We start from the raw sequence: 72,089 nt of genomic DNA on the forward strand, positions 1-72,089 counted from the left end.
TTACACCACTGACCGCATGTGGTGCGGTAGTAGAGAGAACCGTCTGACCATTTTTAGGTCCATCGTCTGACACCATGTGGAATAGTGGTCCTGGATGGCAGGGAGCTCGCCCCAGTGATATACTGGGCCGTCTGCAGTACCCTCTCTAGCGCCTTGCGGTCAGATGACCAGGTGTTGCCATACCAAGCGGTGATGCAGCCATTCAAGATGCTCTCAATGGTGCAGCTGTGTAACTTTTTGAGACTCTGAGGGCCCATGCCATATCTTTTCAGCCTCCAGAGGGGGAAGCGCTGTTGTTTTGCCCTCTTCACGACTGTGTTCGTGTGTTTGGACCATGATAGATCCTTAGCGATTTGGACACCGAGGAACTTGAAGCTCTTGACCCGCTCCACTACAGCCCTGATCCCCTCCATTTCCTGTAGTCCACGATCAGCTCCTTTGTCTTGCTGACGTTGAGGGAGAGGGTTGTTGCCCTGTCCTGGCACCACACTGCCAGGTCTCTGACCTTCTCCCTATGGTCTGTCTCATCACCGTTGTGTCGTCAGCAAACTGCATTATGGTATTGGAGTTATGAGTGAACACGCAGTCATGGGTGAACAGGGGGGAGGACTAAACACTCACCCCTGAGGGGCCCCCGTGTTGAGGGTCAGCGTGGCGGATGTGTTGTTGCGTAACTTAGTGAGGAGCTTTGTGGGCCCCATTGTGTTGAACTCTGAGCAGTAGTCAATGAACAGCATTCTCACGTAGGTGTTTTTTTTATCCAAGTGGGAAAGGGCAGTGTCATCTGTTGGGAAGGTATGAAAATTGTAGTGGGTCCAGGGTATCTGGGATGATGGTGTTGATGTGAGCCATGACCAGCCTTTCAAAGAATTGAATGGCTACAGATTTGAGTGATACAGGGCAATAGTCATTCAAACAGATTACCTTGGTGTTCTTGGGCACAGGGACTATGGTGGACATCTTGAAATGTGTAGGTATTATAAACTGGGCCAGGGAGAGGCTGGGCTTCCCTTTGTAATCCCTCTGCCACATCCGACGAGTGTCAGAGGTGGTGTTGTAGGATTCGATCTAAGTCCTGTATTTAGTGAGTAGTGAGATTTCTTATTAGTGTCCAGGTTAGTGTCCTGCTCCTTGAAAGCGGCAGCTGTAGCCTAAAAAGCATTTCAAGTGAGAATTAGGCAGGTCTGATGCTGAAAAAGAAACATTCTTGCCTACTTCACCTATATTTTATTTTTGCAAAAAATGTTGTGTGTACGGTGCATTCAGAAAGTATTGAGACCCCTTGAATTTTTCCACATTTTATTATGCTACAGTCTTTTTGTAACGCTTCTCGTTGGTGGAAGGAGTGGAGGACCAAAATGTAGCGTGGTAAGTGTTCGTCATGTTTTAGTTGAACAAACTGAACACTACACAAAATAATAGTGAAGAGAAAACGAAACAGTTCTGCCAGGTGAACAGACACTAAACAGAAATTAAACACCCACAACCAAAATGGGGAAAACAGGCTGCCTAATTATGATTCTCAATCAGAGACAACAATCGACAGCTGCCTCTGATTGAGAACCATACCAGGCCAAACACAGTAATACAACATAGAAAAATGAACATAGACTACCCAAACTAACACACAGACATAATAAAGGAACTAAGGTCAGAACGTGACACTTATTCTGAATTTGTATACATTGTTTTTTCCCCTCATCAATCTACACACAATACCCCATAAGGACAAAGCAAAATAACTTTTTTTGAAATTCTTTGCAAATGTATAAAAAATTACAAACTGAAATATCACATCTACATAAGTATCCCGACCCTTTACGTAGTACTTTGTTGGAGCACCGTTGGCAGCGATGACAGCCTCAAGTGTTTTTGGGTATGACTCTACAAGCTTGGCACATCTGTATTTGGGGAGTTTCTCCCATTCCTCTCTGCAGATCCTCTCAAACTCTGTCAGGTTGGATGGGGAGCATTGCTGCACAGCTTTTTTCAGGTCTGTCCAGAGATGTTCGATTGGGTTCATGTCTGGGCTCTGGCTGGGCCACTCAAGGACCTTCAGAGACATGTCCCAAACCACTCCTGTGTTGTTTGGCTGTGTGCTAAGGATCGTTATCCTTCGCCCCCGTCTAAGGTTGTGAGTGCTCTGGAGCAGGTTTTCATCAAGGATCTCTCCATTCATCTTTGCCTCAATCCTGATTTGTCTTCCAGTCCATGCCACTGAAAAACATTCCCACCACTATGCTTCACTGTAGGGATGGTGCCAGGTTTCCTCCAGACGTGATGCTTGGCATTTAGGCCAAAGAGTTCTATATTGGTTTCATCAGGCCAGAGAATCTTGTTTGTCATGGTCTGAGAGTCTTTAGATGCCTTTGGCAAACTTCAAGCGGGCTGTCACGGATCCCTACTGAGGAGTGGCTTCCGTCTGACCACTATATCATAACGTCCTGATTGGTGGAGAGCTGCAGAGATGGCTGTCCATCTGGAAGGTTCTCCCATCTCCACAGCGGAACTCTAGAGCTCTGTAAGAGTGACCATCAGGTTCATTGCTTGGTTTTTTGCTCTGACATGCACTATTAACTGACATACCTTATATAAACAGGTGTGTGCCTTTCCAAATCATGTCCAATCACTTGAATTTACCACAGAGGGACTCCAATCAAGTTGTAGAAACATCTCAAGGACGATCATTGGAAACAGGAGTTAAATGTTGAGTCTCATAGCAAAGGTTCTGAATACTTAGGTAATAAGGTGCTAAAGGCTTGTTTTAGCTTTGACATGGGGTGTTGTGTGTAGATTGCTGATTATTTTTATTTATTTAATCCATTTTAAAATATGGCTGTAACTTAACAAAATGTGGAAAAACTCAAGGGGTCTGAATACCTTCCGAAGGCACTGTAGTTCCAGTAGTTAGCTCCATCACTACATGGCAAACAAGCAGTTAACTACTGAAAACACCACCAAGATTTGACCCTTGAGAAATGGGATTGACCACGACTAGGGCTGTGGTGGTCATGAAATGATTTCAACTGGTGGTTGTCAAGCAAATAACTGCCGGTCTCATGGTAATTGACAGTTAATTAACAAACACAAAGCCTACAAGCCACTGATGTAGAGCTTTGGGACATCTACATTTTAAAATGACTAGTAAATAAATGTAATATAGCCTACACCATCACAATAATGATATTGTTTATTTTAGACAGGTCTAAAGAAACATAATATGAACAGAATAGCATACTCTGAGTTGTCCTTATGTTAGGCCCTGATCTGGCTATGCCATATGGCTGTGGGCTACACTTGTTCATTTGGCAGACAATATTTGCTTAGAATTATTTCATAGTATGAAGAATACAATTGAACATACAGTAGCTGAATAAAATAGAAAGGACATTTTCTACAAACAATTTGATGGAGTGTGCACATGTGGCTATTCTGTGTTGAGCGGTTAACAAAGTAACAGGTCCAAAAGTCCATATGTTTTTATTTAATACCTTCTAAGGCTGCATGATGTGACTCTAATGATGATTTTTTTAAAGTTGCATGAAAGGCATGAGCTCTGCTTAGTTTTTTTGCGCAGGCTGAACACACGTCATCAGTCTCTCATTCACAATTTTACTTGATATTGCCTTGAATTTCCCGGTAGTATTCCCTTTGTGTGGCCATAAGTCCCCCTAAAACAATCCATGCCTTTTGCAGCCAGTGGCCGTAGTGCCTTGGGCTGAATATAGTAATTAGAATTCCCTTCTCCAGGCTGCGTGCTCTGCAGAACCTCTCACTATCACATGGCTCTCTCAGATATCTAAATTCTTATTAACCAATGTCCGTCACTTGATCGGGTCCTTCTTACAGGCTACAAGTGAAGACAGAGACATCTGGGAAACAGACACATCAATGTACTTCCCCCCCATAGTACAAAAGTAGACATATTCTATTGGTCAACTAGTCCTTCTGCGCATGAAATAAATATCCAAAAATAGTCTTGGACAGTTGTGGGATGGGATACATCCCAAATTAATACAACGACTAGTATCTAAAAATATTTTAAAAGCAATGAGGCTGATGCAACAGATCAGCACGTTTAGCTTAAAATCTTGTTTGGCTACTTCTTCACATTTTAAGTGGAGCAATGCTCACACGCTATAAGCTGAATGTTCCAAAATGTAATCAATTATTGGGAAAACACCCTTCTCAAAAGTGATCGCAAATGCGATTATGCATGTAATGCTTTATTATAAAGGTGCCTTTTTGTGGTCAAAATGATCTTCGCCAAACTTGAAACTAACCTGAAACTAACCTATAAATTCCAGTTAGGTTTTACACTGGTTGGAAAGCGGATTAATGTGCTTAATTTGAAGTAGTCATTTGGCAACTTTAGTTGCCATGCTAACTATATGTTTTGATAAGGTTTGTAAGCTTGGTTGGCTACTAATGAACATCAGCAGCACTCCGAGCTTGGAGAAGCCTGGGTACTGTGACTAAATGGTCACATGGAATTTGACTGCGGTCATGACTCGTGACCGCCGGCGTGGTGGTAATATGGTCACTGTAACAGCCCTAACCGTGACACCCCATGCAGAATAGCATTCTGGAGAAATTGTTTAACTAAACACCCTTGTAGAATAGCATTCTAAATTGTTTACCGCAGCCACTAAACCATATATTGTTTCTCCGGACACGTGACCACCTGTCACTCAGTATGAAGTATCTGCTGGTGCCATTCTCAACCGCAGGGCTTTCCAATTCTTTTATGACTGTTGTTCAATCAAATGGCGCTAGTAGAAGTGGGAAAGACCCTTAACGCTCCTCAAAGCGCCATGCAAAGCGGGAAATATTAGGCTGAGACTGAGGCACTTGTATACACACGTGGGCGTGAACGCACGCACGCACACATACTTGGGTAATATGCGCAGGAAAGAGCAAAAAATATTTACACAACCATTGTGTTGTGTCTCCACAACGCTTGTGTGAGTGTGTATGGACCCAAAGTAGATCCTGGGTAAGGAATCCACTGTGTGTGCTGGTTCTTACTCCAGCTGAGCTTTAATGAAACTCATTAGTTTACATGTCAGCTTTTATATCTGAATTTCCATCTAAAACACATCTTTGAAATATGATCAGACATGTGAAGACACATGACAGCCATAAGAATGGGTTTCTACCTGGAACACTTCAAATAGCTACAGTAGTTTATTATTTTTGTTAATAGGAGTAACTGGTTCACAGGAAACTCTTTATTCCAAGTGGGTTCCCAGGACCAGATTTGAGAAACTGTATCCGGATTCACACTATAGGGCCAAACCAAGCCAAGCTGTACTGGGTTGGCCTAGGAAGGATCCACGACAGGTCCTGGAACTGTGCTGGAAAGGACAATGCAAAAAGAAAGCATGGTACGGTTCTGGTCGGCATGATTGTGGGAATGGATACCGGTGTTAAATAACCTATATGTTTTGTCAGACAGAGGGTGTTAATTCCTGTTCCTTCTCAGCCTGTTGTCCTGAGCCACCACATATATACTGTATCCCTCTCTACAGTGGCTTGCGAAAGTATTCATCCCCCTTGGTATTTTTCCAATTTTGTTGCCTTACAACATGGAATTCAAATAGATTTTTTGGGGGGGGTTGTAATCATTTGATTTACACAACATGCCTACCACTTAGAAGATGATAAATATTTTTTATTGTGAAACAAACAAGAAATAAGACAAAAAAACAGAACTTGAGCATGCACAACTATTCACTCCCCCCAAAGTCAATACTTTGTAGATACACCTTTTGCAGCAATTACAGCTGCAAGTCTCTTGGAGTATATCTCTATAAGCTTGGCACATCTAGCCACAGGTATTTTTGCCCATTCTTCAAGGCAAAAGTGCTCCAGCTCCTTCAAGTTGGATGGGTGCCGCAATCTTTAAATCATACCACAGGTTCTCAACTGGATTGAAGTCTGGGCTTTGACGAAGCCATTCCAAGGCATTTAAATGTTTCCCCACTCGAGTGTTGCTTTAGCAGTATGCTTAGGGTCATTGTCCTGCTGGAAGGTGAACCTCCGTCCCAGTCTCAAATCTCTGTAAGACTGAAACAGGTTTCCCTCAAGAATGTCACTGTATTTAGCGCCACCCATCATTCCTTCAATTAATACCAGTCCCTGCCGATGAAAAACATCCCCACAGCATGATGCGGCCATCATCTTGCTTCACTGTGAGGATAAGGTTTTCGGGGTGATGAGAGGTGTTGGGTTTGAAAACACATAGTGTTTTCCTTGATGGCCAAAATGCTCAATTTTAGTCTCATCTGACATGTGTTAGGGAGTCTCCCACATGCCTTTTGGCGAACACCAAACATGTTTGCTTATTTTTTTCTTTAAGCAATGGCTTTTTTCTGGCCACTCTTCTGTAAAGCCCAGCTCTGTGGAGTGCACGGCTTAAAGTGGGCCTATGGACAGATACTCCAACCTCCGCTGTGGAGCTTTGCAGCTCCTTCAGGGTTCTCTTTGTTGCCTCTGATTAATGCCCACCTTGCCTGGTCAGTGAGTTTTGGTGGGCGGCCCTCTCTTGACAGGTTTGTTGTAGTGCCATATTCTTAAAAAAAAAGAAAAAAAGAATTGAATGGTGCTCCATGGGATGTTAACTTGTTTGGATGGCTCCCCTTGCTTGGTGGTTCCCCTTTCTTTCAGAACAGGTGTATATATACTGAGATCATGTGACACTTAGATTGCACACAGGTGGACTTTATTTAATTAATTATGTGACTTCTAAAGGTAATTGGTTGCACCAGATCTTATTTAGGGGGTGAATACGTATGCACGCACAACTTTTCCAATTGAAATTACAGGTTGTATTGCAACAAAATAGGAAAAACACCAAGGGGGGTGAATACTTTGCAAGGCACTGTACATGCAATCAGCATGGGTTCTGGCATCAATCCTCAGGGCTATTGATTGGTTGAAGCAATTGCGCACCCATGGGCAAGTAGATTTTTCACTCAACACCCCCTTTCCCCTCCGTTCCAGTCAATTGATGCACACAGTCAACCTGGTTGTTAAAGATATTCATCACTCACTCACAACCTATATTTAAAGCTCAATATTAAATTAAAATCACCCTACCTTCATATCTAAGCCAATATAAAACCAATGTCGATGAAAATTTGCAAATCAACTTGATTGGAGGTACACAACACACTTAACGCCAATCATCATGATCCTTCCGGTCGTTACCGAGAGCCACAATACTGAATTTCTGACAGCATTAGGGTCGTCAGACAATTTTTTTGCGCAAATCTAGCTCAAATTTTAGACGGCTCCTAAAAAACGAGGTTCCACCGTCCATTAGGTGACCATTAGACTTAGATCCATTTGGACTGAATTAGTTTGTAGGTTTTTATTAAATTCACAATTTACGGCTTTCACGTGCACATTGTAGCATGTCTAATGATGCTAACATCTTTTCAGCCGAATCTCAGAGTACTAAAACCGAGTGCAACTCGATTGCTGTCCAACAGTAGCAGCTAGCTAGCTAATGAACACCAGTTGGATGAGAAGCAAAAGGAAGGTAAGCTAGGTATATTTTGCTGTGGAAGGTTTTTTATAAGTCATCTGTGTAAACTTCTGACCTGGACACTTGCGTGTAATCAAAGCACGAACAAATAAGCTAGCGAACATCCTTAGCTGTTATTGTAGCCAGTTAGATACACCTACAGTACTTTGGGAAAACTGCCACGCTGCTAATTTATAATCCATGCACACACCAGAACAGACATGTCACTGTTAGAAGATCCAGAGCAAATTATATCCCTTACCTTACGCATTAATTCAGTAATTCAGTATGTCAATGTGTATGCAATGCATTAGGAAAGTATTAAGACGGATTGACTTTTTCCACATTTTGTTACGATACAGCCTTATTCTAAAATTGATTAAATTGTTGTTTTTCTACACACAATACCCTACAATGACAAAGGAAAAACAAGTTTTTAGAAATGTTTGCAATTAAATTGCATTGTTTTAACTAAAATATCACATTTCCATAAGTATTCAGACCCTATAATCAGTAATTTGTTGAAGCACCTTTGGCAGCGCTTACAGCCTCGAGTCGTCTTGGGTAAGATGCTACAGGCTTGACACACCTGTATTTGGGGAGTTTCTCCCATTCTTCTCTGCACAGCTATTTTCAGGTCTCTCCAGACATGTTCAATCGGGTTCAAGTCCGGCTTGAACCCGATTGAACCCGCTGGGCCACTCACCTGCTGGGCCACTCAAGGACATTCAGAGACTTGTCCCGAAGCAACTACTGGGTTGTCTTGGCTGTGTGCTTAGTGTCGCTCTCCTGTTGGAAGGTGTACTGTCACCCCAGTCTGAGGTTCTGAGCACTCTGGAGCAGGTTTTCATCAAGGATCTCTCTGCACTTTGCTCCGTTCAAAAAACATCCAGTCAGCGGCAGTCATGTGGACGAAAACGCTTTGTTGATGAGAGAGGTAGAAGGAGAATGGCAAGAATCGTGCAAGCTAAGAGGCGGGCCACAAACAGGCAAATAACGTTGCAGTACAACAGTGGTGCACTGAACGGAATCTCGGAACGCACAATTTGTAGGTCCTCTTGGCCCACTCATATTAGCTAAAAACAAGAAGATATCGCTCCAGTGGGTGGAAAAACATTACCTGGTCTGACGAATCCCTGTTCCAGGGTTTGGCGTAAGCAGCATGAGTCCATGGTACATGCTGGTGGTAGTGGTGTAGTATTGTGGGGAATGTTTTCCTGGTACATATTGTGTCACCGCACCTTTCAAGTAAGCTTTAGCCACACTCTGAAAACACAGACCCATTAGGATCATGATGATTGTTGGTAATTCACTCAGAATTATTGCAGAATTACTGTGTTTTTTGTGGGGGGAGATGGTGCCACACACACACATATTCACAGACACACACACACGCATGCTCTCTCTCACACACACTGATGGGGTAGCTTGTTTAGCACTGGAGTGCTATCGTCGGCCCCTTCTGGCCCCCATCGATTAGGATGCATATTCAGTCAGCTTTAAATCAGAGAGGCACAGCACACACAGCAGCCCACGGTGGATCGATACTGGTGTGAGGCTGATGTGTACCGAGACAGACACACACACACTCACAGACACATTAGTTCTCCTCCAGCAAATGTTGTGTTTTTGTGTAAAGCGCATGCACCTCCTATCATACACCAACACACGACACCACTCCTCCCTCGATGCACAATCATTCATCAGACACTAACAGATCCAGAGAGCCAGATTTCCACACAGTGAGGTGTTACAAACTCTCCACTATAACTAACATTCTCTCTCCTACAGAAAATTCCACTTCCTTGCAGAAAGCCTAGTCTCTTAGAATTGAATCTCTTAGAAAAAAATATTTACTTTCAGAACCATGGACTAAACAAAACGGATATTGGCACACGATGGAGGGAGTGTTGGAACATAACTAACAAAATTACAGTTAACAGAAATGTATGCTTAATCCAACTAATGTACAGAATTTATTATACAGGACAAAAAAAATCATTAATTCTACAGCACAATGGCGGAGTCCTGTCTTAAGTGTAAAACTAACAGTGACTCAATGATTCATGCCTTCTGGGAGTTCTATAAAGTCCAAAAGCTATGGGTGAAGTTAGACAGTTGCTTGTCAGAAGTTTTAATTACTTTTAATTCATCTCTCAAGGCATGGCATTTGGGGGTGCGGTAAGATACACAACAGTTTGTAAAGTAAGTAAGTAGCCTTGCACAAGCCTTGGCTGGTACGGCTCACAGGGCAGGAGCCTGTTTCCTGTAGCGTGAAGCAGCTTGATGTACAAGTACACCGCCTGGACAGGATGCTAGTCTACACAATGAGTTGGACTTTTTTGTCAATCATTTTGAAAAAACTTTTGCTTAAAAACTGAACATCAAATGATCCTCCATCGCTAAGACAGTGGATGAATCAAATACATTACTATCAACATATAATGTGGTTTACAGAAAGAGAGAGGCAGAATAGTGCAGTTTGAAGCCATATGGCATGAAATATTGCAAGCACTGGAGATGTCCAGGGGATGAGAAATGTGTTATCGTGAGATGGGCGAGGTTATATTGGGAACATGTGGGTCTGAGTAAGTGTGAGTATTGTGTATGTACATTGAGTTGTGTATTGCATTTTTATTATGCCACTTCCATGTCTATTTCTCTTGATGTTGCATTGCTCAGCTATCAAACCCAACCATATAGGGATTCATTTTTGGTTGAATAATTTGAAGTGAAAAAAAAAACTGCATAGGAAGAACTGATTAGTAACTCCGTAACATGTGAACACATGTGAAGTGTTAAAAAAATGTCATTATATTTCACATGTGATAACATGAAACTACACATTATTTCACATGTGAAATTTTATATGAAATCATGTGATTTTCCACATGAGGAATCATGTTTTTTTCAGATTTTTTTTATACTGTAAAATGTGCAGTGGATTGGTGCGTGTTCCAATGTCCATACTAGTATACCATGCCCAATCCAATCATTCTTAATAGTATTCTAGTGTTTATATTGGAACAAATGTTTACCCAGAGTGGTGTAGGTTGTTCCCTTTGAGCATCCGGGAGGCAGGGACATAGGTATAACAGAGAAACACAGGATAAAAGTGGGTTTGGATGGGGCACCCTTCAGAAAAACCTTTAGAGAGAGAGGAGCACCCCTTGAATGGGGCAACGCAACCCGAGAGGCGTGGTGACTCCCTGATTTAGCACTAGCTGTCCCATTGCAGCGGCTCAGCATCAGAGAGAGTGAGGGGAGGATGGAGAGGAGGGGGGTCAGTAGACTAGGCCAGATTTATGGAGTGGCGCTCCACTTTTTAAAAACCTGCCCCGCATTACATTAACTCAGATTATGGGGGAGCAGGAAAGGCACAGCGGTAAATCATGTCCACTTTCATACAGTGCCGCTGTGGTGCTTTATTGATATATAGTGTTTGCTCGTCCACCCCCCACTCCCCAGGAACGTTCGATACACTGCCACGGCAACTGTGCTCAGGTGTATCAGAATTTTTATCTCGTTTTTTATGCGCTGTTTGGGTGCATCTGAGGCGTGGGGTTGGATCTGTCAATGGATCTGTGAACCGTGCTATGCTGGCTCGGATATTTAACTTCTGTCCTTTCCAGCTAGGTTCCAGCAACTAACCAGGCGAGCCAAGTACAGCTTGGCTCGGATTTTCTCAGTAGTATGAAAAGGGTAGGAATATTTATTAGGAGGCCTGTCGTCGTAAATTACTCATCTATCATCTATCTGTTCCTGGCAGTCTTCCCCTTATTCCCTTCTTCCCTTCTTTTATTAGCTCATTACTAGTTCATTATCAAGAATACATCTTCCATATTAGAGAGTGGAGTGAGGGAAACTGAGGTCAACCACATTTTCAAGCTTCAGAAGAGAGAGGGAAGAGCTAAAGATGAAGCTCTCTGTTTGACACGTATGCTGCCTTCCCCTATAGGGCTCTGGTCAAAAGTAGTGCACAACATAGGGAATAGACTGCCAACTGGGACTCAGACATCACCCGCAAGACAAATATTCCACAGAAATAGCACACTGATTGCAATCCTATTCTCAAGTCCTTTGTTCATGTATCACTAGCTAGTGACTGGAGTTGGGACTTAGATATAATTAGTCTTTCTGTAAGTGACAGAAGAAAGCATGGTATGCTTTAATTTTACACCAAAAATACTTCTTCACCACATTTGCACCTTAATTAACATGTTACTTCCAGGCTTATCAGTGACATATTTGTTTGTGAGTGCCATTTTTAGATGTGTTGATGTTGTACGAGACCATTCAAAACGAGCACACACAATCTGAATCGCTTGTTCATTTTTTCGGATTGCAATAAAGAGTGTTGAAATCATCGCCCCATTGTCATTATCATCATCATTATCACTATCGTTATCTGTAATGATAAAAAAGTGACCGCCATGTAATTAGGCCATCAAATTGGATTTGTCACATGGTTAGCTGATGTTAATGCGAGTGTAGCGAAATGCTTGTTCTTCTAGTTCTGACCGTGCAGTGATATCTAACAAGTAATCTAACAACAACTACCTTATACACACAAGTGTAAAGGAATTAACAAGAATATGTACATAAAAATATATGGATGAGCGATGGCCGTGCGGCATAGAAAAGATGCAGTAGATGGTATAGAGTACAGTATATACATACAGTATGAGATGAGTAATGTAGGGTATGTAAACATTAAATGAGGTGGCATTGTTTAAAGTGACTAGTGATACATTTATTACATCTAACTTTTAATTATTAGAAGTGGCTAGAGATTTGCTGCTGCGCCTTCTTCACCACGCTGTCTGTGTGGGTGGACCATTTCAGTTTATCCGTTATGTGTACGCCGAGGAACTTAAAACTTTCCACCCTCTCCACTACTGTCCCGTCGGGTGAACAGGGAGTACAAGAGAGGGTTGAGAATGCATCTTTGTGGGGCCCCAATGTTGAAGATCAACGGGGTGGAGATGTTGTTTCCTACCCTCACCACCTGGGGGCGGAAAGTCCATGACCCAGTTGCACAGGGCGGGGTCGAAACCCAGGGTCTCAAGCTTACTGACAAGTTTGGAGGGTACTATGGTGTTAAATGCTGAGCTGTAGTCGATGAACAGCATTCTTACATTGTTGTAACTTTAATGTGTTACAGAGTTAATGTTTAAGTTTATTCTTTGAGCTGTATCTAAAGATATTTCTTTAGATTTATTTGCATATGTAATTGTATTGGGTTGTGTTGAATTACGCTTTTTGACTGCAAGTCCCAGAATGCCTTGCGAGAGGAATGAGCGATAACGCGCCAATTATGTGCAGGTGCGGTGATTGTGGCTGACTTTCCAACAGCATCTTACCTACATTGCTCTGTACCAAAACAATTGTTGTTAAATGTAACGTAAACAAGTATTCTTACTAAAATAAGCTTTCGTATCAAACCCGACGTCCCGAGTCATTACTAAGAAGTTAGTTAATCTAAAAGTTGGTGCCGAAACCCGGGAATATGAGCTGCGACGAAGAAGTGGCTGAAATGACTGAGGAGGAACGTCGGCATGAAGCAGAAAGAATGAGACGAAAGCGGGGTACCATTCGAGGCGCAACAACGCGGATTTTGAATCAGATTGACGTGGAAATATCCCAGTCAAATCCGGATACCGATCACTTGAGTACATTGTTGGAATTGCTATCCGCTAAGGAGGACAGTTTGTTTGAGCTCGATCGTGGAATTGACGGATTGGAGGCAGAGATTGCATGCACGGAGGATTACAAAGAACGCATTATCATGCTGAGGAGCCGTGCACAAAGAGTGATAACGAAGAAACAGGACGTCAATCCACTACCAGCCCAGGTGAGTGACGCTAACTCAAACATATCACAGAGACAATCAGTAAGGCTTCCGAAGTTGATTATTGAGAAATTCTATGGAGATGTCAGTATGTGGCAGGAGTTTTGGAGCCAATATGAGAATGCTATTCACAACAATGATTCACTGTGTAAAAAAGAGAAGTTTACCTATCTGAAAACATATCTCACTGGACCAGCTGCAAAGGCAGTAGCAGGACTGATGTTAACAGACAGTAACTATGATAATGCAATCGCTCTACTCAAGAGCAGATTTGGAAGGAAAGATCTTGTGATTAGTGCTCATATGTCAAAGCTGCTGAATCTCACACCTGTGAAGAAATCCTCTGATCTAAATGCATTGAGGCAGCTATATGATGAATGTGAAATTCAGATTAGGAGCCTGGAATCACTGGGTGTAATGTCAGAAACCTATGGAAGCCTACTATTCCCAATCTTACTGCAGATGATTCCAGAGGACATAGCTCTTGACTATAGTCGTCAGAGGGGAGTAGATGATGAATGGAAAGTGTCTGAGATTATTAGTTTCCTACAGAAAGAGGTTCAGAGCAGGGAGAGAGCGCTACAAATGACAAGATCATACAACCAACAGAAAGAGAGCAAACCATGGAACAAGTCATGCTTCTCCAATGAAATGAAAACAAAAAGACCCAACATGCCCTCTGCTGCAGCACTGCATACAACCAGCCAGAAGGAACAACAAACGTGTCTATTTTGTGACAGTGCAGACCACAAATCAGAAAACTGCACTGACTACAATATTGCTACACGCAAAGAGAAACTAAAGAACATGGGAAGATGCTTTGTATGTTTAGGACAGAGACACATAGCAAAATTCTGTAAAGTCAAAGATGTGTCATGTGCAACATGTGGAAGCAGACATCACATTGCGGTTTGTACCAGTAAGAGGAGGGAGGTGCAACCCCCTACTGTTTCTGTAGATGCTGTTGTTTCCTCAGTTATTCCCCATTCAGTGAAGATGAAACCAGATGGACAGAACACTGTGTTGCTACAAACGGCAAAGGCATGGGTAGAAGGCCCATCGGGCAGGAAGATAGCTCGTTGCTTACTAGATGGAGGCAGTCAGAGAAGCTTCATACATGAAAACTTTGTGAAGGGCTTGAAGCTACCAGTAATCAGACAAGAGGCACTCTTCACACGTTTGGCTCCTCTGCCCCAGCAACGTCCCAACGCAACACAGTGAAAGTCATCTTGGAGAATGTCTGGGACAAACAGCAGAGAATAGAGATAGAGGCAATTGAAACCCCACAAGTGTGCACAGCTGTGATGAAGGTTCCTGGTGAACGGATTCAGCATGAGCTCAGTAAAAGGGGACTGCAGCTCGCAGACTTTCCAGGAGATGACAATGATCCTGAACACTCTGTCCTGATAGGAGCAGACTACTACTGGCAGATAGTATCAGGCAGAGTGGAGCGACTGACGGAGACGCTAGTTGCTTTAGAGAGCGCCTTTGGATGGTCGGTGCAGGGACCCGTGTCCATGTCAAGTGTCGCCGAGGCAACTTGCATGTTCATCCCACTTGATGAAGACACACTAGTCTCCAAGCAATTGCATGCATTCTGGGAGCTTGAGTCTCTGGGTATTCTAAGCGAGAAAACACAGAACTCAGAGGAAACCGAGGCTCTACAAAGGTTTGAGGAAACAACCACCTTCAAAGATGGGCGATACCATGTGGAGTTGGCATGGAAACGAGAAATGCCAGAACTCCAAGACAACTATAGAATCGCCAAGAAACGGTTTGAATGTCTGAAGAAAAGGCTGAAGAAGGATGTGACGTTGTACAGCAGATACAATGAAGTAGTAGAAGACTACTTACAACAAGATATGGCAGAGGACGTGCCCAAGGACAACGCATCAAGTGCAGACAACGTAAAATACTACTTACCTCACCATGCAGTACTCCGAGAAGATAAGGTGACAACAAAACTGAGAGTGGTGTTTGATGCCTCGTCCCATGAAGATGGCTGTCCATCTCTCAATGACTGTCTACTCACAGGACCGAACCTGAATCCGGATCTGCTCAGCGTTCTGATAAAGTTCAGACTACATGAGATCGCCTTCATGGCAGACATCAAGAAAGCTTTCCTGCAGATATCCCTAGCAGAGAGAGACAGACGCCGTGAGATTTCTATGGCTCACTGGCCCACCAAGGGGAGAAAATGAAGAGGAGCTGCGTGTGCTGAGGATGAAAAGAGTGGTATTTGGAGCTTCCCCAAGTCCATTTTTGCTGGCAGCTACAATCAGGAAGCACCTGATTCCAAGAACACAGGATGAGATGTTACTATCCTTTGTGCAAGCACTTCCAAGAGTTAATGAACAGTGAGCCTGGTGAAATTTGGGGAGCGCATCATCAGTAGTGTACCTTTGGTTCCTAGGGTGTTTCGGCCTTTCACACTATACACCCTCCCCAAAGGCGGCCAGCGATAGGGTAATCAATCCTACGCTTGCGTCCCATTCCCAATTAGTCATAGGAGTTGCCTTGTTGATGATAGCCAACATCCCATGGGACTATGCATGGCAGGGGCATCCTCCTCCCTGAGTCAAGCATTGTTGACCGCATACCTCCTGGCCCTCTCACTTCGGGGTCCAGCTGGGGTCTTTCCTCTTCATCCAGAGCCACTGACTGCTGCCTTCTGCCACCTCCGATACAGCTTTGATTGCCGAACGCTGGCTCTGGCCCTTAATTCCAAGGTCTCTAAGCAGTCTGGTTGTAGATGTTGCCACAAAACCTCTGCAGCCCACCTCCACTGGTCGGACTTCTGTGTTCCAGCCATGATGCCGTGCTTCGGCAGCTAGATCGGCATAGCGCAGATGCTTTCGCTCATAAGCCTCATCTACTGAGTCCTCCCAGGGTACTGTGAGCTCAATGATGAAGACCTTCTTGAGTGAACGGGACCAGAGCACCATGTCAGGTCTTAGGGTGGTGGTCGCGATCTCCGGAGGAAACACAAGTTGCCGGCCAATGTCAGCTAGCATTTTCCAGTCACGGGCCAAGCGCAGCTGGTCTCGCTCTAATGGTGTCGAGCCGCGCTTCGGTGGTTTAGCCCCTTCGCGGACAAAGTTTGTCCGTAAGGGGTGTGATGCTGCTGGGGGTGGTAGGGAGTTGGTGGCAGCTCGCTTGTCCTCCAGGGCGGACGCAAGGTTTTTAAGGACTTGGTTGTGACGCCAAGTGTAGCGTCCTTGAGTGAGGCTTGTTTTACACCCTGTGAGAATGTGCCTGAGGTTGGCTGGCATGGAACAGAGGGCACAGTCCGGATCTTCACCATACCATTGGTGAAGATTAACTGGTGTTGGAAGGACATCATATGTTGCTCTGATGGAGAAGCTCAACCGCCTCGCTTCCATGGCCCACAGATCCTTCCAGCTTATCTTCCTCTTCTCCACACTGTCCCATCGAGTCCACTGTCCCTGTTTGGAAAGAGAGACTGCCTTGGCCCACCTTGCAGCCTCCTCCTGATGGCGTACTTCCTGCACTACCATCTTCCGCCGCTCTGGTGCAGTGGCCTTACTCCAAGCAGCACGGCTAGTTAGCCCAAGGCCTCCTCTCCCTTGCTGAACATGACCCACAATGTCAGCATGTCTGAGGGCTGCTGTTGCCTCCTGGACTGCTTTTCCTGGCCTCCATTTGCACCCAGTTGCCAAGGTCGGCGCGTTGTTGCTCACCACTGGGTCTCGAGATTCATTCAGTGTCATCTGGAGTCTGGTTTTTGAACACTTGAATTCCTCTGTTAGACTGGTGAGGGGCAGCTTGAGCACACCATCTCCATAGAGGCCTATGGTGGTAAGGCATCGTGGAACTCCGAGCCACTTCTTTAAGTAGCCTGTGACTCCTCTTTCCATCTTCTCCACTGTTGAGATTGGAACCTCATACACTGCTAAGGGCCACAACACCCGGGGTAGGAGACCAAACTGCAGACACCAGGCCTTTAACTTTCCAGGTAGCTGGGTGTTGTCGATGGACTGTAGGCTACTACTGATGTCTTTGCGCAGCTGTTGCACCTGGTCTTTGTCCTTCAGGCTTGCATCATACCACCTTCCAAGGCTTTTTACCGGCTGCTCAGACACTGTTGGGATTTGGTCATCTCCGATGAAGAATTTCAGGTCAGAGAGTACTCCCTTCACAATCGAGATGCTGCGTGACTTGGATGGTTTAATCTTCATACGGGCCCAGCTGATGTTCTCCTCGAGTTTTCTGAGCAGTCTCCTGGTGCATGGGACAGTGGTGGTCAATGTTGTAATGTCGTCCATGTAGGCTCTGAGTGGAGGGAGGCGGAAACCAGAGTCGACCCGCTGTCCACCAGCAACCCATTTTGAGGATCTGATGATAACGTCCATTGCCATTATGAATGCCAACGGAGAAATGGTACATCCCGCCATTATACCTACATTCAGGCACTGCCATGAGGTGGTGAACTCTGAGGTGGTAAAGCAGAACTGCAGATCCTGGAAGTACGACTTCACCAGGGTTGTGATGGTGTCCGGTATGTGGAAAAATCTGAAGGCAGACCACAGGAGTTCATGGGGCACAGAGCCAAATGCATTGGCGAGGTCAAGAAAGACTACATGGAGGTCCCTTTTTTCCACCTTGGCCATTTGGATCTGGTGCCAGATCATGCTGGAATGTTCCAAGCAGCCAGAGAACCCTGATATTCCTGCCTTCTGTACAGATGTATCGACGTACGCATTCCTTTGCAGGTACTCGGCCATCCTCTGGGCAATGACCCTAAAGAAGATTTTACCCTCGACATTCAGTAAGGAGATTGGGCGGAATTGGCTGATGTTCACTGCATCCTTCTCCTTAGGGATCAGGACCCCGCCTGCCCTACGCCACACTTTGGGTATTATCTTATTTTTCCAAGCTGTTCTCATAAGCCTCCAGAGGAACCTCAGGACGTCTGGTGCGTTCTTATACACTTTGTACGGGACTCCATTTGGCCCCGGGGCTGATGCTGTTCTTGCCCGTCGAACTGTGTTTTCCACCTCTTTCCATGTCTGAGGGCTGGTCTCAATATGATGTTCCGGGGGTTCAATGGGTGGGATATCTGATGGGATGGCCAGATGTTCATGTCGCTTTGAGTCAAAGTTTGTTGTTCTCAGGTGCTCCTCTAGGTCTTTCTTTGTTGTTTTTAGAGCTCCACTTTTTTCCTTCGTGAAGAGACTTTTAAGGAACTTGAAGGGATCTTTATAGAATCGAGTTCTAGTTTGTTCTTTCTTCCTTCTGCGTTTCCGTAGGTTCTCTGCTCTGCGGAGGGATGCCAACCGGGTTTTGATATCAGCCTGAAGTGCCTCTATGCCCTCCTTTTCCACTTCCGAGGCCTTCTTCCACTGTTTCTTAAGCTGTCGCCTTTCTTGAACGAGGCGCTTGATTTCTTGTTGCCTCCTGGAAACTGGTGGGGTTGGAACCTTTCTCCCGCCTTTTGCCTCTTCCACTCCAAATCTTTCTGTCCCGTACTCATAGATAATGTCCCCCATCCTCTCCAACTTCTTCTCCACTGTGCCTCGAAGTTTCTCGAGGGTCAAGGTAAGGTCAGTATTCACTGTTTCCCACAACTTCTTGTCACTGGCGCCAGGCCACTTCACATACGGCCTGTGCCCTGGTAGTCTCCTCTCGACTGCAGGTCTGGGAGGCTCGGTGAGTTCCACTCCTGTTGTTGGTTCCACCTCAGTTGTTACTTCGGTGCTTGAGTTTACGTCCTCCATGACAGTGGTGTAAGATGCACTGCAAACTATGGTTTGCGTCCAGTTGCTGTGCTTCATTCGACTGATTTGATCGCTTTCGCAGAAAGTAATCAATGCGAGGCCTCTGTCTCTCTTTACCCAAACACAAACAATATGAAACAGAACAACCAGAAGTTGTAGAGATACTGAGAGAGTCACTCTACGTAGATGACTTCATTGCAAGTTCACGCAATGTTGAAGAGGCTTACCTTGTGACAACAACTGCAAAGCGAATGCTGTCGAATGCAGGCATGGACCTCTGCAAGTGGATGACCAATTCTCCTGAATTGAAAACAAAATGGGAGGCGAGTACGACAACTGACCACCCGTTGACGTTACAAACACAAGGAGTAGTGCTGAAGGTTTTAGGTTTAGTATGGAGGCCGGAAACGGATGACTTTGTTTGACCTCAGGCCGCTACTGAGCATTCTAAAGCAAAAGGAAAACACAAAGAGAAGTGTTCTGCAGTCGTCTGCACGTATCTTCGACCCTCTTGGTTTCTTAACTCCCTTCACCATCAGGATCAAGTGCATGTTCCAGGAAATGTGGGAGAGGGGACTCAGCTGGGATGAAGAAATACCACCTGATCTGACACGAGAATGGCAACAGTGGTGTTCAGAACTACCCTAGTTACACCAGCTCACCATACCAAGGTGGTACAGAACAGACATGCGGCCACAGAATAACCACACCCTGAAACTACACGTGTTCTGTGATGCAAGTGAAAGGGCTTACAGTGCAGTAGCTTACTTGCAAGGTGAGTCACAAGACAGGGAAACAACAAGTCTAGTCGCATCCAAGTCCAGGGTAGCCCCACTTAAGAAAATGATGCTGCCATGCCTGGAGCTCATGGGAGCTGTGATTGGAGCGAGACTAGCAAACAACTTGATGACCACACTGAAAATGGAAGAAAAACAGATTAACATGTGGACAGACTCGATGATCGTGCTGCATTGGATTTGCAGCTCAGCTCAGAAATGGAAACAGTTTGTTGCGAACAGACTGACGGAGATCCAGTCCTTGACCAATCCAGAGTCATGGTCACATATTGAAGGGAAAACTAATCCAGCTGACCTCCCTACAAGAGGACAAACTGTTAGAAACTTGACACAGAGCGAGCTATGGTGGAATGGACCCAGAATTCTGACATCACCCAATCAGTCCGAAGAGACTGATGATAACAAGGTTCCGGAAGAGGTGAATATAGAACTCAAGTCCAGTTGCCAGGTTACTGTACAACTCGCAGCAAACAGCACAGACAGCACTGAACCTGTGTTGGAGCTTGAAAGGTACAGCAAACTGAAAAGAGTGTTCAGATTCACCGCCTGGATAAAGAGATTCATAGCCAATGCTCGTACAACCATAAAGATGCAAGGTGAACTGACTGCTGACGAACTGTTCGATGCAGAAAAGTACTGGATTAAGGTAACACAACAACAGAGTTTCGGACAGGAGATCAAACTACTGAAGGCAGGAAAAAGCCTAAACAATGACTGTAAAATCAGAGAACTGAAACCTTTCCTGGACGAACACGAACTACTCAGTGTAGGAGGAAGACTGCAACAGTCCAACTTCACATTCAGAGAGCAGCACCCATGGGTTCTGCCCAATAAGTCCAGATACTCAGAAATGCTGATACAGTACCAACATGAGAAGGTGATGCATTCTGGAGCAAGAGACACTCTAGTACAAATCAGAGAGCGATACTGGATCTTGAGTGCTAGGCAGCTAGTCAAGAGCACAGTGGCAAGATGTATAGTGTGCAAGAGATTCAAGGCAAGGGCCGGACAGCAGGTCACTGCGCCTTTACCAAAAGACAGAATAACTGAATCCCCACCATTCGAAGTCACAGGTGTGGATTTTGCAGGACCGCTCTATGTGAAAGAAAATGGTTCTGTGAAGCAGTCATACATTGCACTGTTCACTTGTGCTGTAACCAGAGCAGTGCATTTGGAACTGGTCTCAGATCAGTCAACAGAGACATTCTTGTTAGCTCTAAAAAGATTCATCTCAAGGAGAGGATTATGCAAGGTAATCTACTCAGACAATGCAAAAACGTTCAAGAGAGCTGATCAGGACTTGAAAGAGCTGTGGAAGGCAATCGAAGAGTCCCAACTCTTGGCGTTCTTCTCAGAAAGGGGCATCACCTGGAGGTTCATCGCAGAGCGAGCAGCCTGGTGGGGCGGATTCTGGGAAAGACTCGTCAGGTCAGTAAAAACATGCCTGCGAAAGGTTCTTGGGAGAGCTTCACTTAATTTTGAAGAGATTTGCACAGTCCTGACAGAGGTTGAAGCTATCCTAAATTCTAGGCCTCTGACCTTCATGCACAATGAGGTGGATGAACCACAACCCCTGACCCCAGCACACTTCCTGGTGGGTAAAAGACTAACCTCTTTGCCTCCAAAGCCATTTCCAGCTGACGCTCAGCACCCAACGTTAAACAAGGGGGAAATGACACGCAGATGGAAGTACAGGCAGAGACTTGTGACCAGTTTCTGGAACAGTTGGCGAAGGGACTACTTGCTGGATCTAAAGTCAGCACACCGCTGTGACACACCACAGCCCACCCCACTGAAAGCGGGTGACGTTGTACTCATTGGAGAAGATAACCTACCCAGACAAACCTGGAAACTAGGAAAGATTGAGGAACTGTTTCCAGGCCGAGATGGCTTAGTTAGATCATGTTCAGTTCGTACTGCTTCAGGGACTTTGTTGAGGAGACCTATTCAGTTGATATACTGCCTAGAGATCTAGATGAACACAATTGTTCATCGGGGGGGGAGGATGTTGTAACTTTAATGTGTTACAGAGTTAATGTTTAAGTTTATTCTTTGAGCTGTATCTAAAGATATTTCTTTAGATTTATTTGCATATGTAATTGTATTGGGTTGTGTTGAATTACGCTTTTTGACTGCAAGTCCCAGAATGCCTTGCGAGAGGAATGAGTGATAACGCGCCAATTATGTGCAGGTGCGGTGATTGTGGCTGACTTTCCAACAGCATCTTACCTACATTGCTCTGTACCAAAACAATTGTTGTTAAATGTAACGTAAACAAGTATTCTTACTAAAATAAGCTTTCGTATCAAACCCGACGTCCCGAGTCATTACTAAGAAGTTAGTTAATCTAAAATACATAGCTATTCCTCTTGTCCAGATGGGTTAGGGCAGTGTGCAGTGGGATTGTGATTGCGTCGTCTGTGGACCTACTGGGGCGGTAAGCAAATTTGAGTGAGTCTAGGGTGTCTTGTAGGTTGGAGGAGATATGATCCTTGACTAGTCTCTTAAAGCACTTCATGATGATGGAAGTGAGTGCTACAGGGCGATAGTAGTTTCCTCACTTACCTTCACTTTCTTGGGAACAGCAGACTGGGATATGGATTGATTGAATATGTCCGTAAACACACCAGGCAGCTGGTCTACGCATGCTCTTAGGACGCGGCTAGGGATGCCATCTGGGCCGGCAGCCTTGCGAGGGTTAACGTTTAAATGTTTTACTCACGTTGAATGTTGAATGTAAATAAACATCCTTTTGATGTAAGATTCCACCCGCACTGTCGGTTTTCTGGCTGCTGCTCGTTTATGAGTCCACTGAAACTCAACATCAGGACAGCTGATAAATTAGTTGATAGGCACGTTTCACTTCACACAAAGTTGAAGTTACCTCATCCCCTCCAGTCTATGATGATGAAATAATATAGAGCCTCATAAGGCTGACGTGATCAATAGAGGCTTTCATTAGTCACACAAGATCAGAGGCAATTGGATTCTGAGTGCCATATTGTCTCAGTTTCAATTGTACCCTTTAATAATGAGATATGAGATGTATAAATCATCACATTTTGGGTTTATTTGTTATTTTGGTCTGAAGTATCAAACAAATAATTCCAGTTTTGCTGAAGTGTAAAATCCCCCTGTACAGTATAGCAGGTTAAATTGATAATGATTGATGATATACAGATCAGTGTATATAGACAGACTGCTTCCTTCAAGGTGTAATCATTGGGCTTACTGGAAATGTTACGGACTGGTTAGTGACAGCCAGTATCTATTTCAGTGCCTATTGCTGCACTATATGGTACAGAGCCATGTGCCAGCAATCACAACTAGATAGTAATAATGGTCCATGTCGCCTGTCATTCAGGACAAGGGTTCAATATAGACCGGACATGAGAAAGCTAGAGATGGTCCAAATGAAAGCAGTCAGCCATATCAGTCACCCATCAAAGTCCTATATCAATGACAGTCAGCCTTCCCTCAAAGATTTCCTGTAACGGTTTTCTTCCGTCGAAGGAGAGGAGGACCAAAATGCAGCGTGGTTATAGTTCATTGTTTTTAATAAGAGAAACTAAACATGAACACAATTACAAAAACAGCAAAACCCGAAACAGTCCTATCTGGTGCGGAGAACACAAAGACAGGAAACAACCACCCACAAACCACAACACAAAACAAGCGACCTAAATATGGTTTCCAATCAGAGACAATGACTAACACCTGCCTCTGATTGAGAACCATATCAGGCCATACATAGAAACGGACAAACTAGACACACAACATAGAATGCCCACCCAGCTCACGTCCTGGAAAACACAAAATAACTATTGTCAGAACGTGACATTTCCAATATTTATTTTCTTGTGAGAGGTTGCATGAAGAACCACTCATGGGTAAAGGTTAGTTCGGTTTACTTTAAAGATCGCATTTAATTTTTGCTTCCCCCACTCTTTAAAACATATATGTATGCTCTTTTGGTGCCCACATACTCCTTTAAAGTTCACTTTACGTAGAATTGTAACAAAACCATGCATTGCAACATTGGCACCTTGAACTTCATTATTTTCATGGCAATCTCAAAATGCAGTGCAAAACAGCTCTTAAAGGAACATACAACAATAACTAATTACTGTATAACAAAATCAGATATAACATGTTGCCATGATTTACTTAATCAAAACAGCTGATTTGTAAAGGCTTTTGTTCTAGTAATTACGCAAATAACTAGGCACAATACCTACAGTTACAGCTCTTTCCTTTAGGGAACGTGAACATTTACTGTACAGTGGCTTGCGAAAGTATTCACCCTCCATTGGCATTTTTCCTATTTTGTTGCCTTACAACCTGGAATGAAAATTGATTTTTGGGGGTTTGTGTCGTTTGATTTACTATACATGCCCACCACTTTGAATATGCAAAATATTTTTTATTGTGAAACAAACCAGAAATAAGGCATAAAACTTGTGCAAGCGTAACTATTCATCCCCCCAAAGTTAATACTTTGTAGAGCCACCTTCTGCATCAAGTACAGCTGCAAGTCTCTTAAACTATGTCTCTATAAGCTTGGCCTATCTTGCCACTGGGATTTTTGCCCATTCTTCAAGGCAGAAGTGCTCCAGCTCTGTCAAGTTGGATGGGTTCCGCTGGTGTACAGCAATCTTTAAGTTCTACCACAGATTCTCAATTGGACTGTGGTCTGGGCTTTGACTAAGCCATTCCAAGACATGTAAATGTTTTCCCTTAAACCACTCGAGTGTTGCCTTAGCAGTATGTTTAGGGTCATTGTCCTGCTGGAAGGTGAACCTCCGTCCCAGTCTCAAATCTCTGTAAGACTGAAACAGGTTTCCCTCAAGAATACCCCTGTATTTAGTGCCATTCATCATTCCTTCAATTATGACCAGTTTCCCAGTCCCTGCTGATAAAAAAACATCCCCATAGCATGATTCTGCCACCACCATGTTGGTGGTGTTCTTGGGACGGGAATCTCGGGGTGATGAGAGGTGTTGAGTTTGTTGCCAGACATAGCGTTTTCCTTCAAGGCCAAAAAGCTCAATTTTAGTCGCATCTGACCAGAGTACCATCTTCCATATGTTTGGGGAGTCTCCCACATGCCTTTTGGCCACTCTTCCGTAAAGCCCAGCTCTGTTGTGTGTACGGCTTAAAGTGATCCTATGGACAGATACTCCAATCTCCGCTGTGGAGCTTTGCAGCTCATTCAGGGTTATCTTTGGTCTCTTTGTTGCCTCTATGATTAATTCCCTCCTTGCCTGGTTAGTGAGTTTTGGTGGGCGGTCCTCCCTTGGCAGGTCTGTTGTGCCAAATTCTTTACATTTTGTAATGGTGCTCCGTAGGATGTTCAAAGTTTTGGATATTTTCTTATAACCCAGCCCTGATCTGTACTTCTCCACAACTTTGTCCCTGACCTGTTTGGAGAGCTCCTTGGTCTTCAGAGTGCCGCTTGCTTGGTGGTGTTGCAGACACTGGGGGTATATATATACTGAGATCATGTGACACTTAGATTGCATACAGGTGGACTTTATTTAATTGTGACTTCTGAAGGTAATTGCTTGCACCAGATCTTATTTTGGGGCTTCACAGCAAAAGGGGCACAACTTTTCCATTTCACTTCACCAATTTGGACTATTTTGTGTATGTCCATTACATGAAATTGAAATTTCAGGTTGTAATGCAACAAAATAGGAAAAAAACCAAGGGGGATGAATACTTTTGCAGGGCACTGTACGTGTCGGACTCTCATTCCATAAACTCTTGATCTTGTATGCTGGGCAATGATTACAATGTATATTTGCGAAACAAGTTCCATATTTTCTAATTAGCATCCCCTTGTGCACCTAGTAGAAATGCATCCCATGAATCATTCAGTTGATTGAACACAAACCCTCAACATGGCAGTCTCCTGCTGGCAAATAATAGAGGTTCAAAAACAGGCTTCAATCAAAGGCCATGATTGGCTCTTAGAGGTGAGGATCTAGTGGGGAATGTCCTTTGATGATACAAAACACACAATTTACAGCATAATTTAACTCCAGAATGCTAAGGTTTCCCAGTGGCAACAGTGGTTGTTTCTCGGGGAACATACTGTATCATGAAGCTCTCTTGCCACGGGGGGATAATGATATTGTTTGGATGGGAGATATCTAGGGAAAGGCGTTGAACTACTGCTTAAAGGATAGTTCACTGAAATTACATATTTACAGTGCCTTTGGAAAATATTCAGACCCCTTTACTTTTTTCACATTGTTATATTACAGCTTTATTCTAAAATGGATTAAATAAATACAAATCCTCAACTTTCTACACACAATAACCTATAATGACAAAGCGAAAAAAGGTTTTTAGAATTTTTGCTCTGACATGCCAACTGTGAGAACTTAGACAGATGTGTGCCACAGGTGGACTCCAATCAAGTTGTAGAAATATCTCAAGGATGATCAATTGACAGGACGCACCTGAGCTCAATTTCAAGTCTCATAGCAAAGGGTCTGAATACTTATGTAAATGTCATTTTTCAGTTTAAATTTTTTTTTTTTTTTTTTAAATGTCTAAAACCAGTATTGTGTGTAGATTGATGAGGGAAAAAACAATTTTATAAATTTTAGAATGAGGCGTCTGAATACTTTCCGAATGCACTGTATATAGGGGTGGCAGGTAGCCTAGTGGTTAGGGCGTTGGGCCAGTAACCAGAAGGTTGCTAGATCGAATTCCCGAGCTGACAAGGTTGTTGTTCTACCCACTGTTCCTAGGCTGTCATTGTAAGTAAGAATTTGTTCTTAACTGACTTGCCTAGTTAAATAAAAAAATATATAGTTTTTTCCATGTCTTAAACGCGTACAATAAATATGGTAAGTCCAGCAACCATCTAGCCACACTACCCAACAAGTACATTTCTCCTTCTTCTCCAGCTGTGTAGTGCTATGGCAAAAAAGAAAACTTGCAATTAGGTGGGGACTGAGTTTGTGAAATCCAGTTCTAGCCCAAGGATAGTTAGGTCCCAGTCAAAAACTTTTTTTTGTGATTCTGTGTTCTGGCATATTTATCATTATGTTCCATAGATGTACCATGTCCCCTTTTTGACTAACTTCACATGGTTCCCAACCCATACCTCCACAGATGGCCAGGTTTGCAGTCAGTTTGTGCAAACCAAGAAAGCGGCGGATTATTCTGTTTTGAACACTGTTATAATTAGTGCGCACTTTGGATCCCCATACCCCAGCAGCATAGTCCATCACTGAACACATACAAAATGTATATACTATAGCTGAGAATAAGCACAGTAACCGAGATCCTTACATATTTTCAATTTATTGAACACTGACCCCAAGGCTCTACCTGCAGAATCTGCCAGTGATCTAATGTATTCTTCAAAGGGCATGTGTTCATCCAGAGTGAAACCAAAGTATATATAAAGCGCAGTGAAGAATAATGGGGTTGTACCAAAACAAAAGTTGTGTGCACTTCTCTGCACACCTGCCTTCCTTCGTCTTTTTTCTGTAATTAACAATCTGGGTGTTTTCTTGATTTATCACTAGTCTCCATTTAGTACAACCTAAATTAACAATATTCAACATATTCTGGAGGTCATCTTTGGTCATCAGCATGCAACTTCAACACCAAGTTTTACATGCTTGATTTGTAGGGCTAAATCATTAACATATAGCGTAAATAAAGTGGTTGAGAGTACGTGTCCCTGCTTTACACCGTAAGGGGTGGGAAACCAGCCAGACCTGAGGTCATTGACCTGAACACAGGCAACAGGAGCCCGATAAAGAGCTTAGATTGCATCATAGAATCTTCCTTCAATTCCCATTTTAATTAGTCCTAAAGCAAGGAAGTCTCTATTCACCTAATCGAAAGCCTTCTGAAAATCAATAAAACAGGCAAAAGTTGGTTCTCTCTCTCGGATTCTAGCCTGGACCACTGTGGAGACAGTATATATGAACTGTATGGTTTATACAAGCTCCGACTTTCCTAAAACCATTCTGTTCATTAGCATTCTGACTAGACAGTTCTGTTATTTAGAATGCAAGAATAAAATGTACATACAATGTTAATGAGACTTTTCCCTCTACAGTTCAATGGGATTTTTGGAGGATCTGATGATAGGCTTGATTATGGATTTGTACCATTAAGATGGAACAATGCCATTCTTAAAACAAACCTGGAAGAGTTCAAATAGTATTTGGAACAATTTAGGTGACTAACACAACTTCATTAGACCAATCATCAATTCCTGTAGCTTTCTTTGGTTTAGCACACTCAACCACCTTTCTGACCTCTTCTAGGGTAAGACTGGCATTGAGATACTGGTTAGGGGAGTATGACTCCCTTTGTACTTTTATTCCTCCAACTCATCTTTACTAGCACATGTTTCTTTAAAAAAATCATAATCAAATCTAGAAGGCCTGTTAACGCCTGAAAATAAAAGTTTTCTAAAACAATTTCCATGGGAGTTTTCTGAGCCTTTTTGGGGCTCAACTTGTTTATCTCACTCCAACTGTTGTGTGTTGTTGGTCTGTAGCTGTTCCAATTGTAATGCCTGCCCACAACTAAATCTATGCTTTATAGTGTGATAAGGTGCGTCTCGTTGAGAGGTGTATGAGTCAGGCGCAGGAGAGCAGGGAATTTTGAGAAGCGTGTTTAATATATATATATATATATATATATATATATATATATATAGGGGGGACAATGCCTATGATTTTGGAATGAGATGTTCGATGAGCAGGTGTCCACATACTTTTGGTCGTGTAGTGTATCATTACAAACATTTTGACAAGATTGAACCCAGTCTGAAATGTCAGACTTAACACAGAATGGTCAGATATTCCACAGCGCCACCCCCAACTTCAATGGGGTGACGTCAGATTTGGAATGTCTCAAGGATCCCGTTTAGACTTTTCAGAGTCATGTACATTTGTTGATAAACCATGCTTCTGAATAGCCTATGGTAAGAAAAAGGCGAAGGTCCTGTTGAAATACCTTAGAACTGCATCCTTCCTGTCTTAAAAAAAAGTAATGGCAGATTTGAATTGGTTGAATGGGCGAAAGTAATAGGGTGGTAACCTAACCTTGCTTTCACCTATCCAACCACTTCAAGATATGTGCTTACCTGAAGGAATTAGGAAGGAAGGATACATTGTTGTTATTCAAACAAGGTTTCTGTGTACCAGAGGAGATGTGGGGTAGATGTACACTAGCTTTAAAATTCACGGATTTTGGTATAAAATCCAAACTGATTAAGGTAGAAGAATTGCTCGATTGAAAATAACTACAGATGCCATATAATAATGTGATCAACTTTTAATGACTTCGGGGTTTGAATCATGTCAATTCTACTTTAACATTTCAGACTTGATTTGCACGAACAAAAGATGTATCAACCCCTACAAAAAAATGTCAATGATTATAATCCAGATAACAATTCACATTTCCTGTTGCTGCAGGATTATTTTCCTGATGTGTGGAACTGGTTTAAATTAAGATACGGCATCTGTAGACACAACTTAACTCCAATGTACTACACTCAAAAGCTCCAACCCAGTGGCACTACTCTACTGTCGCATGCTGCGACTGCTAATTGTCTGAGTGCCAAATATACAAACACTTGTGGAAAACGCTGGCAGAAGCAAGCAGCAACAGGGGTAAAATATTGAAACTCTCTAACAAACAATGACACGTGCTTGACATCTCCATTGTCGACATGAGGTAGGGGGCTCTCCTGCAGCAGCATCGAAAGGGAATACTGTGAACAAAGCACACAACAGAAAGAATGTAAACAGTACCTTTTGAACGTTGGAACACATGTCAAATATCATACATGTCCAGAGGGGTTTTCCCCAAAACGTGGCAGTCATGCAACAAATGATGGTTAAATATTTAATAGGTTGTTGTCTTCACAGCAACAACAACAAGTTGTAGGGAATGGTTAAGCACATGTTTCGTTAGCTTAGGTGTCCTATACCCACCTGAAATATTTTTAGTAATAATCATACTTGGGCTTTTGGTTACAGAATATTTGATAGATAGTGATCTTCACAGCATCTGCAACTAGTTGTGGGAATGGTTAAAAAAAGTTGTCATGATAGTTTGTGTCCTATATTTACCTGAAATGTATTTAAATGTAATATTTAATATATTGTATGTATTATTATTTTTCAAACTTGTTTAGTATCTCTGTGTCCTGACAGAGACTGTCTTGAAAAGCCACAATTTCCCTGAACAAATTGTAAAAACTGCTTGGTGCTTTGTTGCCTGTTGCTTTTCAAATTATTTTAAATATTTGTATTAAATATTATACCACAGTAAGAATAATCCAAGAGGTTAGTTTGCCAAGCTTGCCTTGTGTGATCGGTAACCTTTGCCTGAAGACTTGGCAAATATCGCATTACATTCCCCACTTGAGTAACTCCATAATACTGTACATGGCTTGGAGCATGCCCTGGTACTATGATTTTACTTAAACAAATGCAATGATGGGCAATTAAACAACCTTGGGCAATTAAATTAACCTGCTACTTATTACTCACTTGGTATCAGAAACTGGAGCTTTTATGAATTGATTGGAACCCAGGTGTTAATTTTAATGGGAAATATATACTGCCTGAACATCACCAGTGAATCATCTACCATTGGATGGGTGGACAGGTGGGTTGTTTAGACCTCATTAATCGTAGTAACATTCCGGTCATTGAGAACATGGATGGGGGATGAGGGTGGAGGGGATGGCTTAACTATGTCAGTAGTGGTCTCTAGTCAGAATGGGGGAAATGGGGTTTGGGAGGTAGAGGGAATGGGGCATGTGGGGAATTTGGCAAAGCTCTTAATGTAATACTTTTTTTGTCTGTCTTCAAGTTCTCACCATTCAATGTTATGAGTAGAAGCTCAGTATTTTAGTTTGATGCTGGGTTTTCCTATTGGAACAGTATTTAGCACATTTGCGAATGACACCTGACTGCTCTATTCCTTATGCCTCCTTCTGTCTGTGTTTGTGAGTCTCATATCCCAAAGCAGATCCCCTCGCTATATAAAGCATTCCTGTTTATCCACCATGGGCAATTGGGTTTATTTCTGGCTTGTTGCACCACGGTGAAACAAAGGCCACCAGTGTTATATACATCATGAACTACTTTGGTGACCACTGCTCTAATGGTTGTTTGGTAAAACTGATGTGAAGTAAATTGAGTCTGTTGTGGGAGATGATCCTCCAACCATCGCCACATAAATACTTTTTTTAATAATACAGTCAGATAGTGCCGAGGCCCTGGTTGACATGGACTGAAAGGACTTTTATAAACATGTATGATAATATTTTCATAACTTCCGCCGAATTTGGTTCCTCTCCTTGTTCGGGCGACGTTCGGAGGTAGGCGTCGCCGGTTTTCTTGCCATCATCGATCCACTTTTCATTTTCCTTTTGTTTTGTCTTGTCTTCCCACACACCTGGTTTCAATTCCATCATTACATGTTGTATATTTATTTAATCCTCTGTTCCCCGCATGTCTTTGTCCAGAATTGTTTATTGTAAGTGCTTGTGCACGACAGGTTTTGTACCATTTTGTATTGATTGTTGTGTTTACGGGGATTTTTATTATTAAACTGCGCCGTCGTAAAATAGTTTTTGCTTTCCTGCGCCTGACTTCTCTGCCGCCAGTACGCACCCCTTACAGAATTCCGGACCAAACTTTTGGAGTCAGCAGGAGCAGGTTCCCCGGGCATAGGGGTGGAGGAGCGCTCTCCGGGAGCACACAGCAATGCTCCACCATCCTGGCACCGCCATGGACCGTGTAATCCAGAGAATGGACCGCTGGGAGAGACAGGGAATTCTACCAGCGCCTCCACCAGCACAACCGGGGATTCGTCTCTCCCTTCCCCAGGAATACGATGGGGCAGCTGCAAACTGCTAGGGGTTCCTGTTGCTGCTAGACTTAATCCTGGCAACCGTCCTCCCTCGTCTTGTGCCTCACCGGGAAAGCCTTGGAGTGGGCCAACGCCGTGTGGAGAGAGGGAGATGCGGCGTTGGACCAGTTTGAGGAGTTGCACATATGTTTGTGTATTTAACTTTTCCTGACTTTTCCCCGCATTCCCAGCATAAGGTGCTCGTAGATTCAGGCGCGGCTGGTAATTATAGATAGATCGTTCGCCCATAGATTAGGGATCCCCATTGTTCCCGTGGCTGTGCCTTTCCCCATTCACGCCTTAGATAGTCGACCATTAGGGTCAGGGTTGATTAGGGAGAACACCGCTCCGCTGGGCATGGTGAAGCAGGGATGTCACAAGGAGAGAATTAGTCTCTTCCTTATTGACTCTCCTGCGTTTCCCGTGGTGCTAGGCCTACCCTGGTTAGCTTGTTATGACCCCACTGTTTCTTCTCAACAGAGGGCTCTCACTCTCTGGTTGCGAGAGTGCTTGGGGAGGTGTTTAAGGGTTTCCGTTGGTGCTACTACGGTGGAAAGTCCAGACCAGGTATCCACCGTGCGCATTCCTCATGAATATGCCGATTTGGCTCTCGCCTCCAAAAAGAAGGCGACTCAATTACCACCCCATCGACGGGGCGATTGTGCGATAGATCTCCTGGTAGACGCTGCACTTCCCAAGAGTCATGTGTATTCCCTATCACAGGCAGCGATGGAGGCTATGGAAACAAACGTCTCCGAATCCCTGCTTCAGGGATACATTCGGTCTTCCACTTCACCCGCCTCCTCAAGTTTATTTTTTGTGAAGAAGGAGGGAGGTCTGCGCCCGTGTATTGACTATCGAGGTCTGAACCAGATCACTGTGAGATATAGTTACCCGCTACCGCTCATTGCCACAGCGATAGTCAGTGCACAGGGCGCACTTCTTCACCAAACTAGATCTCAGGAGCGCTTACAACCTGGTGTGTGTCCGGGAGGGAGACGAGTGGAAGACGGCTTTCAGTACCACCTCAGTACCTCGTCATGCCATACGGGTTGATGAATGCGCCATCAGTCTTCCAAGCTTTTGTAGACAAGATTTTCAGGGACCTGCATGGGCAGGGTGTAGTGGTGTATATTGATGACATTCTGATATACTCCGCTACACGCGCCGAGCATGTGTCCCTGTTGCGCAGGGTGCTTGGTCGCCTGTTGGAGCATGACCTGTACGTCAAGGCTGAGAAATGCCTGACAACATTTCAGCCATGCGTAATTGGCAGACTCCCACCACGGTAAAGGAGGTGCAGCGGTTCTTAGGTTTTGCCAACTACTACCGGAGGTTTATCCGGAGTTTTGGTCAGGTAACGGCTCCCATTACCTCACTACTGAAGGGGGGGCCAGTATTTTTGCAGTGGTCGGCTGAGGTGGACAGGGCTTTTTGTCACCTGAGGGCTCTGTTTACTTTGGCTCCGGTGCTGGCCCATCCGTATCCCTCTTTGGCGTTCATAGTGGAGGTGGACGCGTCCGAGGCTGGGATAGGAGCTGTGCTCTCTCAGTGCTCGGGTACGCCACCGAAGCGCCGCCCTTTTGCCTTCTCCTTGAAGAAGCTCAGCCCGGCGGAGCGAAACTATGACGTGGGGGACCGGGAGTTTTTGGCTGTCGTCAAGGCCTTCAAGGCGTGGAGACATTGGCCTGAGGGGGCTAAACACCCTTTTCTCATCTGGACTGACCACCGCAATCTGGAGTACATCCGGGCAGCAAGGAGACTGAACCCTCGCCAGGCAAGGTGGGCCATGTTTTTCACCCGTTTTGTTTTCACCCTTTCCTACAGACCAGGCTCCCAGAACGTGAAGGCAGACGCATTGTCACGTCTGTATGACACAGAGGAGCAGGCCATGGATCCTACTCCCAAACTCCCTGCCTCCTGCCTGGTGGCGCCGGTAGTGTGGGAGCTGGACGCGGACATTGAGCAGGCATTACGTGCAGAACCCGCCCCGTCCAGTGTCCCGCTGGGCGTCTGTAATGGGCAGATGGAGAGAGTAAACCAGGATGTGGGCAGGTTTCTACGGTCTTATTGCCAGGACCGGCCGGGGGAGTGGGCGGCGTTCGTGCCCTGGGAAGAGATCGCACAGAACTCGCTTCGCCACTCCTCCACTAACCTCTCTCCGTTCCAGTGCATACTGAGAACGCAGACCATCACCGCAGTGAGGCCCCGGTATTCGCAACGGGGCACTGGGTCTGGCTCTCGACCCGAAACCTGCCCCTCCGCCTGCCCTGCCGGAAGCTGGGTCCGCTGTTAGTGAGGCCATTTAAAGTCCTGAGGAAAGGGAACGAGGTTTGTTATGGGTTACCGTATTAACCCTTCGTTTCATGTATCTCTCCTCAGGCTGGTGGTGGCTGGCCCGCTCCAGGAGTCTGAGGTGTGGGAGGTTCCTCCGCCCCCTCTGGACATCGAGGGGGCCCTGGAGTACTCTGGTCACTCCACACTGGATTCGAGGCGTCGGGCGAGGGTCCTTCAGTATCTCGTGGAGTGGGAGGGGTACGGTCCAGAGGAAATGTGCTGGGTTCCGGTCGAGGACGTGTTGAACCCTTCAATGCGGCAGGAGTTCCACCGTTGTTTCCTCTCCTTGTTCGGGCAGCGGTCGGCGTCACCGGTCTTCTAGCCATCATCGATCCACTTTTCATTTTCCTTTTTTTTTGTCTTCCCACACACCTGGTTTCAATACCATCATTACATGTTGTGTATTTAACCCTCTGTTCCCCGCATGTCCTTGTCCGGAATTGTTTATTGTAAGTTCTTGTGCATGTTATTCTGGTGTGCGACGGTTTTGTACCATTTTGTATTGATTGTTCTGTTTACGGTGATTTTTATTATTAAACTGCGCTGTTGTATCACAGTTTTTGCTCTCCTGCGCCTGACCTCTCTGCCGCCAGTACGCACCCCTTACAAATGTACATGCTGGCATTTGAGAGGCCCTTTGGAGAGGTATGAAAAGGGAGTGGAAAAGAGGAAAAACTAGCGTACACATAAGAGTGCGTTGGAGTCTCTGCAAGAGCATTTTATACTCCACTATACCTATATACATTTTGCTCAAATATAATCCCTGTGTCTTTGAAGTCAAGCTCAACAAAGAAACAGATTTTTGGGGCTTTGTATCATTTGATTTACACAAAATGACTACCACTTTGAAGATGCAAAACATGTTATATTGTGATACAAACAAGTAATAAGACAAAAAAATTATAACGTTCATAACTATTCACCCCCCAAAGTCAATACTTTGTAGAGCCACCTTTTGCAGCAATTACAGCTGCAAGTATCTTGGCTATGTCACTATAAGCTTAGTACATCTAGCCACTGGGATTTTTGCCAATTCTTCAAGGCAAAACTGCTCCAGCTCCTTCAAGTAAGATTGGTTCCGCTGGTGTACAGCTATCTTTAAATCATACCACATATTCTCAATTTGATTGAGGTCTGGTCATTGTCTAGGCCATTCCAAGATATTTCAATGTTTGCCCTTAAACCACTCAAGTGTTGCTTTAGCAGTATGCTTAGTCATTGTCCTGCTGAAAGGTGAACCTCTGTCCCAGTCTCAAATCTCTGGAAGACTGAAAGAGGTTTCCCTCAAGAATTTCCCTGTATTTAGAGTTTTGGTGGGTGGCCTTCTCTTGGCAGGTTTGTTGTGGTGCCATATTAATTCCATTTTTTAATAATGGATTTAATGGTGCTCTGTGGGATGTTCAAAGTTTTTGATATTTTTTTATAACCCAACCCTGATCTGTACTTCTCCAGAACTTTGTCCCTGACTTGTTTGGCGAGCTCCTTGGTCTTCACAGTGCCGCTTGCTTGGTGGTGCCCATTGCTTAGTGGTATTGCAGACTCTGGGGCCTTTCAGAACAGGTGTATGTATATATACTGATATCATGTGGCACTTAGATTGCACACAGGTGGACTTTATTTAACTAGTTATGTGACTTCTGAAGGTAATTGGCTGCACAAGACCTTATTTAGGGGATTCATAGCAAAGGGGTTGAACACATATCCATGGACCACTTTTCTGTTTTTTATCATTTTTAATTTTTTGAAACCAGTAATTTTTTTTCATTTCACTTCACCAATTTGGACTATTTTGTGTATATCCGTTACATGAAATCCAAATAAAAATAAATTTAAAGTACAGGTTGCGCTGCACCAAAATAGGAAAAACGACAAGCGGGATGAATAAATTTGCAAGGCACTTTACACTGTGCTCCCTGGCTTATGGAAGTCATGCTTTGTTTTATATCGATCCCCCCTTTAGTGCTCATTTGAAATTATTAAAAGATTTTGGTTTGCCCCTGTAAAGGTGGTGTATTGCATGAATCATCTCACTCATTACAACTATGAAGACAGAAGGGAGAGACGTAGAGAAAGAACATAAGAAAGACAGAAATAAACATAAGAACGACAGAGGGAGAGAAAGAAAAGCCCTCAGCAGATCTTTGGTACTTCTAATTAACTACTGTCCCATCTCTTTTATAGCATCAGAACATAAATTGGTTCCAAATCAAATTGCTTCCCAGTTGAGGGTTTAATCAAAGTCAGGGAAACCGAGGGACCAAACTTATATTTATGTGAGTGGCATATTTGAAACCCTCGTGGGGCTCTTTCACATTCAAAGTGCTACAGACTTGCCCAGTTTTATGATACAGAATATATACTGAGTGTACAAAACATTTCCACGACATAGACTGACCAGGTGAATCCAGATGAAAGCTTTGATCCCTTATTGATGGCACCTGTTAAAACCACTTCAATCAGTGTAGATGAATGGGAGGAGAGAGGTTACAGAAGGATTTGGGCCTTGAGACAATTAAAAAATGGATTGTGTATGTGTGCCATTCAGAGGGTGAATGGGCAACACAAAATATTTAAGTGCCTTTGAACAGGGTATGGTAGTAGGTACCAAGCGCACCAGTTTGAGTGTGTCAAGAACTACAAAGCTGTTGTGTTTCTCACGCTCAACAGTTTTACGTGTGTACCAAAAAGAAAATCCAGCAAACTTGAATCAACTGTGGGAAGCATTGGAGTCAACATCCCTGTGAGCGCTGTCGTTGGTGGGGGGCTTGAAACATGAATTGGGTATGTGAGCCATAAACAATCGATCCACGGCCCATTGTCAAAGCATGCAGACACACCACGGGATGATCATTACTGGATTACAAAATAAATACATATAAAGTGCCCATGTTGATACCAATGCTTCCCACCTGGCACTTACTGGCACCTACTACCATACCCCGTTTAAAGATACTTAAATATTTGGTTTCGCCCATTTACCCTCTGAATGGCACACATAGTATCAAGTTTTAGGGAAGACCCAGAAAAATGTATTACTAGAACAGGGGGCAGGCAAAACGACAGGTCAAGGGCAGTCAGAGGTCAGTAATCCAGATCAGAGTCCAAAAGGTACAGTACAGCAGGCAGTCTCAGGGTCAGGCAGAATGTTCAAACCCGGGAAAACTAGAAAACAGGAACTAGAAACAAACAGGAGCGAGGGGAAAACCGCTGGTAGGCTTGACGAACAAAACGAACTGGCAACAGACAAACAGAGAACACCGGTATAAATACAGAGGATAATGAGGGGAGATGGGAGACACCTGGTGGGGGGTGGAGACAAGCGAAACAGATCAGGGTGTGATGCATGCACAATCCATGTCTCAAGGCTAGAAAATCCTTCTTTAACCTATCTGCTACACTACATCTACACTTATTGAAGTGGATTTAACAAGGGATCATAGCTTTCACCTGGCCAGTCTATGTCATGGAAAGAGTAGGTGTTCTTAATGTTTTGTGTATTCGAGTGGAGAAGTATCATCATCTTTGATATCAACATGTTATACACAGATCAATATACAAGTAAGTAAGTTAACAAATACACACATCCATACTGCCAATAACTCACTGCTGGAATCATCATGGTGTCATTATGGATCTACTATAGCAAAACGAGACTTGAAACGCTACAAATTAAGTACATATCCCACAGTACTCATAGTGAATGCTGTTCTCAGGAGTCTGCAGTGATAGAACTGGGCTAGAAACATTAGAAGCCCTTGATCCCTTAACCTTCACCTCATTGTGATGTTTGGTGTTTTTCCGAACAGGCCCACAATAACATCGACAGGGCTGTAGTGGAGCGGGTCGAGAGTTTCAAGTTCCTTGGTCAGTCAGTCAGTCAAATGTATTTATATAGCCCTTTTTCACATCAGCCGATGTCACAAAGTGCTTTACAGGAACCCAGCCTAAAACCCTAAACAGCAAGCAATTCAGAAGCACAGTGGCTAGGAAAAACTCCCTAGAAAGGTAGGAACCTAGGAAGAAACCTAGAGAGTAACCAGGCCCTGAGGAGTGGTCAGTCCTCTTCTGGCTGTGCCGGGTGAAGATTATAACAAAACATGGCCAAGATGTTCAACCATTCATAGATGAGCAGCAGGGTCAAATAATAATAATCACAGTGGTTGTAGAGGTTGCAACAGGTCAGCACCTCAGGAGTAAATGTAAGTTGGCTTTTCATAGCCGAACATTCAGAGCTAGAGACACAGGTGCGTTAGAGAGAGAGTCGAAAACAGCAGGTCCAGGACAAGGTAGCACGTCCGGCGAACAGGCCAGGGATCCACAGCCGCAGGCAGGACAGTTGAAACCGGAGCAGCAGCACGACCCGGTGGACTGGGGACAGCATGGAGTCATCAGGCCAGGTAGTCCTTTTCCTTCCAATCTTTCTTGCGCACAGGGCTCCTCGTGTCACTCTCCTGGTCAAGTTCTGCAATAATTTCATCCAAATGTGTCTACTTGAAGTTCGATTTAGCGTTTACTCTCTTGGTAGCCATGTTGTACTTTTTCAGTGTTGACAAAACCTTATAGATGAAAGCAAGAGCTGCGTAACGTAAACTGACCTGCAGCCATAGGACAATCTTGGTGTCCACATCACCAATGAACTCTCATAGACAAACCACACCAAGACAGTCGTGAAGAGGGCATGACAAAAATGTTCTCCCCTCGGGAAAATGAAAAGATTTGTCATGGGTCCCCAGATCCTCAAATAGTTCTACAGCTGCACCATCGAGAGCATCCTGACCGGTTGCATCACCGGCTGGTATGACAACTGCTTGGCACCTGACCATAAGGCGCTACAGAGGGTAGTGCACACGGCCCAGTACATCACTTGGGCCAAGCTTCCTGCCATCCAGGACCTATATAATAGTGACTCCAGTCACCCAAGTCCTAAACGGTTTTCTCTGCTGCCGCACGGCAGGCGGTACCGGAGCATTAAGTCTAGGACCAAAGGGCTCCTTACCAGCTTCTAACCCCAAGCCATAAGACTGCTGAACAATTAATTAAATGGCCACCGGGCTATTTACATTCACCCCCTCCATTTGTTTTGTACACTTCTGCTACTCGCTGTTTATTTTCTATGCATAGTCACTTCACCCCTACCTAGATGTACAAATTACCTCGTCTAACCTGTACCCCCGCACACTGACTCTGTAACGGTACCCGCTGTATAAAGCCTCGTTACTGTTATGTTATTGGGTTATTTTTATTATTTTTAACTTTAGTTTAATTGGTAAATATTTTCTTAACTCTTCTTGAAAGTAAGTAAGCATTTCACAGTAAGGACTACACTTGTTGTATTCTGTGCATGTGACAAATACAGTTTGATTTGATATCAGTAGATACTTATAGTGGTCCAGATAAAATGTATAACTTTAAAGAGAAAGTATAACAAATATATGTATTTCAACATTGTTGTAGAGAACAAAGGAATCTAGAGATTTGAGATTAAATTGATGAACAGAAAAACGAATAATTCTACCCACTGTCATCTCTGTTCACAGCGTGTCTGGTGTAAAAACAACAGGCAACAATTTGATTACTTAAACGCTTGAGTCGAGAAAAATGAATGGCACATTGTCAAAGCATGCAGGCACACCACGGGATGATCATTACTGAATTATGTAGAAATACACATAAAAAGTGCCAGAGGTTGCGGACTGGGGTGGTCTAGCGGTCTAAGCCACTGCCTCTGCCCCACTGCTACAATATTTCAGCACATCGCCTCTATCTCTATTCAATTCAATAAACATGAAACATGGGACTGCCCCACTCGTTTAAAAATATAAATGTGGCCCACATGGCCCCTGGGGAATTGGCATTTGATTCCTTGATCAACCTCTTTCAACTATTTATTCAACCCTCTCTCACCTGTCCCCCTCTCATTATGTGTATCTGAATAAACAACGAATACGAACATTGAACTTTATTCCGTTCTCCTTCAAAGGAATTACTTGTTTGTTGTGTTGCATTATTGTGACCATGTCTTCTACTCTTTCCTCCAGGGGAGCCGCTGGCAGGTCGATCCGGACTGGGCGTCCCCCGAGGTTACTGGAACTTCTCCTGGATGGCCCAGGATGAGCTGAACTCCCCCAAGGTCATGGCACCGACGTCAGGTGAGAGTCTTGTTATCAGAGCCTCTCAGCTAAACAGACCGGCCCCAACGTCCTTTGGCCAGGAGAGATGGCACTCTCTTTATATGATGTGACACGTCAGCTCTCCATCAACACCCATAAGCGTCTTTGTCTCGTCGCTTTTGCTTTTCACCATCCCCGCCATGCTTTAAAGTTAGCAGCTTCTGGGATGGTCTTTGTTGAGGTCACTGAATTTCCACTGAAACGGGCAAGTGTTACTGAAACAAGTCTTACCTTGTTTCAAGTGTGTCTGATACAGTGAAATACTCTGAAACAAGTTTTACTGAAGTGTAACTGAATTTCAAGTGTTACTAAAACCCAAGTGCAAACTATACAGTACATGGGAAGAAACAGATGATGAAAGAAGCAAATCAAGAAAGAGTTATCAAAACATGACCTTGAGCAAGAGTGGATTTTGTCCAATTACTAATCATTGAATATTTATTAGTCTTGTGTTGTCAAAGAAAATTAGCAATTCTTTTGAAAACTGGTCTTTCATGAAACTTGGCTGATGTCAAGACTACACAGTAATGCCAAAGTAATGAAACTTCATTAAATGTCCATTCTTTCCAAATCTTATTTTAAAATGATCCAGACATTAAGAAGTAATCTTGCGAGTGCTTGTTTATTTCTGTATGCTAAATCATTAAGTCCATTGGAGCTGCAAGGCAACACAAGGAACGATATTCCATATTTAATAAACATAGAATCCAAACATACAGTAAGTCAACTAATTGCTTTCTCTCAGGACTTTAGGCCTCTGTGGCACCAATAATTGTCTACATCTAAGATAGATTTTATATAAGACTATTTTATATTGTTTCTGACCAGTGAAATGCAACTGCAATTGGAGGAATGTGTGAGGCAGACAAATCCTTGCTACCTACATATCATGTGTGGTGTTCAAAGCCATTTTGGATACAAAAACCTATGTGTTTTCATTTATTGAGGTATTAGCTACAGTTATTGAGTTTTGAGTATATACACTGCCTTTCGGAAAGTCTTCAGGCCCCTTTACTTTTTTTCACATATTGATACGTTAAAGCCTTATTCTAAAATGGATTAAATAAAAATAAGTTACTCAGCAGTCTACACATAATACCCCATAATGACAGAAGTACCTAAACCCTTTGCTCTGAGATTCAAAGTTGAGATCAGGTGCATCCTGTTTCCATTAATCATCCTTGAGATATTTCTACAACTTGATTGGAGTCCACTTGTGGTAAATTAAATTGATTGGACATGATTTAGAAAGACACAAACCCAGTTGACAGTGCATGTCAGAGCAAAAACCAAGCCATGAGGTTGCTGGAATTTTCCGTAGAGCTCCGAGACAGCATTATGTCGGCACAGATCTGGGGAAGGGTACCAAAACATTTCTGCAGAATTGAAGGTCCCCAAGAACATAGTGGCCTCCATCATTCTTAAATGGAACCACGAAGACTCTTCCTAGAGCTGGCCTCCCAAATGGTCACTCTGACAGAGCTCTAGAGTTCCTCTGTGGAGATGGGAGAACCTTCCAGAAGGACAACCATTTCTGCAGCATGACACCATATCAGGCATTTATGGTAGAGTGGCAAGACAGAAGCCAGTCCTCAGTAAAAGGCACATGACAGCCCGCTTGGAGTTGGCCAAAAGACCCATAAAGACTCTCAGACCATGAGAAACAAGATTATCTGGTTTGATGAAACCAAGATTGAACTCTTTGGCCTGAATGCCAAGCATCATGTCTGGAGAAAAGCTGGCATCATCCCTATTGTGAAGCATGGTGGTGGCAGCATCATGCTGTGGGGATGTTTTTCAGCGGCAGGGACTTGGAGACTAGTTAGGCTCAAGGCAAAGATGAATGGGAAAAGTACAGAGAGATCCTTGATGAAAACCTGCTCCAGAGCACTCAGGTCCCCAGACTGGGTGAAGGTTCACCTTCCAACAGGACAACGACCCTAAGCACACAGCCAAGACAACGCTTGAGTGGTCTCGGGACAAGTCTCAATGTCCTTGAGTGGCCCAGCCAGAGCCTGGACTTGAACTCAATCAAACATCTCTGGAGAGACCTGAAAATAGGTGTGCAGCAAAGCTCCCCATCCATCCTGACAGAGCTTGAGAGGATCTGCAGAGAAGAATGGGAAAAAACTGGGTAAAGGGTCTGAATACTTATGTAATACTTTTATTTTATTTTTTTGTCATTATGGGGTATTGTGTGTAGATTAGGGCAGTTGCTGTGACCGTATTACTGCCACACCGGCTGTCACGAGTCATGAAGGCCGTCAAATTCCACGTGACAGTTTAGTCATGGTAATTAGACTTCTCCAAGCTCTGATGCTGCTGATAGTCATTAGTAGCCTATCAAATCTGCTGACTGCCTGGTACTCAGCACTCTATTTTTATTTAATGGTTTTATTTCACCTTTATTTAACCAGGTAGGCCAGTTGAGAACAAGCTCTCATTTACAACTGCGACCTGGCCAAGATAAAGCAAAGCAGTGCAACACAAACACAGAGTTACACATGGGATAAACAAAAGTACAGTCAATTACACATTAAAAAAGTCTATATACAGTGTGTGCAAATGTATAAGATTAACTTATCTTGGGTAGGAGTCAGCATTTGGAATCTTGGATGAAAAGCATGCCCAAATTAAACTGCCTTCGACTCAGGCCATGAAGATAGGATATGCATACAATTAGTAGATTTGGATAGCAAACACTCTAAAGTTTCCAGAACTGTTAAAATAATGTCTGTGAGTATAACATAACTGATTTTGCCGGTGAAAACCTGAGAAAAATCCATTCAGGAAGTAGGATTTTTGTTGTTGTTGTAGTTTTCTATTCAGTGCCATGACAATATCCATTGACTTAGGACTCAAATTGCAGTTCCTATGCATTCCACTAGATGTCAACAGTCTTTAGAAATAGTTTCAGGCTTGTTTTCTGAAAAATTAGGGAGTAAGATCAGTCGGACCCTGCCGTATCACAGAGCTTTTTCATGCGCACGACCGAGAGAGTGCCTTTCTTGTTTACCTTTTATATTGACAACGTTATAGTCCGGTTGAAATATTATCGATTATTTAGGCTAAAACAACCTGAGGATTGAATATAAAGATCGTTAGACATGTTTCTATGAACTTTACGAATACAATTTGGATTTTTTTGTCTGCCTGTTGTGACTGCGTTTGAGCCTGTGGATTACTGAAGAAAACACGTGAACAAAACTGAGGTTTTCAGATATAAAGAGAGACTTTATAGAACAAAATTAATGTATTCTGAGTGCAAACATGTGAAGATCATCAAAGGTAAGTGATTAATTTTATCTCTATTTCTGACTTGTGTAACTCTTCTACTTGGCTGGTTACTGTTTGTACTGATTTGTCTGCTGGGCTATGTTCTCAAATAACTAAGGTATGCTTTCGCCGTGAAATCTGACACAGTGGTTGGATTCACAAGAAGTAAATATTTTAACCTATGTAAAAAAATTGTATATTTTCTGAATTTTTAAAATGAGTATTTCTGTATTTGAATTTGGCGCTTTGCAATCTCACTGGATGTTGGCCAGGTGGGACGCATCCCATATACCCTTGAGAGGTTAAGGAAGTAAGTCAATAAATAGGCAATAGTGGCAAAATTACAATTTAGCAATTAAACACTGGAGTATTAGATGTGCAGACGATGAATGTGCAAATAGAGATACTGGGCAAAGGAACAAAAAATGGATAAAAATATGGGGATGAGGTGGGTGTGCAATGATCAATAAGCTGCTCTGACAGCTGATGCTTAAAGTTAGTGAGGGAGATATAAGACTCCAGCTTCAGTGATTTTTGAAATTTGTTCCAGTCATTGGCAGTGGAGAACTGGAAGGAAAGGCGGACAAAATAGGAGTTGGCTTTGGTGATGACCAGTGAAATATACCTGCTGGAGCACGTGCTATGGGTGGGTGCTGCTATGGTGACAAGTGAGCTGAGATAAGGCAGGGCTTTACCTAGCAAGGACATAGATGACCTGGAGCCAATGGGTTTGGTAACAAATATGAAGCGAGGGCCAGCCAACGACAACATACAGGTCGCAGTGGAGGGTAGTATATTTTGGTGACAAAATGGATGGCACTATGGTAGACAACATCCAATTTGCTGAGTAGAGTGTTGGAGGCTGTTTTGTAAAGGACATTGCCGAAGTCAAGGATTTGTAAGATAGTCAGTTTTACGAGGGTATGTTTGGCAGCATGAGTGAAATAGGAAGCCTTTTCTAGATTTCATTTTGGACGGGAAATGCTTAATGTGAGTCTGGAAGGAGAAGTGTATAATCTAACCAGACACCTAGGTATTTGTAGTTGTCCACATATTCTAAGTCAGAACTGTCCAGAGTAGTGATGCTAGACGGGCGGGTGGGTGCGGGCAGCGATCGGTTGCATTTAGTTTTATTTGCATTTAAACCTGTTAAGTCTACCCCCTCCTTTTTCGAACATTCAGTTAAAAATCGCGCAACATTTCAGCGTCCTGCTACTCATGCCAGGAATATAGTGTATATGCATATGATTAGTATGTGTCGATAGAAAACACTCTGAAGTTTCTAAAACTGGTTAAATCACGGCTGTGACTATAAGAGCGTGTGTTTCATCGAAAAGCGCAAGAAAAACTGGTCACTGAAAACTGAAAAAAATATCCATGCACCACTTGCATGTATTGTTTAAGGGCCACCAAATTAAATAGGGCGGAGATTGCAATTCCTACAGCTTCCACACGATGTAGCCAAAAATGTCATTGTCATTGACAAAAATCCTATGTGTCATGACAAATAGATCCTTCATTCCATCCAGCCTACAGCAATTGATTTTGGAAGAGAGAAAAAGGAACATTGTTTTCTTGAGTAGCTGCTATTGAATACAGATCGCCCAGTGATCAATTTGATCGCTTATTAACGTTTACAAATACCTAAAGTTGGGTTACAAAAGTAGGTTGAAGTGTTTTGTCAAAGAATATAGGCAATTTATATAATTTTAAAAATGACGTTGCGTGTTGGAAGAGAGCTTTTTTCCTGAACCAGACAGGCTATACAAATGGATATTTTGGGCATACATGGAGGGATTTAATCGGGAAAAAGACCCAATTGTGATGTTTATGGAACATATAGGAGTGCCAACAATGAATATCATCAAAGGTAATGAATGTTTTATATTTTATTTCTTCGTTTTGTGTAGCGCCGGCTACGCTAATTCTTTTGTTCACGTCCCCTTCAGGTATATTGGGGTGTTGCATGCTATCAGATAATAGCTTCTCATGCTTTCGCCGAAAAGCATTTTAAAATCTGACTTGTTGGCTAGATTCACAACGAGTGTAGCTTTAATTCAATACCCTGCATGTGTGTTTTAATGAACGTTTGAGTTTTAACGAGTACATTTAGCATTTAGCGTAGCGCATTTGCATTTCCAGGTGCCTAGTTGAGACGTCTGCGTCTCAAGTAGGATCAACAGGTTAAGAGCAGTTGGAGGCCACGGAAGGAGAGTTGTATGGCATTGAAGCTGGTCTGGAGGTTTGTTAACAGTGTGCAAAGAAGGGCCAGCAGTATACAGATTGGTGTCATCTGCGTAGAGGTGGATCAGAGAATCACCAGCAGCAAGAGCTACATCATTCATGTATACCGAGAAAAGAGTCAGCCCAATAATTGAACACTGTGGCTCCACCATAGAGACTGCCAGATGTCCGGACAACAGGCCCTCCGATTATACACAATGCACTCTGAGAAGTAGTTGGTGAACCAGGTGAGGCATCTCTTTTTTTTGCATCTCTTTCAGAACATCAGCTATCTGGATTTAGATGAGGGAGAAATGGGGAGGCTTGGGCATGTTGCTGTGGGGCTTGCAGAGCTGTTGGGTAGGGGTAACCAGGTGGAAAGCATGGCCAGCCGTAGAAAAATGCTTATTGAAATTCTCGATTATCGTAGATTTATCTGTGGTGACAGTATTTCCTAGCCTCAGTGCAGTGGGCAGCTGGGAGGAGGTGCTCTTATTCTCCATGGACTTTACAGTGTCCCAGAACTTTTGGAGTGTGTGCCGCAGGACGCAAATTTCTGTTTGAAAAAGCTAGCCTTTGCTTTCCTAACTGCCTGTGTATATTGGTTCCTAACTTCCCTGAAAAGTTGCATATCGCATGGGCTATTCGATGCTAATGCAGTACGCCACAGGATGTTTTTGTGCTGGTCAAGGGATGTCAAGTCTGGAGTGAATCAAGGGCTATGTCTGTTCTTAGTTCTACATTTTTTGAATATGGCATGCTTATTTGAGATGGTGAGGAAAGCACTTTTAAAGAATAACCAGGCATCCTCTACTCATGGGATGAGGTCAATATCCTTCCAGGATACCCTATTGTCCCTCTGATCAATCTGACATCAATGCAAATGTAATTGAAAATCTAATCAAACACTCCATGATCTCATGTTGCACAACATTCCTATAGGCTATGTAATTGCGCAAGAAAACAGAGTGATGGCCTCTATTAAAACGAGGAGGATCCCATCAGATTTCTACAGGCTTGGTCTACTATACATGTATTTATTTCTCAACTTACCTAATATTAAAACCTGTTATGGCAAGGCGATCCCCTAGGGGAACTCCCCCCCCCCCCCCCCCTCCCCCCCCCCCCCCCCCCCCCATTCAGCTGAAAAGGTGGCGCAGGGAATTCAAAAATATTCTTTAGAAATATTTAACTTTCACGCATTAACAAGTCCAATACAGCAAATGAAAGATACACATCTTGTTCAGCTACCCATCATGTCCGATTTTTTAAAATGTTTTACAGCGAAAACACAACATATATGTACGTTAGACCACCACCAAAAGCAGGATTAGAGATAAAATGAATCACTAACCTTTTGAAAATCTTCATCAGATGACACTCATATGACATGTTACACAATACATTTATGTTTTGTTCGATAATATGCATATTTATATCCACAAATCTCGGTTTACATTGACGCCATGTTCAGAAATGCCTCCAAAATATCTGGAGGAATTATAGAAAGCTATGCCAGATAACAGAAATACTCATCATAAACTTTGACTAAAGATACTTTTTTTTAAACGTTACGAAAAAAGCCTACCATGCAATAATCTTAGACAGCACTCAGTTGGAGTCAACAGAAATACAAAATTACATCATAAATATTCCCTTACCTTTGATGATCTTTCATCAGAATGCAGTGCAAGGAGTCCTAGTTCCACAATTAATTGTTGTTATGTTCCATAATGTCCAATACTAGTGTCCAATTAGCTGCTTTTGCTAGCACTTTCAGCTCACGTGCCCAAAAGCTGACGCTGGTCCAGGAGAACTCGGACGAAAATTTCAAAAAGATATATTCCAGGTCGAATAAACTGGTCAAACTAAGTAGAGAATCAATCCTCAGGATGTTATTTTCATATATATCCAATAACGTTCCAACCGGATCATACTTTTTCATCTGCAGCCAAATGGAACGACGGTGACATCAACCGACAAATGCGCCACAGGGAAATTGCATTCTGCCAAGATAGTGACTATTTCCCCTCCCATTCGGTCAGTTCACACCAGAGGCTCCATTCCACGTTCTAAATGAGGAGTGAATGAGAAGTGAGGACATCTAGTGGAAGGCGTAGGAAGTGCTAACATATCCATATCTTATTTGGAAGGGAAGGGGCGATGATGTCAAATTTGACCCACATTCCGAATTTCACTTCCTGTTTGGAAGATTGCCTGCCCTATGAGTTCTGTTATACTCACAGACATAATTCAAACAGTTTTAGAAACTTCAGAGTGTTTTCAATAGTAATACTAATATGCATATATTAGCAATCTAGGACAGAGTAGGATGCAGTTCACTATGGGCACGCAATTCATCCAAAGTGAAAATACGGCCCCCTATCCCCAACAAGATTTATTAAGTACATTGCTTCTCTTTACAACAGAAGTATAGCCTACCTGGCTGGCATGAAAATGAACCATGGGAAAAGTGTTCTCCATTCACTATTTAAGTGCATAGATGACATGTATTTCCCCCCCCCTCCCTCTTTCGATACAGGTGCATGATCATGGTCCATTCTAAATAAATAAAAAATTCACATATATATTATTTAGTATATGTAAAGATAAGATTAAATAAAGAATAGTCTGATGACAATATTAGCCTATCCCTTGTCAATTATATATATTTCACTTGTGAATGATGCCCAGCTGGTGCAGTAAGGCAAGAAACCGCGCATTCCGTTTTTTTGCAACTTTTTTCAAATCATAGTCGCGCAACTCATGTAGCCTAGCCCATGGGCCTATAAGGTTTGTATCACAACTAAAGTGGCCAAATGACTTCTTCAAATTAAGCACATGAATCCGCTTTACAACCGGTGTAAAGCCTCACTGGCATTCATAGGTGGCGCTTGAGTTTCAAGTTTGGGGAAGATAATTTTGACCATAAAACGGCTCCTTTCTAATGCATTACATGCATACTCTTATTTGCGGTCACTTTTGAAAATGGTGTTTTCCCACTAATTGATTGCATTTTGGAACATCTGCCATTCATAGCCTACTGCCGTGTGCGCATTGCTGCACACACTGCATAATGTGCCAAGTCTAGGTCCAAAAGGCTAAGTGTCATGTGTGCTCCCTCTCCGGCCTCTAGGTCGCCAGCCTGCTCGTTAGGGCACACACCTGTCACCAGCGGTATGTGCATAATGATACTCACCTGGACTAAATCACCTCCTTGATTACCTGCCCTTTATGTCACTCCCTTTGGTTTCTTCCTCAGTCATCATTGTTCCTGTTTCATGTTGGTTTTTCTTGTTTTGTTCATTTATTAATTACATGTATTTACTCCCTGAACTTGCTTCCTGACTCTCAGAGTACATCGCTACAATAAGATTCCTGAACAGCTAACCAAATGGCTACCCAGACTATTTGTATGGCCTCGCCCCCCCAAGTTTACACTGCTGCTATTCTCTGTTTATTATCTATGCATAGTCACTTTACCTCTACCAACATGTACATATTTCCTCAATTATCTCGACTAACCTCTGCCCCCACACAGAGGTGGGACCAAGTCATTGTTTTACAAGTCACAAGTAACTCTCACATCTTAGCACTCAAGTCCCGAGTCAAGTCTCAAGTCAAGACTGACAAGTTTCAAGTCAAGTCTGAAGTCCTAAACAAGTCATAATGTGCTCTTCACCAAATGTAATACCATTTCATATTTTTAACAAGAGTAATAGTTAGTATATTACATTTACAAAATATGTATTACTGTCCAAATAAACGTTATTTTTTCTATGGGTAGCCATTAGAAAGACCCCCCCCCAATAGCAATCAACTATCGAGGATCGCTGTGGGGCGCAATTGGGCGATCTAGGCTTGTACACAATCGCCCAACCTTAACACACCCAGTGTGTGTGGTTACAGTAGGCTAACATACAGTATGTCAATGGCTTTAGGAACAGCAGTAACATCAGGCAGGATTTAGGCTACCAACTGTCAGTTCAGGCTCAATCTTGGGTGTAATGATCACGTTTCCGCACTGACTGACTGTGTGGAGGCTCATTGATTTAACGTTATGTTAGCCAACATGCTACACTGGCAAAGATATGAATGATATAGCTGTCGGTTATATTAGCCACGTCTTACCGTTCTTTGTGCCGCTTCAAATGTTGAACAAAGTTGGAAGTTGTTGCGCCTCCGTCTGTCATTTTCTTCCCGCATGTTTTGCAAGTTGCAATCCATTTTTTGTTGATACAGGGTACTCTTTATATCCGAAAATAAGATACATCTTTCCAAGGGCTCCATCTGAATTCACTCGGAAACGTTCCACTGCATTACCACGCGCAACTTTTTCTCAGCTGGCACAATTTGATTGGCTGCTGTCCAATTAACATTGTAATCTGTTAAATTAAGAGTTGATGCGCTGCACACTTTTTTTTTAATAGCGTAATTTTTCATATTTTGGCTTGGGGAGGGTATCAAGTCAGTTTGGGGAGTGTATCAAGTCAGCTCAAGTCCAAGTAAAGTCACGAGTCATTGATGTTAAAGTCAAAGTCAAGTTGCAAGTCATCATATTTATGACTTGAGTCTGACTCAAGTCCAAGTCATGTGACTCGAGTCCACACATTGTCTACGTACTGCTAATAGCCCCGTTTATGTCTTTTTTTTTTTGCTCTTTAATTAATTGTTATTTTTCTATTCTTATTTTTTTCATTTGATTTATTTATTGTTTACTTCAGTTGATTACATTCTTAGCACTTAATTTTTCTTAAAACTACATTGTTGGTTAAGGGCTTGTAAGTAAGCATTTCACTGTAAGGTACTCGGTGCATGTGACAAATACATTTTGATTTGAAATAACATTTAGTTTATCAACATTTTAAGCTAAACGTTCTTATCTCTTGCATCAGCCTCATTGCTTTTAAAGGTTGTTTTGATGCTAGTGGTTGTATATGTTAGGGATGTATCGCATCCCAGATGATTTTGGGAATATTTATTAACGCACAGAGGGACAAGTTGACCAATAGAATAGGTCAACTTTTGTCCTATGGGGGATAGTTGATCGATAATGACTAGTGCTTTTGCTGTTCGTTACAGTGGCTTGCAAAAATATTCACAATTTAAATCCATTTAAATTACCGGTTGTAACAAAATAGGAAAAACGCCAAGGAGGATGTGAATACTTTTGCAAGGCACTGTAGGCCTACTCATCTCGTTGGCTGATTAAAAGTAAATGTAGACAGTTTTTCCAACTGCTTCAATATGCGCCTCGGAATTCTATAAGTTGCATCCCCAGATGTGTCTGTCTTCACATTGTAGCCTGTGAAAAGGACCCGATCAAGTGATGGGCATTGGCTAATAAGAACTGAGATATCTGAGAGAGCCATGTGAGTGAGAGGTTCTTTGGAGCACATAGAAGGGAGAAGGAAATTATAATTACTCTATTCAGCCCAAGGGCACAACGACCACTGGCCTCAAAAGGCATTGATTTTTTGGGGGTGCATTATGGCCACGAAGTGAAATTCGAGGCATTATCAAGTGCTTGTCAAATTGTGAATGAGAGACTAATGAAGTGTGTACAGCCTGAGCAAAAAACAAAACAGAGCTCATATGCCTTTCAAACAACTTTTTTCAAATCATCATTAGAATCGCACAATGTATTAAAAAAATCTATATAGCCCAAAGTTACGTTAATAACTCTAAATTAAGCATATAGAACACATGCATGTGCGCACTCCCTCAAATCATTTGCAGAAAATATTTATATTTTATTCAATATACTTTGTTCAATTGTATTTTTCATACTGTAAAATAATGCCATGGAATTCTAAGCAAATCTTGTCTGCTAAATGAACTAGTGTACCCCACAGCCATTTGGCATAGCTTCATCAGAGTATGCTATTATTTTCTTCTGAAATAGACTACATTTTCTTCATATCATGCTTCTTTAGACCGGTCTAAAATAAATAATGGCTTCATTGTGAGCGTGTAGGTTTATCCCATGTGTAACTAACTATGTGTTTGTGACGCACTGCTTTGCTCTATCTTGGCCAGGAAGCAGTTGTAAATAAGAACTTGTTCTCAACTGGCCTACCTGGTTAGATAAAGGTGAAAAAAAAAAAAGTAAAATGAATACAAATATTACATGTATTTATTAGACTGTTTTAAATGTAGATGTTCCATGGGTCTGCATCAGTGGCTTTTAGGTGTGGAAGCCAGTAGATGCTAAATGGGTTTATGTTAATTAATTCGCCAAGTGGCCCTGGCAAGGCCCAGTACACAAGTCCAAGTGAGTATCACATCAGCACCTTAAGCAGGTTGAAGGTCATACAGTTATAATTACAGAGGAGAAAAATCTAACAATCCTTCTCTGAGCAGGCCCTCATATCCTGATCACATATGTTCTGTAAACACAAATATATAACACTAGGCAGTGAATCACACAGTCTGACAGAATACAATAACATAATGTGTCCTCTGTCCAGTCTGTCGTCAATCACTATCAAAAGATATGAGAACAATCCATCTGTGTTGTTCAGAATGGGCTTCCGGGGCTTCAGCCCCAAATGTTTTCGGTCCAGCCCCGAAACTTTCAATGGTTGAAGAATTGTGAAATTGCAGGCTGTAAAAACCCCCAGCTCCAGTGTACTTTAGGACCATGCGGACACCTCGGAACAGGTGGGCTGGCCTTTGACTCTGCACCCAATAATTTTTAAAGTCATTGTGGCATGTTGAATTTGTTTTGGTCCTATGAATGTGACTCTAAGGTGTGAACGGTTTGGACTATAAGCTATTATGGCCCCATTAATGATTGGCAGGCCAGTTGTCAAAAACGGGTCATTGATGTACTGAGAAAAATGTCAACCATGTGGCACTCATCTTTTCCCATTGACTGCAATGCATTGAAAACAACATAAACCCTGAGAAACGCATCTTTTCCCATTGTCTGCAATGCATTGAAAAAACATAAACCCTGTGAAACGCATCTTTTCCCATTGACTGCAATGCATTGAAAAAAACATAAACCCTGTGAAACACATCTTTTCCCATTGTCTGCAATGCATTAAGAACATCAGCTACCGTGACATTTGATATTTTTGCAGAAATATACCTGGATGACGTTTTCCTATATCATGTTGTCATCCCGTACTAATGTGTCTCAAACAGAACACAGGGAATCATGTGTATTACAGAAAGAGGAGACATAAATATACTAATTATTGTGTTAATTACTCCTAACTGAATAGAAATGCATTCATCTTAAATATTCCCATTACATCAGGATTCAGAGTACTTTACACACAAGAACAAAAAGGAGCATATCTCAACTTTTTGTAATGCTAAAATGATTTAACTTGCTATGTGACAGCAATGTTGCTACTAGTGTACTACACAATGTAAAGTGTTACAGGATTGTACAATAATTATTCTTATTTTGTATTACATTTGTAAAGCGCTTTTCATTATACAAGAATAAAGTGCATAGAGTATAGCAATAGACACAGGAGAAAACTAGAGTAAAAGAAAAACAAAAGTTATCAATAGTTTAAAATCAAAACTTTCTAAATGACAATCCTTCAAATCACTAGGACTCGACAGCTCCAGGAAACAGCGAAAGTCCCTCCTGGCGGTCCTCAAGAGGTCAGAGGTGGTTTTGTGAGCGATAATTCAGAGCCGCGCTGGCACCAAACTGTCACTGTGGACTGTTTATGAAAGCTCTTCACTCCCTGTGATTCCTGGCAACTTAGGTTTGACCGCCTGTGACGGGTAGCTTTGAGGCAACGTAATTGTTGTCACTTTGTACGACGGGTCTCCATGTTAATTTAGAGGGAAATGGCCCGCTTCTCCCGACATAAGCACTGCGTGTGCTTGTGTTGCGTCTCGCCCAGTGACACCCCCCCACTTGCCCCGCAAAAAGGGGGGGAAACAAAAATGACAAAGGAAAGCGCTTCTAATAAGCACAGTGCCTTAGAGAATTATAAAACAGGCTAGTTAGCTGGGAATGAGAAGAAAATATATTTAGAACATAAAATGCACAGATGACCACAACAGCTCAGAACGAGAATGCATCCTCAAATCAGGCCCTTGTGAAGGTAAATCAAATTTAGTGGTGACCAAATTGTATTAGTTGACTCATACTGGCATTTTATGTTTGATGGCAATGTGTACGTTTTGGCAAATGTTCAGACCCTTAAAGTACAAAAAGCATCTCAGAGTGTAAGTGCTACTATCAGGTCCCCCCGTCCACCCATATTATCTTATCTTATGACCTAACAGGCTAAACTGACCCTATATCAACAGTCTTGCTCTGAGACTCTTTGTGGATATGGGCCAAGAGCTTTAACTGGGCCCAAAACTCTGAACATGTTTGGCAAACCTATTGGATGGTTGAAAGCATCCGGCCATTGGGCACTGTTGAGCCCAATGAAATAGTTAAACTTATATTGGCTTCTACACTGTTTGTTATTCCGAACCAATACTGTACCGACAGGACGAGCTGACAGCCCCACTTGGGTGTAATGTCAGTTCGTTGAGGAACAGGCAGGGGTAGAGAAGTGCACAGTGAGATAGGGACAGGGTGGAGAGTGGAGCCGAGTGGAGGGAGGGAGGGAAGGAAGGGAGGGGGTGGTGTGCACTACTGTGCTGCTGCAGGCCTGGTGATAGATCTGAGATGTCTCCACGCATCTGCTCAGCGCTGGCATTTATTACCCGCCGCAAGAGCCCAGGCAGACTGTGTGGCCGCTCGCCACCAGCAGCATTGGCAAATCCCCCTTCTTTCTTTCCCTCTCTCCCTCCATCTTTTCCCACTCTAGCGCTCTCTCTCCAACTACTGTGAGATCCAAAAGTATTGGGACAGTCACACATTTGAGTTGTTTTTGCTCTGTATTCCAGCACTTTGGATTTGATACAATGACTATGATGTTAAAGTGCAATCCGCCAGCTTTAATTTGAGGGTATTTTCATCCATATCAGGTGAACAGTTTAGAAATGACAGCAGATTTTGTACATAGGCGGCTCCCCATTTTAGGGGACCAAAAGTATTGGGACAAATTCACATGTTCACTTATTAAAGTAGTAACAAGTTAATTATTGGGTCCCATATTCATGGCATACAATGATTACAGCAAGCCTGTGACTCTATACATTTGTTGGATGCATTTGCTGTTTGTTTTGGTTGTGTTGGGGGTATGAGTTAGTGGAGCCTTACAGAGCCCCCTCCTGTACTCCCTGTTCATCCATGATTGAGTGGTCATGCACGCCTCCAACTCAATCATCAAGTTTACAGACGACACAACAGTAGTGGGCTTGATTACCAACAACGACAAGATAGCTTACAGCAAGGAGGTAAGGGCACCCAGAGTGTGGTGTCAGGAAAACAACCTCTCACTCAACGTCAACAAAACAAAGGAGATGATCGTGGACTTCAGGAAACAGCAGAGGGAGCACCCCCCTATCCACATCGACGGGACAGCAGTGGAGAAAGTTTTAAGCACCTCAGAGTACACATCACGGACAAACTGAAATGGTCCACCCACACAGACAATGTGGTGAAGAAGGCGCAATAGCGCCTCTTCAACATCAGGAGGATGAAGAAATGTGGCTTGTCACCTAAAACCCTCATAAACTTTTACAGATGCACAATTGAGAGCATCTTGTCAGGCTGTATCACCACCTGGTACGGCAACTGCACCGCCCACAACTGGAAGGCTCTCCAGAGCAGACCGCACAATGCATTGCCGGCGGCAAACTACCTGCCCTCCAGGACACCTAGAGCACCTGATGTCACAGGAAGGCCAAAAAGATCATCAAGGACAACAACCACCCGAGCCACTGCCTGTTCACCCCGCTACCATCTAGAAGGTGAGGTCAGTACAGGTGCATCAAAGTTGGTGACCCGGGAGACTGAAAAACAGCTTCTATCGCAAGGCCATCAGACTGTTAAATAGCCATCACTAACAGAGAGGCTAACACAGATACAGATAGGCCACTTTAATAACGTTTACATATCTTGCATTACTCATCTCAAATGGATATACTGTATTTTATACCATCTATTGCAGCTTGCCTTTGCCGCTCGCTCATCGCTCATCAATATATTTACAAGTATATATTTTTATTCCATTCCCTTACTTAGATTTGTGTGTATTAAGTAGTTGTTGTGGAATTGTTAGATTACTTGTTAGATATTACTGCACTCTCGGAACTAGAAGCACAAGCATTTCGCTACACTCGCAATAACATCTGCTAACCATATGCACGTGACCAATAAAAATGTATTTGATTTGATTGTGTAGAATTCCACATGACCCCCCTCCTGAGAGGATGCTTTTGTTGTTTTGATGGGTGGGTGTCAGCGTTAAGGGTAAGAAGCAGGTTCAACGGGGGTGGGGGTGGGGGGGTATTCAAAGGCTGCCTTTTTTCTTCAATCCCAGCATTGCCCCTGTGTCAACACCTGTCAAGTATGGTTGAATCACCAATACCTGACGAGACCTGACATTGTGAGAGTGAAACCCCATCATCTGATCATCATCCAACCTCTTCGCTGATAGTTGACACTTTATCCTCCCTTCCGTCTACTTCATTTACTATTTCTCTCTCCTCTCTGACCTGCCCAAATCACTTCCCCTCATCTACCACGACCCTGAGTTGAGGCCACGCATCCAGGCAGTTGCCTTGATAATAAAATGAGAGCAAGATTGATTTCCTTCAAAAACCCATCTTAATCCAGCAAAACAAGCACGGGGAGAAAAAGATTCTCATAAATGTTTGTTCCTCCCAGTGTGTCTGTCGGAGCTTTTACGTTTTATCATTTATCCTGTCCACATCGTCTCTCGTTTCCTCTGTCTGTCAAAGATTACTCACTACGCATCTATTCATCGACTCTAATTGTATATATTTCACAGTGTGACTCCATCTTGGAAGACAGTAACTGAATTTACCCCAGAAAAAAACAGGACATAAAACAGTGGAATAGATACATATAGTGCCTTCAGAAAGTAGTCACAACCCTTTGACTTTTTCCACAGTTTGTTGTGTTACAGCCAGTGGTGTGTATTCATGGATGCCAAGGGAAGCCAGGCTTCCCCAAGTATGTGACCAATAAACAAATAACAATTATAAAATAATTTCTCTTTCGTTTCTCTGTTTTCATGATTGTGACCGACCACCTCAATTCAGTCTTACGTAGCAAATTTGAAATGTTTTTTTTTTATATTGGATAAAAGTAGAGACTGTTGAGGAACATGGGGAAGTAATTCTGCTTTGAAAGTTCATAAACTTGTAATCCAACTTTTGAGTAAATGGCCATTAAATGTATTGGGACACCTGCTGGAAAGCTCTTCTTTGTCTATACATATTATTCAGCATTGTTCAAACCCTTTTAAGCCTTAGTCCCACCCATCTCTTTAAGGATTCACATGTGAGACCATGTGCTAAACAGAGTGAGTAAGGTAGTGTAGTAAACAACCGAGCGTTCTTACAGACAGTGGCAAGTCAAATTCAAGGACTTTAAAGTTATTTTTAAGAACCATCCATTTGTAACAGTTCATATTATGCAATTGTTTCTAGTCACCACCAGATGGCAGTATACCACAACCTCATGAAGAAAAAAAAGGACTTACTATATTCATCACACCTTACACGTTCTACTCAATAATACGCTGTTTCACTACTAATTTACTACATACATGAGTAGTAAGTCAGTACTGATGATTTTGTGATTTGAGAAGTGATGAGCAGTTTTGGAACATGCCTACTGGTGGACACACATTTCCTATTCACATTACTACACAATTTCAACTTAATGTCTGTTTTTATTGTCCCTTTGGGAATCTACTACTTAATAGCAATGAAAAAGCATCTTGTTTCCGTCTGGCAGCTTTAGTGTCACCGATTGGGAGAATGGCGGGTGAGCTGTGCAAGGAAAACGGCACGTGAATGGCCACCAGAAAGGCAGGAGTATGGCTGCCGCTTGCTAAAGCGGAATATCGCGGGCGCCCTGTGAATCAGGCAATTTACAAAAAAGCTCTGGAGATTGTTGCAGAGAAAAAGTCACAATGTAGAACTGGCACTAGCATAGAATGCGGCGATGTGTCTTTCCCCCTTCATGTGGCTCTTCAGGGCTGATTCACCCATGATCACAATGTCAACGTTTGATGCATTTTTTGCATGCATCATAGCTAGCCACCATGGATGAAAGGCTATAATATGAATCTGCAGGTAGCTAAAGCGAACACATTTGGTGTTCGCCAAAAGGCATGTGGGAGACTCTCCAAACATATGGAAGAAAGTACTCTGATCAGAAGAGTCTAAAATTGAGCTTTTTGGCCATCAAGGTAAGTGCTATGTCTGGCGCAAATCAAACACCTCTCATCACCCCAAGAACACCATCCCATATTTTTCATCAGCAGTGACTGGGAGAATCCCAGTGGCTAGATGTGCCAAGCTTATAGAGACATACCCCATACCTCTTGCAGCAAAAGGTGTCTCTACAAAGTATTGACTTTGGAAGGGTGAATGCACGGTCAAGTTTTTGTTGTCTTATTTCTTGTTTGTATCACAATAAAACATATTTTGCATCTTCAAAGTGGTAGGCATGTTTTGTAAATCAAATGATACAAACCCACAAAAATCTATTTTAATTCCAGGGTGTAAGGCAACATGTCACGAGGCTTTTATTCTCTATTTTGGTTAGGCCAGGGTGTGACTAGGGTGGGCATTCTAGTTTCTTTATTTCTAGGTTTTCTATTTATATGTTTTGGACAGGTAGGGTTCTCAATCAGGGACAGCTTTCTATCGTTGTCTCTGACTGGGAATCATACTTGCCTGTTTTTCCACCTTAGTTGTGGGTAGTTGTCTGTGTTAGTGTGCTGTATAGCCCTAGTCAGCTACACGTTCGTTTTTGTTGTTTCTTGTTTTGTTGGCGACATTTATAAATAAAAATAAAATGTACGCTCAGCACGCTGCACCTTGGTCCGGTCATTTCTCTGACGACGCTCGTGACGCAACAAACTAGGAAAAATGCCAAAGGGGATTAATACTTTCTCAAGCCAATGTATCTTCCAGCTATGTGCGGCACCATGTTTGTTGACATTATACAATGCATTCTGGGAGTCACATAAACGTCTGTCAGACCAAAGATGTTAAAATGAAGTGAAGGAATGGTTCTCTCATCTTTCAAGTAAACTTCCGGAAGTGAATGAAGGGAAGTGAATAATCAGACGACACACCCCCTTCAACATGCATACTGCAAACAGACCAAACTCATTTTGTCTCCTCTTATTATCTTTGGTTGATGTTAAAAACAAACTACCCGTTGTCTGATTACTTTCGTTTCATAGAAAGTGTTTTACTCAATTATTTTGATCAATGGTGAGACCACCCCTGATGTGAATTATAAATGCTATTTGCTATTAGCTAATTCATATTGTGTGTTCTATCAGCTGAGAGTTATCTAAATATAACGGATTGTGTTACGTCAATCTTTCCTCAGTTAGCGCTAGGACTAATGTTGCCTACATTTTCCGGTTTGGATGATTGTGTATGCTGTCGATACGTCTGTGAATGTCTGAACATTGCATCCCAAAAAAGCTGGCCACATTCAGGACATAACTTTGTAAGGACTGTGTTTGTGCAAAATGTTTCTGTGAAACAATCGAAACTGGACGTTCTAAATGAGCATTCAAACATTGGTTTGAGCGTATGCTGCAGGGACCACTGTAAAATCATCACAGCAGTTTGTTACGTGTGAAAAGCTGAAATATCTAAAGTATTCAACCTCTTTTATATCAAGCATAAATAAGTTCAGGAGTTAAAATTTGTTTAACATTTTCACAACTAAGTTCCAAATATCTCTTAACAGTCGCCCCAGAGTGAGTTTTTTTTAATGCTCGTGATGTCAGAATACACTCAGTGTTCCAAAATGTGATTGTTCCACAACAGGACAGTTAACCCATGCTGCCCTCACCATGGCACGCTTCCTGCTAATTATCTATAGGCTATGTTTCAACTTGTCAGTATCAAATTATTTTCATTTTCTAACAGTTTGAATTGAGGTGTGTTCCACCTACTCATTAATTCACAAAGAAGTCGCCCATTTCACTGATACGGACAATTTACGTTTGAGGCATTACTCTTTGCCCGGACAAACTTCTCTCTTCGACAAGAGCCCAAGATTTACCCAGCGTTTCCCCAGATCAAGTATGGAGACATCTGAAACGACTAAAAGCGGTCTTATGTAACAAAATTGTAAATTGTGTTTTTTACATTAGATGAAAGTAGAGACTCAGAGCTACAACACGGTATATCATCCACTACAGTCGAGGAACAATGGGAAAGTCATTTTGCTTTGAAAGTTGATAAACTTGTAAACTCACTTTTGAGAAAATTGCATTTGTAACTTTTTGTACTACTACAGGAGAGCCCTTCTCTGTCTACACCCATTCAGCATCGTTCACACCCTCTTAAAAACTGTTAAGTCTACCCTCTCCTTTTTCGAACATTCTGTTAAAAATCGCGCAACATTTCAGCGTCCTGCTACTCATGCCAGGAATATAGTATATGCATATGATTAGTATGTGTGGATAGAAAACACTCTGAAGTTTCTAAAACTGGTTAAATCACGGCTGTGACTATAACAGAGTGTGTGTTTCATCGAAAAGCGCAAGAAAAACTGGTCAGTGAAAGCTGAAAATAATATCCATGCGCCAATTGCATGTATTGTTTAAAGGACACCAAATTAAATAGGGCCAAGGATGCAATTCCTACAGATTCCACACGATGTCGCCATTGTCGTCATTTTCCTGAGAGTTATTTCTTGGTCAAACAAAGGAAAGATATTCCATTTCTTCCGGTCTCCGACAGGATGTTTTGGAGGAGAGATTTTCGACCATGATTTGAAGACGTGGAGCTATTGAATACACATCGCCCCGTAATCATTTTGATAGATTATAAACGTTTACTAATACCTAAAGTTGGATTACAAAAGTATTTCGAAGTGTTTTGTGAAAGTTTATCGTCGACTTTTTTAATTTAAAAAAATGACGCAGCGTTTTGAAACAGTTTTTTTCTGAATTACACAGTTTCCATAGATGGCTATTTTGGGTATATATGTACCGATTTAATCGAAAAAAAGACCCAATAGTGATGTTTATGGGGCATATAGGAGTGCCAAGAAAGAAGCTTGTCAAAGGTAATGAATGTTTTATATTTTATTTCTGCTATTTGTGTAACGCCGGCTACGCTAATTATTTTGTTTACGTCGCCTTCAGGCATTTTGAGGTGTTGCATGCTATCAGATAATAGCTTCTCATGCTTTCGCCGAAAAGCATTTTAAAAATCTGACTTGTTGGCTAGATTCACAACGAGTGTAGCTTTAATTCAATACCCTGTATGTGTGTTTTAATGAACGTTTGAGTTTTAACGAGTACATTTAGCATTTAGCGTAGCGCATTTGCATTTCCAGGTGCCTACTTGAGACGTCTGCGTCTCAAGTAGGATCAACAAGTTAAGCTTTAGCCCCACCCATCTTTTTAAGGGTTGTTCCATGCGTTCTGTACTAACAACAGAAGTCAAGCACCCAAGCAAACTTGCTAGCTACAGTGGCTTGTGAAAGTGTTGAGCGGGTGTTGAGCTTTTGCAAATATATCAGTTATCCTGCGCTCTGGCACACTCAGACGAGAGTGCTCTGAAATCAGAGTAGATGGCCAGACTGAATTTACGAACGCACCCGAAATGGTTACTTGCATAGTAGAGTATTTTGTTAAGACATGTAGCTACCTAGATAGGTAAACAATGAACCATAATCCCAACTCATGATGTTACGATCCTGCATGAATCTGCAGGTAGCTAACCAACCAAGTGTAATGTTAGCTAGCTAACATTAGGCTATAGCTAGCTAAGCAAATGGCTCTGAGACACGAGTAATATGATCATACACGTAAGGTAGGTAACTGAAATGTATGTTTGAGCCAATCAATAGTGTTGTGACAAGGTAGGGGTGGTATACAGAAGATAGCCCTATTTGGGAGAAGACCAAGTCCATAATATAGTAAGAACAGCTCAAATAAGCAAAGATAAATTACAGTCCATCGTTACTTTAATTAGAGCTCTAGGGGCGCTATTTCATTTTTGGATAAAAAACGTTCCCGTTTTAAGCGCGATATTTTGTCACGAAAAGATGCTCGACTATGCATATTCTTGACCGTTTTGGAAAGAAAACACTCTGAAGTTTCAGAATCTGCAAAGATTTTGTCTGTAAGTGCCCCAGAACTCATTCTACAGGCGAAACCAAGATGATGCATCACCCAGGAATTAGCAGAATTTCTGAAGCTCTGTTTTCCATTCTCTCCTTATATGGCTGTGATTGCGCAACGAATGAGCCTACACTTTCTGTCGTTCGCCCAAGGTCTTAGCAGCATTGTGACGTATTTGTAGGCATATCATTGGAAGATTGACCATAAGAGACTACATTTTCCAAGTGTCCGCCTGGTGTCCTGCGTCGAATTCGGTGCGCAATTGCCAGCTGCTTCTACTTTACCATTTGATTCAGGGGAGAAAGCATGTGTCCAAGAACGATGTATCAATGAAGAGATATGTGAAAAACACCTTGATGATTGATTCTAAACAACGTTTGCCATGTTTTCAGTCGATATTATGGAGTTAATTTGGAAAAAAGTTCGCGTTTTGAGGACTGAATTTTCAGATTTTTTTTGGTAGCCAAATGTGATGTATAAAAGGAGCTATTTCTAATACACAAGGAATCTTTTTGGAAAAACTGAGCATCTGCTATCTAACAGAGTATCCTCATTGAAAACATCAGAAGTTCTTCAAAGGTAAATGATTTTATTTGAAGGCTTTTATGTTTTTGTTAATGTTGCGTGCTGGATGCTAACGCTAATGCTAACGCTAAATGCTAACGCGAAATGCTAACGCTAGCTAGCTACTTTTATACAAATTATTGTTTTCCTATGGTTGAGAAGCATATTTTGAAAATCTGAGATGACAGTGTTGTTTACAAAAGGCTAAGCTTGAGAGATGGCATATTTATTTCATTTCATTTGCAATTTTCATAAATAGTTAACGTTGTGTTATGCTAATGAGCTTGCTGATAGATTTACACAATCCTGGATACAGGGGTTTTTTCATAGCTAAAGGTGACGCAGAAAATGGAGCGATTTGTCCTAAACAAATAATCTTTCAGGAAAAACTGAACATTTGCTATCTGAGAGTCTCCTCATTGAAAACATCTGAAGTTCTTCAAAGGTAAATGATTTTATTTGAATGCTTTTCTGTTTTTTTGTGTAAATGTTGCCAGCTGAATGCTAATGCTAAATGCTACGTTAGCCATCAATACTGTTACACAAATGCTTGTTTTGCAATGGTTGAGAAGCATATTTTGAAAATCTGAGATGACAGTGTTGTTAACAAAAGGCTAAGCTTGAGAGCTAGCATATTTATTTAATTTCATTTGCGATTTTCATGAATAGTTAACGTTGCGTTATGGTAATGAGCTTGAGTCTGTATTCACGATCCCGGATCCGGGATGGGGAGATCAGAAAGGTTAAGACATGAAGGTCAGTCAATACAGAAAATGTCAAGGACTTTGAACATTTCTTCAAGTCTCGTCACAAAAACCATCAAGCTCTATGATGAAACTGGCTTTCATGAGGACCGCCACAGGAATGGAAGACCCAGAGTTACCTCTGCTGCAGAGAATAGGTTCATTAGAGTTATCAGTCTCAGAAATTGCAGCCCAAATAAATGTTTCACAGAGTTCAAGTAACAGACACATCAACATCAACTGTTCAGAGGAGACTATGTGAATCAGGCCTTCATGGTCGAATTGCTGCAAAGAAACCACTGCTAAAGGACACCAATAACAAGAAGAGACTTGCTTGGGCCAAGTAACACGTGCAATGAACATTAGACCAGTGGAAATTTGTCCTTTGATCTGAAGTCCAAATTTGAGATTTTTGATTTAAACTTGTGTCTTTGTGAGACGCGCTGTGGGTGAACGGATGATCTCCGGATGTGTATTTCCCACCGTAAAGCATGGAGGAAAAGGTGTTATTGTGTGGGGGTGCTTTGCTGGTGACACTGTCTGTGATTTATTTAGAATTCGAGGCACACTTAACCAACAAGGCTACCACAGCGACACGCCATCCCATCTGGTTTGGTCTTAGTGTGACTATCATTTGTTTTTCAACAGGACAATGACCCAACACAACTCCAGGCTGTGCAAGGGCTATTTTACCAAGAGAGAGAGTGATGGAATGCTGCATCAGATGACCTGGCATCCCCAATCACCCAACCTCGACCCAATTGAGATGATCTGGGATAAGTCGGAACGCAGAGTAAATGAAAAGCAGACAAGTGCTCAGCATATGTTGGAAAAGTATTCCAGTTGAAGCTGGTTGAGAGAATGCCAAGAGTGTGCAAAGATGTCATCAAGACAAAGGGTGTCTATTTGAACACTTTTTTGGTTATTACATGTTTCCATATGTGTTATTTCATAGTGTTGATGTCTTCACTATTATTCTGCAATGTGGAAAATAGTAAGAATAAATAAAAACCCTTGAATGAGTAGGTTTTCTAAAACTTTTGATCGGTGGTGTACAATCTATCTGCAATAATAAAGATGAGCTACTGTACCTTATAAAATAGAAATTCCACTAATTATATTTTTGCAAGGCTCTCGAATGCAAATACATGGAGCGGTTTTTGTATTCAGAAAAATGTACATTGTGCTGCGCGGCTCAAATGGAGGAAGTTTATTTGGATTCTAAATCAAGATGGTCCTCATTGGCCTGCATCCAAATGACACCCCGACTCTGAAAAGCTACAATGGTGCTCAGTCTCTGCTACAGTTCCTTTGATATATGGGGTCAGTGTCGTTGTATCGTGAAAGGCTCATTAAAAATCAGGAACCTTGTTAACACAGCCAAATGCAATGAGAACTCTAGCATACTACCATTAATTATTCACAGACTTACATTTAACGTGATTCACCGGTTAATGGCAATTAATTAATTACATTTAGAGAACACTAGCGAATCAATTGTTAGGCACCACATACCGACTTTGTTTAGAATGACTAAACATTTATATTCACACAAGATAAACAGCTGTGTTTGTACATCAACCGACACCATTTTCATTGAAATTGCTGCCCTGTTACTTATAAACTATCAATTACGTTTAGTCATGGAGCAGCACCATCAAATATAGGCTAACAACATTTCCATTCACCATGAATGGACCACTTTGCAATTGAATTAGAATAGCAATACATTTATAAGTTGACCTCACGAATGCAGTCGTGACCCCTGCTTGTACATTATATTTGGACATCCTCCCTTCCTACCTTTGAGGAATTTATAAATCGGAATTGATTGAATTTGTCAGAGTAATAGGATGGTAAGCTTGCTTTCACTTATCTATGCTTATCTCAAGGAAGGAAGGATACAGAGCCACAGTGGTTTGTGGACTGTTATCACATACTTTAGGAGAGGTCCTCTACATGGCATTCACTGACTGAACGGATGGCACTCTTGGACTGCACATTCACTGGTTTGGTGCTTTTGTTTTGTTGTCTGGGTCATTCTGCAATTCCTGTGTAGTCGGATTTGACTTTACGATACAAATTACAGATGAAATGAAGACGGAATAACTGGCCATTTTGAGTTTCGCAAATTTACAGCCAATAAACATGCTTCACGGCATGTGCGTTTACAAATTATTTATTGCAGCCAGACTCATCTGGCGGACCTGGACCCAGAACGCGGTCAATACGGTAGTGATTGGGGGAAAAAAATCGATACAGTTGCATATTGCAATATTATTTTGGGACTATACTATATCAATATTTGACTCCAGGTATCAATCTGTAAAAAAATATGACATTCTTGCTACTGTAGGTGTAACATAGATACAGGGAGTGTGGAAGCAAGTGCAGTGTGAGTTAATAATGAAAATGAACATTGAACGAATACAAAACAAGAGAAGGGGTCTAACAAGACAAACATCAAATATACTACCTGATGACTGAAAGAACAGTGCACTAGATAAATGGTAAGTAATCAAGGTAGTAAAGTCCAGGTGTGACTGATGATTGGGCGCAGGTGTGCGTAATAATGGTGGGTTGCCCAGACCCACTTGTCTAAATTGATGGGTCATGTGAAAGAAATGCTATAGCCACATTCAGTGGTGAAAAAAATACTAAATTGTCATACTTGAGTAAATGTAAAAATACCTTAATAGAAAATGACTGAAGTAAAAGTCACCCAGTAAAATACTACTTGAGTAAAAGTCTAAAAGTATTTGGTTTTAAAAATACTTTAGCATCAAAAGTAAACGTATAAATCATTTCAAATTCCTTATATTAAACGAGATGTCCCAATTTTTTTATTTTGTTTTATTGACATATAGCCAGGAGCACACTCCAATACTCTGACATAATTTACAAACAAAGCATTTGTGTTTAGTGAGTGTGTGGTATGTCACAACATCATGTTATGACCACAAATATCAATGTTCATTTTATGTATCAATATTTTGCTTAGTCTTGCTATGTGGATGGGTCTCTACAGAAGGTGCAAACAATACAGCCATATGGTTACTTGCATAGTAGCAATATCAGAATTAGATAGTGTCAGTATAAATACAATAATATACAGTATGTACATGAACAATATCAATAACGATTTCAGTGATAGACGAGGTAGTTATACGCATACAATCTGGTGTAAATTGGCTGAGCAGCAGGATAAAATAATAGTAGCAGCAACGTATGGCATGTGTGTTAGGAGAGAGTCATTTGAATAGAGGCACTGCAGATAGAGCTGATGACAGGTCTGTCCGAACCACACATGAACAAGGTAATGTATATTCGGAGAGCTTGTTTCCGTCCTGCCTTTAACTTTGGTGCAGGGCATGTGAAGTCCATAGCCACTTCGTTGCAAATCTCTCCGATCTTCTCAAAAAAATAAGTTTGTCTAGCAGTGTCCAGTCCAGGTGGTGCTTGTACAGGCAGACCATCTATGGGAGGAAAGATGTCAGCGTTGCGCAGCAGCTGAAACCTGGTCCTGACTGAGTCCGAACACCCCTTGACAACAACACCAGGCTCCAGAGGATCACAGCTGTAAATCAGGAAATAACAAAACATTTTTAGAAGACATTACAACCTTGCACAACATCAATTCACCTCCCAAGTTTAGATAAGAAGAATAACCTCATACAATGCGATTAAATGATATTCACCTGAAGTGCTGGTATTGCTTGATCTGTGGCAGGCACAATACCAGAGCACAAACTTGTTTTTGTTTTGGCCACTGCAGTTATCACAATTCAGGTCCACACGTGTTTCCCCATCCGTAGTTGGTGAAGAAATGGTGCATGTAGTTGATGACTGCGCTGCTGCCTTTGTTGGATGACCTGCCTTCATCGATCAAGTAGTTGACTTGTTGTGGTATTCCTTCACGGCAGACACCAAACAAGACACATTTGCGAGGAGTTAAAAAGGAGATGGGACCTGGCTGCATAGGGTCAGAAGGATAGTGCACCTGTAAACAGCAAAAGGACATTAAGATAAATGAATTGTCTCACCCCTGCCAATCTGTCTGTACACAGCTCAGTGAAAGGTACAGTATGTGCCTGCATCCCATATATATACACCAACGGTCACCATTTTTAGAAAACCTACTCATTCAAGGGTATTTCTTTAGTCTTACTATTTTCAACATTGCAGAATAATAGTGAAGACATCAAAACTATGAAAATAACACATGAAATCATGTTATTACCAAAAAAGCATTCAAATAGACACCCTTAGCCTTGATGACAGCTTTGAACACTCTTGGCATTCTCTCAACCAGCTTCACCTGGAATGCTTTTCCAACAGTCTTGAAGGAGTTCCCACATATGCTGAGTACTTGTTGGCTGATTTTCATTTACTCTGCGTTCCGACTCATCCCAAATAATCTCAATTGGGTCGAGGTCGGGTGATTGTGGATGCCAGGTCATCTGATGCAGCACTCCATCACTCTCCCTCTTGGTAAAATAGCCCTTGCACAGCCTGGAGTTGTGTTGGGTCATTGTCCTGTTGAAAAACAAATGATAGTCACACTAAGCCCAAACCAGATGGTTTGTCGCTGCAGAATGCTGTGGGAGCCATGTTGGCTGCTGTCCCTGTACAGGGATCAACATCAGCGGAAATTTCAGAGTGACAACTAATAGTACTCGATACAACTCAAACTTTCATTAAAACACACATGCAGGGTACTCAATTAAAGCTACACTCGTTGTGAATCTAGCCAACATGTCAGATTTTTAAAATGCTTTTCGGCGAAAGCATGAGAAGCTATTATCTGATAGCATGCAACCCCCGAAATACCCAAAGGGGACGTAAACAAAATAATTACCGTAGCCGGCGCTACACAAAACTCAGAAATAAAATCTAAAACATTCATTACCTTTGACGAGCTTCTTTGTTGGCACTCCTATATGTCCCATAAACATCACAATTGGGTCTTTTTTTTATTAAATCCGTCCATGTATACCCAAAATGTCAATTTATGAAGCCCGTCTCATCCATGAAAAAGCACCGTTCCAAAACGCAACGTCATTTTTTTAAATTAAAAAAGTTGCCTATAAACTTTGACAAAACTCTTCAAACTACTTTTGTAATCCAACTTTAGGTATTAGTAAACGTTATTAATCGATCAAATTGATCACGGGGCGATCTGTATTCAATAGCAGCACGTTTTGAAATCATGGTCCACATTCTCTCTTTCATAACTACCTCCGGTGTACTCGACGACAGGAAGCGCCTATTCCTCATTTTACCAAGGATAAATTTAAAATCAATTGACAGTACTGGCGACATCGTGTGGAAGCTGTAGGCATCTATCTATTTTCCCCTGCCATAGACAATACAGAGACTGGCGGAGGGATATTTTTTTTTTGTGAACAGTTTTCCTTGGGATTTTGCCTGCTAAACACGTTCTGTTATAGTCACAGACATGATTTAACCAGTTTTAGAAACTTCAGAGTGTTTTCTATCCACACATACTAATCATATGCATATACTATATTCCTGGCATGACTAGCAGGACATTGAAATTTTGCGCAATTTTTTTCAAAAACCTGCAAAAATTCGCAGCCTCTTTAACATTAAGTGTGCCTTGAATTCTAAATAATTCACAGACAGTGTCACCAGCAAAGCACCCCCACACTATAACACCTTTTCATCCATGCTTTATGGTGGGATATACACATGCGGAGATCATCCGTTCACCCACAGTGCGTCTCACAAAGAAACATAAGTTTAAATAAAAAATCTCCAATTTGGACTTCAGATTAAAGGACAAAGTTGCACGAGTTTCTTGGCCCAAGCAAGTCTCTTCTTCTTATTGGTGTTCCTTTAGCAGTGGTTTCTTTGCAGCAATTCGACCATGAAGGCCTGATTCACACAGTCTCCCCTGAACAGTTGATGTTGATGTGTCTGTTACTTGAACTCTGTGAAGCATTTATTTTTGGCTGCAATTTCTGAGACTGATAACTCTAATGAACTTATCCTCTGCAGCAGAGGTAACTCTTGGTCTTCCATTCCTGTGGCGGTCCTCATGAGAGCCAGTTTCATCATAGCGCTTGATGGTTTTGGAGACTACACTTGAAGAAATGTTCCGTATTGACTGACCTTCATGTCCTAAAGTAACGATGGACTGTAATTTCTCTTTGCTTGTTTGAGCTGTTCTTGCCATAATATGTACTTGGTCTTCTACCAAATAGGGCTATCTTCTGTACACCACCCCTACATTGTCACAACACAATTGATAGGCTCAAACGCATTAATTTGTGGAATTTCTTTCTTTAACTTTTAAGAAGACATACCTGTTAATTGAAATGCATTCCAGCTGACTACCTCGTTGAGAGATTGCGTGTGCAAAGATGTCATCAAGGCAAAGGGTGGCTATTTGAAGAATTTAGATTTTTTAACACTTTTTGTGGTTCCTATATGATTAAAAATGTGTTATTCATAGTTTTGATGTCTTCACTATTATTATACTATTACTTTTATTATTACTACTATCACTATTATTATACTCGTTTTTCAACCACTCCACAATTTTCTTGTTAACTAACTATAGTTTTGGCAAGTCAGTTAGTTTTGGCACATCTACTTTGTGCATGACACAAGTCATTTTTCCAATTGTTTACAGACAGATTATTTCACTGTATAACAATTGTGGTGGGTCAGAAGTTTACACAATCTAAGTTGACTTTGCCTTTCCTGAAAATGATGGCTATAGAAGCATCTGATAGGCTAATTGACATCATTTGAGTCAATTGGAGGTTTATCTGTGGATATATTTCCTGGCCTACCTTCAAACTCAGTGCCTCTTTGCTTGACATCATGGGAAAATCAAAAGAAATCAGCCGATACCTCTGGTTCATCCTTGGGAGCAATTTCCAAATGACAGAAGGTACCACGTTCATCTGTACAAACAATAGTACGCAAGTATAAACACCATGGGACCACGCAGCCGTCATACCGCTCAGGAAGGAGACGCGTTCTGTCTCCTAGCGATGAACGTACTTTGGTGCAAAAAGTGCAAATCAATCCCAGAACAACAGCAAAGTACCTTGTGAAGAACAAAAGTATCTATATCCACAATAAAATGAGTTCTATATCAACATAGCCTGAAAGGCCGCTCAGCAAGGAAGAAGCCACTGTTCCAAAACCGCCATAAAGAAGCCAGGCTATGGTTTGCAACTACACATGGGACAAAGATCTCTACTTTTTGGAGAAATGTCTTCAGGCCTGACTTAACAAAAATAAAACTGTTTGGCCATAACGATCATCGTTATGCTTGCAAACCGAAGAACACCATCCCAACCGTGAAGCACAGGGGTGGAGGTGCTTTGCTGCAGGAGGGACTGGTGCACTTCACAAAATAGATGGCTTCATGAGGAAGGACAATAATGTGGATATATTGAAGCAACTCAAGACTCAAGAAGCATCTCAAGACATCAATAAGGAAGTTAAATCTTGGTCGCAAATGGGTCTTCCATTGACCCCAAGCATACTTCCAAAGTTGTGGCAAAATGGCTTATGGACAACAAAGTCAAGGTATTGGAGTGGCCATCACAAAGCCCTGACGTCAATCCATTTGTGGGCAGATTTGAAAAAGCATGTGCGAGCAAGGAGGCCTCCAAACCTGACTCAGTTACACCAACTCTGTCAGGAGGAATGGGCCAAAATTCACACAATGTCACGCCCTGACCTTAGAGAGCTTTTTTTATTTCTCTATTTGGTCAGGCTGTGATTTGGGTGGGCATTCTATGTTCCTATTTCTGTGTTTTGTATTTCTTTGTTTTGGCCGGGTATGGTTCTCAATCAGGGACAGCTGACTATAGTTGTCTCTGATTGTGAACCATACTTGGGTAACTTTTCCCACCTATGTTTTGTGGGTAGTTATTTTCTGTTTAGTTTTTTCTGCACCCAACTGGACTGTTTTTGGTTTTGTTTAGTCTCATTATTTTTGTTCCAGTGTTTAGTTCAATAAAAGTCATGAACACGTACCACGCTGCGCTTTGGTCCGATTCTTTCTCTTCAGACGATGACACCCATTACACCCAACTTATTGTGGGGAGCTTGTGGAAGGCGACCCAAAATGTTTGACCCAAGTTAAACAAATGAAAGGCAATGCTAACAAACACTAATTGAGTGTATGTAAACTTCTGACCCACTGAGAATGTGATGAAAGCAATAAAAGCTGAAATTAAATTCTCTCTATTATTCTGACATTTCACATTTTTAAAATACATCTGACTTAATTAAGACAGGGAATTTTTACTCTGATTAAATGTCAGGAATTGTGAAAAACTGAGTTTAAATGTATTTGCCTAAGGTGTATGTAAACTTACAACTTCAACTGTAAATATAGGACAAAACAGACATCACGACAAGAAAGACAACACCACATAAAGAGAGACCTAAGACAACAACACGGCATGGTAGCAACACAACATGACAACAACATGGTAGCAAAACAACATGATAGCAGCACAAATGACCAGCATGGTAAAATAATAGGTCTGGGACAGGTAGCACGTCCGGTGAACAGGTCAGGATTCCATAGCCGCAGGCAGAACAGTTGAAACTGGAGCAGCAGCACGGTCAGGTGGACTGGGGACAGCAAGGGGTCATCATGCCTGGTGGTCCTGAGGCATGGTCCTAGGGCTCAGGTCCTCAGAGAGAGAGAGAAA

Source organism: Oncorhynchus mykiss, chromosome 26, assembly GCF_013265735.2.
Source record: "Oncorhynchus mykiss isolate Arlee chromosome 26, USDA_OmykA_1.1, whole genome shotgun sequence".
Lineage (NCBI taxonomy): Eukaryota > Metazoa > Chordata > Actinopteri > Salmoniformes > Salmonidae > Oncorhynchus > Oncorhynchus mykiss.